The 72089-nt window shown below is 42.2% G+C and overlaps 2 protein-coding genes and 3 long non-coding RNA genes across 7 annotated transcripts in view; 3 read left to right on the top strand and 2 right to left on the bottom strand.

The window, feature by feature from the left end:
• The window catches only part of rnft1 (ring finger protein, transmembrane 1), a 16353-nt gene extending 4419 nt beyond the window's left edge, over positions 1-11934 (bottom strand). Inside the window, exons 1-8 of one of the 2 annotated variants that reach the window (XM_053241380.1) lie at positions 7780-11934; positions 6451-6887; positions 6286-6362; positions 5908-6008; positions 5616-5769; positions 5379-5537; positions 5058-5123; positions 4750-4851 (exon numbers count right to left, since the gene is read on the bottom strand). In XM_053241380.1, coding sequence (XP_053097355.1) covers positions 4750-4851; positions 5058-5123; positions 5379-5537; positions 5616-5769; positions 5908-6008; positions 6286-6362; positions 6451-6887; positions 7780-7805 — 1122 coding nt within the window. In that variant the 5' untranslated portion in view covers positions 7806-11934. The remainder of the gene's footprint in view (positions 1-4749; positions 4852-5057; positions 5124-5378; positions 5538-5615; positions 5770-5907; positions 6009-6285; positions 6363-6450; positions 6888-7779) is intronic. The other variant, XM_026909772.3, reaches the window with a different exon arrangement.
• Positions 11935-19141: 7207 nt separating this feature from the next.
• Positions 19142-36427, bottom strand: LOC113523760 (uncharacterized). Its single transcript, XR_003402456.3, has 3 exons — positions 36296-36427; positions 34328-35201; positions 19142-34242 (listed from the first exon to the last, which is right to left on the bottom strand). It is a non-coding gene; the product is annotated as an uncharacterized LOC113523760 (long non-coding RNA).
• A 69-nt stretch (positions 36428-36496) lies between these two features.
• Positions 36497-39258, top strand: LOC113525763 (uncharacterized). The gene is made up of 4 exons (XR_003402703.3): positions 36497-36757; positions 37198-37291; positions 37489-37576; positions 37694-39258. It is a non-coding gene; the product is annotated as an uncharacterized LOC113525763 (long non-coding RNA).
• Positions 39259-39966: 708 nt separating this feature from the next.
• Positions 39967-49333, top strand: LOC128317024 (uncharacterized). Of its 2 annotated transcripts, XR_004579827.2 has the most exons (3): positions 39979-40242; positions 41014-41170; positions 43275-49333. It is a non-coding gene; the product is annotated as an uncharacterized LOC128317024 (long non-coding RNA). The 2 variants fall into 2 exon arrangements; XR_004579826.2 differs by lacking the exon at positions 41014-41170 and having other exon boundaries at positions 39967-40242.
• A 20134-nt stretch (positions 49334-69467) lies between these two features.
• Positions 69468-72089, top strand: part of LOC113523749 (uncharacterized) — a 6927-nt gene continuing 4305 nt past the window's right edge. Inside the window, exons 1-2 of the mRNA XM_034312700.2 lie at positions 69468-70748; positions 71411-71550. Of these exons, the coding sequence (XP_034168591.2) occupies positions 71437-71550 (114 nt within the window). The 5' untranslated portion in view covers positions 69468-70748; positions 71411-71436. The remainder of the gene's footprint in view (positions 70749-71410; positions 71551-72089) is intronic.

The raw sequence follows: 72089 nt of genomic DNA, 5'->3' as shown, positions 1-72089 counted from the left end.
ACTGTACACTGGTCAGCCATAACATTAAAACCACTGACAGTTGAAATGAATAACACTGATTATCTCATTACGATGGTACCTCTCAAGGGGTGGATAGGCAGCAAGTGAATAGTCAGTTCTCAAAGTTGATGGGTTGGAAGCAGGAAAAATGGATAAGCATAAGGATCTGAGCGACTTTGACAAAGGTCAAATTGTGATGGCTATATGACTGGGTCAGAGCATCTCCAAAATGGCAGGTCTTGTGGGGTGTTCTCAGTATGCAGTGGTTAGTACCTACCAAAAGTGGTCCAAGAAAGGACAAAAGGTGGACCAGGGACAGGGACAAAGCTCATTGATGAAGGCTAGACTGTCTGGTTTGATCCCACAGAAGAGCTACTGTAACACAAATTGCTGAAAAAGTTAATGCTGGCTATGATAATAAGGTTTCATAACACACAGTGCATCACAGCTTGCTGCATATAGCCGCAGACTGGTCAGAGTGCCCATGCTGACCCCTGTCCACCGCCAAAAGCACCTACAATGGGCATGTGAGCATCAGAACTGAACCATGGAGCAATGGAAGAAAACGGCCTGGTCTGATGAATCACGGTGTCTTTTACATCATGTGGATGGCCGGTGCATGTGTGTCGCATACCTCGGGAAGAGATGGCACCCAGGATGCACTATGGGAAGAAGGCAATCCTGCAGAGGCAATGTGATGCTCTGGGAAATGTTCTGCTGCGACGAAATGTTCGTTGACACGTACCACCTACCTAAACATTGTTGCAGATCAAGTACACCCCTTCATGGCAACGGTATTCCCTAGTGGCCTCTTTCAGGAGGATAATGCGCCCTGCCACATTGCAAAAATTGTTCAGGAAAGGTTTGAGGAACATGACAAAGTGCTCAAGGTGTTGACTTGGCCTCCAAACTCCCCAGATCTCAAACCAATCAAGCATCTATGGGATGTTCTGGACAAACAAGTCTGAACGATGGAGGCCCCACCTCACAACTTAGGACTTAAAGGATGTGCTTCTAACGTCTTGTTGCCAGACACCACAGCACACCTTCAGAGGTCTTGTGGAGTCCATGCCTTGATGGGTTTGGAAGCACAAGGAGAACCTAAACAATAATAGGCAGGTGGTTTTAACGTTATGGCTTATTAGTGTGTTTGTGTGTGTAATATTATATATATATATATATATATATATATATACACACACACACACACACACACACAGTCAGGTCCATAAGTATTTTGACAGTGAACATTTTTGTAATTTTGTCTCTGTACACCACAACAATGGATTTGAAATGGAGCAATCAATATGTGATTGAAGTGTAGACATTCAGCTTTAATTCAAGAGGTTTATCAAAAATATTGCATTAACCGTTTAGGAATTACAGCCACTTTTTACATAGTCACAGGCTCAAAAGTAACTGGACAAACTAAGAACCATAAATATTAGGATTATTTTTAATACTTGGATGTCTGGAACCCATGGACATCACTAAATGTTGAGTTTCCTCCCCTGAGATGCTTTACCAGACCTTTACTGCAGCTGTCTTCAGTTGCTGTTTGTCTGTGGGGCTTTCTGCCTTCAGTTTTGTCTTCATTAAGTGAAAACCATGCTCAGTTGGGTTGAGGTCAGGTGACAGACTCAGCCATTTAAGAACATTCCACTTCCAAGCTGATGGGTTGCTTTCGTGGTACATTTTGTGTCATTATTCATCTGTATTGTGAAGCGCCTCTGAATCTGAGCATAAAGTTTACTACCATACACTTCAGAATTCATCCTGCCACTTCCATCAGCAGTCACATCATCAGTAAACACCAGTAACCCAGTTCCTCTGGCAGCCAGACATGCCCATTTCATAACACTGCCTCCACATATTTGACAGATGATGTGGTATGCTTTGGATCATGAGCCCTTCCTTTCCTTCGCCATACTCTTACTCTTCTCTTCCCATCATTCAGGTACAATTTAATCTTGTATCAGAACTAGTCAGGCTTTTTTTAAGAGGTTTTTTTTTTAAAAACCAAAGTCTAATCTGGCCTTTCTGTTCCGGAGTGTTACAAGTGGTTTGCATCTTGGTGTTGCTGAGCACGCTAGTGCATTCCTTCTTTTAAAAAAATGTACCAAATTGTTGTTTTGGCCACTCCTAAAAGTTTCTGCTATCTCTCTGATAGGTCTGTTTTGTTTTTTCAGCCTAATGATGGCCTCCTTCACTTGCATCGACACCTCTTTGGACCACATATTGAGAGTTCCCAATGCAAATTCAATGCTCTGAAGCAACTCTGGACCTTTCATCTCCTTAATTGGTCATGAAATAAGGAGGAAACAGGCTGTACATGGCCATTAAACTGCTTATTAATCAATTGTCCAATTACTTTTGAGCCTGTGAAAATGGAGGCACTATGTAAAAAATGGCTGTAATTCCTAAACAGCTAATGCAATATTTTTTTAAACCCCTTGAATTAAAGTGGAAAATCTACACTTCAATCACATCTTGACTCTTTCATTTCAAATCCACTGCGGTGATGTACAGAGGCAAAATTATGAAAATTGTTTCAATGTCCAAATACTTATGGACCTGATTGTATATATATAGTCTCCTCCAAAAGTGTTGGACCAGCAAGGCCAATTCTTTTGTTTTTGCTATACACTGAGACATCTGGGTTTGAAATCAAAATATGAATATGAGATGATAGCTGAAATTCTGATCTTTCATTTCATGATCTTTACATCGAGATGTGTTAAACAACATAGGGTGGTCTGCCACCTCAGGTGCCATGTTCTACTTTGTTTAACATATCTAGATATAGATAGAAGGAAATGAAAGCTGAAATTCCGATCCATCATCTCATATTCATCTTTTGATCTCAAACCCTAATGTCTTCAGTGTATAACAAAAACAAAAGAATTGGCCTTGCCATTCTATTACTTTCTGAGCAAACTTTACCTCCACTAAGCAAATTAGCATTGTCTCAAATTGCATACTTATATATTACTGTAGACCATTATTGAGTACTAACCAGTTTTCCTATTATTTAGTGTTTGAATTTTATAAACCTCTCATGTAGCCTTCAAACGTACCAAAAGGTCTGTTTTGTGTACCAGCCTTCTGGATTTTCTAGACTACTAAATACTTTTGAATGTAAGGTCAGAGTTTTTTGTTGCTATTAAATCTTCCACATGTACATAAGATAGCAAGTGTGTGAATTAAGAGCAGAAACATACCTTACGTATCTATGTGTATGCAAATGACAACACCCGTCCAAAACTTTGATAACCCATGTCCCTGTTGTACATACTCAACATGCATTCTTGCGTTATAGTGGTGGGTATAAAGCTCAGTACTCAAGAGTCTTTAAAAATGATGAAACGTTTCCAGTAACAGTACGGCCCATGGACACATGACCATCACACCAATATGTGCTTATTGAACATCCCATTTCAGATTTAGTCCTCCCTTTGCTGTTATGATAACCTCAATCTTCTGTGAAGGCTTTCAACTAGATTTTGGAACATGGCTGTGGGGATTTGCCCATTCAAGCAACAAGAGCATTAGGGAGGTCAGGCACTGATGTGGGGCAAGGAGGCCTGGCTTGCAGTCTGTATTCCAATTCATTCAATACAAAGGTGTTCAGTGAAGTCAGGCTTTGGCAGGCTACTTAAGTTCTTCCACTCCAACCTTGGCAAACCTCACTTTGCGCACAGGGGCACTGTCATGCTGGAACATGTTTCCAGTGAAGGGAAATTGTAATGCTACAGCATACAAAGACATCCCATAAAATTGTGTGCTTCGAACTTTGTGGCAACAGTTTGGGGAAGGCCCAAATATGGGTGTGATGATCAGGTGTCCACAAACTCTTGGCCACATAGTGCATGTTTATATGAATGAATTAGCTCTGCAAGACACTCATCAAACTGCTGTTCTGCCATGACAGTTGATGGGGCGAAACTGCTGCCTTTAGTTGACTATAGCACCACTTGCTGCAACGTTTAGATTGCAGCTTGTGCTTCTGTTGTGTTATCAGTATTGCCAGGACAGTTTTGCCACATTACATTTCTGAACACAACAATACATGAAATTTACTTTGCATAGCTTGAAGCATACATGTTCGTGTAGATACATAGAATATGTTTCGGCCCTACATCAGGCAAGACTCAAGTGCATTATTTTCGTATAACAGCACAGTCCAGAGTCCAAGAGACAAGTTTCTTCCTGTTCTCACTTACGTTATATATCTGCAATAAACAGTCATTGTTTACTGGGTGATGTTATTGTTTATGGTTGATGCGGCATGATGCGGTATGTCCCACTCAAACTGGAACAGAATCTTTTCTCCCTTTTCACTTTTGGGCATAAGCAGATTTTAAAATGCTGTAATTTTACTTCTGGATGAGATGCATTAAGCTGTATGGGACTAGTGGGTGGGAGCTTTCATCCACACAGCTGAGGCTGATTCCTTGATTGACTGCACTCAAAATCAAAGTTCATTTTGATGCCATATGACAGTTTCATCAATCACATGCAGATTTGTTAATACCTCATTCTATGAGTTCAGGTTTCTGCTTGTTTGTACACAACTTTACTGAATAAGGGCCCATTTCTTTCTTTCAAAAAGATCTATAGCAAAACTGTAAATGACCTTGTTACAATGAATGCATCTTTCTGTGCATTAGACACAATAATTTGCCTTGGTCAACCTATTTTACAAGCTGGCCAATGAAGGATCAAAGGACATGAAGTTCATAGTCTCACCTGACACAACAGAACTCGAGGTTGCTTAAACTTGGATAGACAGATAAGACAAACATCCCCAGCACCACTGCACTGGGACTGAGTTGCAGGAGCTCCGTTCACCTTTACACAAGGGAAAAGTAAGAGTTAAAACTTAACTATATTTCAAATTTTTAGTGTTAAATATATTAAAAGAATACTTTTCTTAGAGGAAAAGATTTAAGCTCTGAAGACTGGTGCAGAATGATTTCAGACCATATAACAAACAACAGAATCTAAATAAAGGATAGTGTAAATCACAACATTCAAACAATGAAAATCAGTAATACCTCATAACTGAGAAAGGTCTGTACTGTGTTCTGCAGGGATCCCCACTGACTGTAAAGTTCCAAAAGCTGAAGGGAATTGGAATAATAATTTTTTTTGGCAAGCAAGAGATAAAAAACTACAACAATGTTTTTTGCGATGGAATTAAAAAATATACACAGTACAACTGTAATAACCACTAGAGGAACAAATGGCAATTTAACTAAATTCACAATGGATTTTTTTTTTCAGAGAAATTATCCTTTTCCTTAATCATAGAAAAAATTAACTACTTCCATTTTTAAGGTGATCCATACATGTAGCCTAATATTTTCAATTCTTACCTTCAGAATGATGTAAAGCAAGGCTAAGAGGATGTCCAGGGTGACTCCCACAGAGCCATCAACCTCTTGGGATCTAAGCAGGTAGTGGAACCAGGGAGGCACAGGAGCGATTACCTGATAAAACTGCCCAAGCTCTTCTATGAACATGTACCACTGACCCTGCCAAAGGCAGAGAGGGTACAATGAAAATACCACCCAATTAAAATCAAATTATCCTATAGCAAACTAAAGTCATACTCGTCTCCTGTACACCATGACACAGGCAGGGAGAAGAAGAATAAGGCACTTTAATCCCATAAAGAGGAACTTCACAATGAAACTGGTCACTCCCACAGTCCATAGAACTTCCCAGAAATCCATAGGCTCAACATGGGGATTGATGAGGATGAGGCTAAGTGTGGGAAAAGAAGACAGTTCATCAGATAGTACAACACGGGGTCTAGTTTTAGGATTTACAAGCCTTGTTTTCATAAATTTAAAAAAAATTTTATTATTCTAGCCAATTATATACAGGGTATATCTTACAAACCAGTAATAAAGTGACTCCATCTCAAATGTGTAATAAAAAAGTAGGGAGGAGGCCATCAGGAAGGACAGAAGCCAGAAACACTGGAGCTTCGACCGACGATCCTTCAAGGGACAAGAGAGCTTTCACATTAAAGCTTTAATATTAGGTATAACAATTATGAAAATATATTAAGTATTAGGGAACACACTTTGACATGGACTGTTCGCATTCATGTTCAAAATATACTACCCCTTACTCTTATTCTTAAACAGCTTATTTAAAATATTCTTGCAGAACTATTCAATACAAACCTTAAGCTAAAAGGTTATTTCACCTAAATTTGTACTTTCCAGTTCAATTTGAAAATTACTGCAGGATCAAATAAGTCAAGTTTCTTACTTGGAGAAAAACTTGTGCCTGGATATTTTTATTTACATATAGAAAGGTTGTAAACAGACCGACTCCAACTGCCAGCCCTGCAACAGGGTAAGAAGTTGATTCAGACTAAAGACAGAGACCACCCATGAATAATTACATTGTGCTCACACTCTTTAATATGCTTACCCAGGGCATGCTGTAAAATTAGTTTTGAACAAAGGATAATGATGAAAGGGAGACTTTTCTGCACCCAGCAAAAGAGGTAGCGCAATTCTGAGAATGAAGCACTGGGTTCCCCCACTTCAAGATCTGGGTGTGAGCAGTCAGCCTCAGCCTCAGCATGTGTGTGAGAGCGGCTACGGCTGTGGGAGTGAGAGTGGCTGTGGCCTGTGTGTCTAAGTCTGCGGGAAGCTGAACCAGTGCTGCTTTCTTCTCCTGTTAATGAGCTGCATATGGAGATTCGGCCATCAGTGTTCTCCACAGTGTTGGATGTTCCTGGACTCATCACAAGCTCAGGTTGTAAAGTGAATGACAAATCAGTGCCACCCTGAGAGCTCAATTCAGTCGGCATTCCAGCTGATTCCCTCGATGTCAGTTCTCTTCTGAACTCATGAGATGCTCTCCTGCAATATTTATTTTCTGTTTTGAAGATTTCACTAGAATAATGTTTTAGTTTAGACAATAAAACATGTCCTTATGCCTATGACAGCTAAAACTTTATACCATGTCTGAATACTTTCTGAATACTCGATTCTGACTAGTCAGTGATGGAGTGGAAGGTGTGCGTTCAAACCGTTGAATGCACAGGTAGTTAGATTAATCACCGTTCTAAATTAATGCGCTGCCTATAAACAGTTGTAACCAGAGTAAGTTACAGTAGTTAAACTCACAGCTTCATTATCAGTAGAGAAGCGGCACATGCGCAGGTAATTCATACGCAAAATCTCTTTCAAAACTAGTTATTACAGTTCATTCAAATAAATGTAATCTTATCTCAATACTTTATTTCTGTGTAAGATTTAGAGCAAGCAGAATTCTAGATCTAACGACACCTATATAAAATAACTAAAGAAAATTAACCGTTATTTTTATCCTTTCAGTCAAATTTTGCACAGCAAACATCAGTGACAACTTTAACTTGTCAATGCTGGCAAGTGACCATGGTATAAGCGGGATAATCCACGGCTAAGTGTGCATTATACGATTTTAATGCATACCGTGGAGGCAACCGCGGCAAAGGTTCTTTGCCTCTACGTCGTGCATTAAAATTGTGTAATGCACACCTAGCCGTGTATTATCCCTTACATATACAAATCTATAAAAACTGTTTTAAGCGGGCAGGTCAGCACGTAAATACATACTATACTATAAGTAATATACGACTAAACTACCAAGTGAATAACATTACTTAGTTAGGACACTATTATCAGCTAACTAACGGTAGCATAAATTCAATATTAGCACACAGTTGCTAGTGCTTTAAACAGAAAAGCAGAAAATAATAGCCAACGTTACCTGCCATACTGCAGCCGGAGCTTCATAACAAACCACTGACATCCATTAAAGAAAAGAAATAAGTGTTAACTGATAAGAAAACCTAAATGAAAACAAAACAAATACTGCTAACAAATTAGCGACATGATCCTCTAAATACCAGAGGACCCACAACTGCAGAACGAAAATATGCAGAAAACTGCAGAACGAAACATTTCCAACATGGCCGACAAGCTGACACCCTTTCAGAAAAAAAGTCCGACTTGTAACTTCTGAACTTGTACATACTAACTACACAATAATCTATAGCTGTTGGAAATGCCATATAAAAAACATCCAAACGCACTAGTAGGCAGTATGTGAACATGATTCCCATGGTTAGTCATTGTAGTAGTTGTAGTATATGAGGGTGCATATAGTCTATTAAAGTAACAACGTATGTGAATATTGATGCTATTACATCAACGTCCCACTAGAGGGCAGTGTTACAAAGTTTAAGGAGGCAAGTTGTTACATCCTGCCTTGGTGTTTTACCTATTATGACAAAGTGTAGTGAGAGATAAGACGCAGAATAATAGCACCTGTGAAGCGATTCCTGAGTTTATGATATGCTTGGAGAGCTGCTTCATTGCAACTCAGAGTTTCTGGTTTTCCTTTGAGAATTTTCAGATTTACTGGAGCATGTTACATAAGACTTCTTAAGATTCACATGTTAATGAAAAGCTCGCTGGGCATATATTGTGAACAGGAATGTGTTTACGAGGGCCTAGGAGACAGTTTTAACCTTGTGCTGACCTTGGGTTAGAAGCCTAGGTAAGATGTTTTGGGAAAGGTATTTTTTGGTATGTAGGCAGTTGAGGACTGAACCTTGAAGGGAAAACTCCTGTGGATGTACATGATGCTTCAATAAAACTATTCTTCTTCTCCAAGTTTATGTGGGCACAGGACCCCAATAACTAAAAACTCTCTACAACATTCCTATAGTCTAACATTAGCTGCCCAGATAGTTCCAGCTCTGCCCCAACCTAACTGTGGAGGGTTCCAACAGCAACACGCTAGGGGGCACACAATTCCTACCTACTTAATTTTGTGAGATACACACCAATACCAGAATTCCACTTCCCACTGATCCCGCCATGTACTAACCACAACACATAAAATCACGCAACACTACTGCCCCAGACACTGCAGAAGGGAACCCTCCACGTTGGCTAAGACACCGACTGGGTGACGATCCTGGAACAACCAAACAATTACAGATTTTATAATTCCAGTTAGCAAGATAATAGAAGAAAATACTTGAGCCCAAACATCCAGTAAAATGAGAAATACAGAAATATAATATCTAAAAATTATTTTTTAAAAAAGGGGGAAAAAAAATAAAAAAGGAAAATAAACAAAAGCTACTGATAGAGTTCAAGAGCTACCATTGGAGACTGATCGGGCCACAGGCCTAATGCTGTGAACATAGCCTCCAATGGCGCAACCCAAACGGGCACGAACGTGGCGAACACAAACAGAGTCACTCGCACCCACTCCACAACACCACAGCAAAGAAATCATACGCAAAGCAGCAAAGCAGGTGTGGCCCAAGCAGGTCAAATGCAACGCAGAGAACCTGAGTCAGGCAAAAGATGAGCAAAGCAGCCAAGCAGCTAACAGCCACACAGGGAAGCAGCAAAGCAGCAAGCAGCAGCATTCCCAACCCCGTGTGCAGTCAAACTTACCACATTAGTATCCACTACAGTCTTTGATAAATGGTGCAAGTTTGAATGCTTTCCCACATTAGGTTGGATGCTTCTTCATTAACCATTCCAGTTAACAGTCTAGGAACCTGCCTAAACATCAAGAAATATGGCGACTCAACAGTGGTATGGTGGCACATTGTATTATATGCTAATACCACCTGTGCAAGATGTTGTGTCCAACATCTTTTCTGTTCTACTTGGAGAGTGTGGTGGAGATCATGGAGTGTTTGATTAAAACGCTTGCACTGCCCATTACATGAGGGTGGTATGGGATCTTCTGAATCCCATTGTCTTCTGAATCCCACACAGATGGCATAATTGGGTGACCACAACACTATCAAAATTCCTGCCTTGATTCAAATGAGGCCTAACTGACACCCTGAACCTATGGAACCACTCATGAACTAGAACATTAGCTACAGTAGTAGCTTTCTGATCTCTCATGGGCACAGCCTGGGTGTATCACTTGAGAGTTCTAGTCTCATAAAATCAATGTCCTGGTTTGGCTTAAAGGCCAGCAGATGACCCATTGGGGCATGAGCCAATAGACCACTGGACTTAGAGACAGCACACTGATTACAGTTCTGACAACACTCCTGATGGCCATGGCGATCATGTAACAGCTTAAGAACCTCTTCCTGCAAAACCTCAGTTAACACCAGCTGTTCCGCTTCCTCTCCAACATCCGGCAATTTAAGATGCTGATAAAGAAGACCCTCTTTCTGAAACAGCCAACCCCATAACCCAATCTCTATCCCGAGGCAAGTCATCAGAACCAGAACCACCAGCCCTTTGGCAGAACTGGAATGCAAGCTTCAAAGCAGGAGCTTCTTTCACAGCAGGGAGATTAAACAGGTCAACAGCACTAAACAACTCACTATAGCAATCCTGTATAATATTCATCCCTAGTAACCCTGGTAAGTCCCTCAAGTGAAGGTGCATGTGGGAAATCTTTCAGAAACAGAACCCCCCTTTCCACAAATATGCTTACCCAAAACGATAAAATCGAAGCTCAAAGCTGCAGCCACCCACCGGTACTTAGTCTTTCCCTACCCCAAGACTCAAAATGCTGCAGGAAGAAACTCTCCAAAACCGTAGTCCATGGAACATCGACTCCACTCATAGTAACAGCTACCCAATAACTTGGGTAGAAAGAAGGGCAGCTACCCAATAACTTGAGTAGAAAGAGTTGTACTACAAAAGTTTCTAGGAACACCTGAGCCACTTTCCATCCCTTCTGAAATGTGGCTTTTCACTTCAGAGGGTTGGAATGTTCCATCTGCCTTACAGAGAATTTCGAACTATGCCGGGGTAAAGACCGAATTTCCTGTTCTGCTCGATGGACATGGATCATGGTACAACTGGGCTATGGGGCCAGGTTGGTTGCATCGCCTGTAGATTATAGAACTAGTACCTTCTGTCTGCCCAAACACTGTGTGTGACTGCAATTCTAATAAACTTCGTGAAAGTTTATAAAGTTGTTCTTGTTGTTCCTTCATAGCTTTCTTTAATTCTGCCAATTCAGGAACCTCTGAACCGCGGGAATCTCAGCTGGCAACGAAGAATGCCAGTACACTTTATACTGAGTGGCACAGTTGTTACAGAATAACTCCTCTCCCTCATTGCATGACAGGACCCCTCATCAACCCATCTTAAAGCCTCCTTCTGAACATCTAAAAGAGTGGAATGTGGGTGTAAGCGGACAGTTTGTGTTCCCTCCTTAGGTCATTACCAAAAACAAACATTTTCTACAAACTGGTTGTGAACCAGTACAGAAGAATTGTGCATGCCATCAGGGGCCTTTTATACCACCTTTTCCATTAATGCGAAAGGGTCATGGGAAAACTCTTGCAGTGACTCCTCCTCACCCTGTTTGTGTGAAAAAAAAATTCTTCTGAAGGGAAACATATGATTGCGAATGACCATAAAGTTCTTTGAGGACTAAAAAAATCTTATTGGGATGCTCTCTATCTTCCCTATTTTGCCAATCTCTCAGACTAGCCTGAATTTTCTCAATCCAGTCAAACACCTTAATCCCCTCGACCAATAAAAGCATGGTATCTCCTTTCTCTAGGGAGAAAAATTAAACACTCTGTAACATATCTGAAAGCAGGCGATGTAAGAGATTGCAGAGGTATCTACTCATGCACTAGCAGCTATTCCATTGGAAACAGAACCTGCTTGTTGCCACAACCGCTCATTTTCACTCCGTTAGGATTGAAGCATTAACAATAATTAAAAACTCTCTTCAAAGTTACTATAGTCTAACAACAATTTTGTGAGATACATACAAATACCAAATTCCACTTCCAAATCACACCATGTACTAACCACAACAACACACAAAATCATGCAATACTGTCGCACCAGGCACTGCAGAACGGAACCATGTTGGCTAGGAGACTGACTGGGCGATGTTCCTGAAACAATTATAAATTTGAAAATTCCAGTTAGCAAGATAAGAAAATACTTGTCCTTTCTTCTGTTGGGAGAAGCCCAAACAGCCAGTCAGAGAAATATAGAAATATAATAGCTAAAGAAAAAAAAATCTTTAAAAAAAAGGGAAAAGAAAGAATACAAAAAAGGAAAACAAACAGAAGCCACCAATAGAGTTCAAGAGCTACTACCGGAGACTGATTGGGCTGCAGGCCTAACGCCGTGAATGTAGCCACCAACGGCTTGACCCAAACGGTCATGAACATGGCAAACACAAACATGGTCACTCAAACCCAATTCACAACACCACAGCAAAAAAATCATGCACAAAGCAACAAAGCAGGTGTGGACGAAGCAGGTGAAATGGAATGCAGAGAGGCCGCATTGGGCAAAAGATCAGCAAAGCAGCCACGCAGCTAGCAGCCACATGGAAGCAGTGAAACAGCAAGCAGCAGAGTGTCTGAGCAAAAGCATCAAAACAGGATAGCATCAAAACAGCAGAGAAGCAGAAGGTGGCCTCTACAAAAAAGAAAATTATGAACTAATTGTTAATTATAATTTTAAAAAACCATACCTGATTCCGAAGCATTACACAGATTACCTGGCACTGCCTAATCCCAACACCACCACTCGCAGGATGATCCTAGGCAGGTATACGGCAACCTGAATCATTACGAAAAAGCCTTTAAATTTGAACAATAATTGAACATTCCAACCAATGTAAAAAAGAAAAGCAAAGCTAGCATACCCAGGACTTTCAGCACAACTGGAAAGCCAAGAACCATTTCCCCTTGCTCAATAGGGGAGCCTCTGAAAGACATCCTTAATTGCAGCAAATGATACAATCAGAGGTGTGGGAAAACCATTAACATAAATCAGGAATTAAGAAACAAAATAAAAACAGCTCAAAGAATCCAGACAAAGTCTGAAATGGACAGAAGATTCAATGATTATGAAAGTTGTTTGCCTGCTTTGAGTGATGTTGTCAGAAATGAGAGGAACATGTGAGAGGGCACTGTGCAGGCTGTTTATGTGGAAATTGAGTTAAATGAAAACCTCAAACAACAACTAGATCAACAGCTCGAGTTAAATGCAAACCTCAAACAACAATTAGAACAGCAGCTCGAGTCTAAAGCAAGCGTAGAACACAAGCTTAAATGCCAAGTGTATTTGGAACAGCAGCTTCAAGAACAGCATGAGGTGAAAATGAGGTCAGATCAACAGCTTTGGTGGTTCAAGACTAGAGAGGCCTAGTTGGAGCAGAAACTGTCAAAGAAAACAAAGAAAAAGCCAAAAAAAAAAACATTGGTTTTGCTTCTGTGAGCCTCCCCAGTCTCCTGAGTGCCCCTCCTTACGCAGCTTCCAGTGCCCCTCCTTACATCCATATGACGGAGTGATGATTCTGAATGCTTTACTGACTCTGCAAGTACAAGCTACACTCACCAGAGCCTTGGATGAAGCTGTAGGTGAAGATAAACAAGATGGACTAGAGGAATGGATTCACAATCAAGCAAATGCACATGTCTGCTGGGAAAAAATCATAGGCTGTGTTCAGAGTGCAAAAACATCATTTGCAATATATGAAGCACACTTAAGAGAAGCCTGGGGCAACTACACTGTGTTCCAAATTATTATGCATGTGATATAACAGTAGAATTTCAGCAAAATAAACATTTAAGTTTTATTTTTTTAAAGAAAGTGTTTGTTTTATTTCTCATATCTATTTTTTTTAGATCAATCTCAGACAGATTTGTTAAATAGTTTTCCGGGTAATCTTAATTAAAGGGAAACCTACTTAAACAGGTTGTTCCACATTATTCCACAAGTTCTTATGCAATATGGGGAGGAAGAAGGATCTTTCTGAAGATGTAAAGTGTGAAATAGTGCAATGTCTTGCAAAAGGCATGAAAACAACTGATATTTCACAAAAACTGAATAGAGATCATCGAACTGTCAAAAGATTTGTGAGTGATTCACAGAACAGATGAATTTGGTCAGATAAAGGCTTATTAAGGAAAGTTTCTGTCGGACAAATTAATGGTAATAAAGCTATAAAAAAGCCACTGTTGAGCAGCAAACAGGTATTTGAAGCTGCTGGTGTCTGTGGACTCCCAAGAACCTCTTGATGCAGGATCCTCCAGTTGTTAGCAGCTGTGCAAAAAGCTGCATTTTGGCCAACCCTAACCAAGGCTCACAAAGAGAAACATTTACAGTGGGCTCGGAAATACATGAAGACACAGTTTTGTTCACAGATGAATGCCTTGCTACACTGGATGGTCCAAGATGGATGGAGTTCTGGATGGTTGGTGAATGGCCACCCTGTTCCAACAAGACTTGACATCAGCAAGGAAGTGGCAGAGTGATGATTTGGTGGCTAGAATATTGGGAAGTGAGATGGTAGGTCCCTTTATGGTCCCTGAGGGTGTCAAAATGACCTCTGCAAGATATGTGGAGAGAAATATGGGGGATTTTTAGAAACTACTTCCCTTGGGCCCCTGCTAGCACTAATTCAACATTGAGCAGATGGTCTACAGTATATGTGTGCTAATGTGAATGGACAAAAAGAACTTGACTTTTTATTGGACACAGGAGCAGCGTTAACATCCATTCCCACAAAACAGGCTGTTGAATTTTGGAATTCCACTAACAGTAAAAACAAAACAAGATGTTGGGGCAGGAGGAGATAACTTTTTACAAGAACGTGAACTGGTGAATTTGTCATTTGAGTCAAGATTCATCATTGTGCCAGTGTCGGTGGGTGGGTGATCTCACAGATCCACTCTTTTCCTGCTACAGCTCGAAGGCAGTTTGGACATCAAACAAGGCAAGGCTATGTGGAAACTGAGGCAATTGGAAAAACCCCAAATAAAAAACCACCCAATCTGGTCCAAAGACAAAGATAATTGTGGAAACTTCAATTAATCCAGTGACGTTCACAGGCAGAGTTCCTAACACAAAAAATATTCCCTCAGTAAGACAGCTATGGATGGGGTTCTACCCATCATTCAGCGGTTGGAAGAAAAAGGCATTCTGGAAAAGCCACACAGCCCCATGTGTCCAGTGAAAAAAGCCTGAAGGGAAATGGAGGCCAACAGTGGACTACCACTTTGTCAATCAGCACATTGACAAAAAAATCCCAATGGTGATGGACATTTCAACACTGTTTAATGTTCTCAAGACAGAACACCAGTGGTTTACTGTGATTGACATGGCAAATGGTTTCTGGTTGGTGCCACTGGCTGAGGAAGTTAGACCATGGCTGGCATTCACAGTGAATGAAGAACAGTACACTTGGACCAGATCACCTCAAGATCTTCACAACAGTCCCATAGTCTCTCACATGGCACTCCGCCATCACCTCAAAGAAGCTCCTAAGACATCATCTGTCATCCATTACGTGGATGACGCATTGGTGGCTTCTGAGACTGAAGGACAACATGATAAAGATGTGATTATGATCCTAGTCTTCCTAACAGAAAAAGGACACAAGGCGAGTCTGTCAAAAGCTCAACTCTGCCAGAAGGAAGTGATCTATGTGGGACAGAAAAATCTCACAAGGGAAATGAGAAATTACTGTTGATTGAACAAAGGCAATCCACAAAGCCAAACCAACTACTACAGTCCATGAGTTATGATCGCTCCTGGGACTAATTTCAACAGAGTGTGCTGTAGGGCAGAAAAGACTCCAAAGAAAAGTTACAGTTGAACAATGAGCATTCAAGAACCTCAAGCAAGCCTTGTGCACCAGTACCAGCCCTTAGAATTTCAGCACCTTCAGGCTCAGTCCGACATTTGCAAATGGACTTGCAAGATACAGCTACGCATTGTCAGACTCAGGAATTGAACCCAGGTTTCCGGACAAGGTTTTTTTTTGGCGACATCTGGTGGTCAAAACAGGCCATTCTGTGACACCCATAGTGAAATGTGCTGGTTAAAGACATTATTCCTCATTGGGGCTTCCCAGAGGTCGTGGACTCAGACCACAAGTCGTACTTTACAGGAGCAGTCTGCAAGGAAGTGTGCCATATGTTAGGTGTGGAATGGAAATTCCGCTGTCCACATCATCCTAAGTCATCGGGAATGGTGGAGAGAATGAACCGAACCATCAAAGAGGGACTGTCCAAAATGCATCAGGAAGGGCTCTCATGGCCAGAAGCACTCCCCATTGTTTTATGCAGTATAAGAGCCACCCAAACACACTTTGCCCATATGAAGTCATCACAGGCAGACCAATGTCATTGCCAGGAATCTTGCATACTGCTGATGTCCACTTGACTAGTGATGCATTGCTAAAGTACTGTTCTCAACTTACAGACTCAATTCATAAGGCGAGAAAGCAAGTGATTGATGCTTAGACTTCACCTGGATCTGGTGGTCATAACCTGGTTCCAAGACAGTGGGTTCTTGTCTCCAAACCACAGCACTTGCAAATACCATCAGAACCAATGTTTGAGGGACCTTATCAGATTATCCTTGTCACTAATGGAGCAGTGAAGGTGAAAAGAAAACCATGGTGGATTCATGCCACACATGTGAAGTCCAGAAACTGACTAACAGTACCATAACATTTAATATTTATTATTCATGTAGTCTTAGATGTTATAAATTATAACTTTTCTCTTTATCTGAGTGTTTCTAATAGATGAATATTATGTGTTACTAATTGTGTACTCTGAGTTTAAACAGATTCAGGAAGAGAAGGAGTGTACACTGACATTGTTGAGAGTGGTGAGTGGTTTTGGAAAAACTATAAACGGTAAAATAAATCACACATTTAATCAAGAGTTGTCATACATCATGAGACATGGAGATCCCTAGTTGTCTTCTTGTTCATAGTGTGTAACAACCACAGTCATTCTGAGGTGTATCATGAACATGCTGAATTGGCAGTAGACAATACATTCTTGAGAGCTGCTCATGGCTTTGCACAAGCTCTGAGAAGAGAGCAATGTTGGATTTATGGCCTTTTACCCAGAAGTGCTGAGATATATCCACAAATCACCATTCCAGCCAAACCTTACTTTACATTTCAAACCAGTGACAGCTAATAGAGAGCCCATTCCACTAGCTTATGTGCCTAAAGTCTTAAAAAATCTGTTTTAAGAAAGAAGGTAATGGTCCACAAGTAGGACAAGTTCTTGTTTATTGCGCTATGGCTATCCACATGTTAAAATCACTGCGGGCACACACACAGATACTTTCATGCTGAACACCCCTAAGGTGTGGGAGAGAGAGAGACCAACCAGCACACAATGGTACTGTATTCATCTGTGGCAGACATGCTTATCATGTGCTATCTGCTATCTGGACGGGATCCTGTTACTGGGGATATGTAGTTCCAGCACTGAGATATACCCCAGAAGCTAAACATCCTAGAGCAAAACATGACCTGTTTGGTAATGGAGAGGGTGTAGCTAGCCCAACTCAGTGCTTTTTTGCAGCTCTAGTTCCACAATATGGCGTAACCACAGGTCTTGATAAAATTTGAAGAGTTGTTCACACATTGGTAATGACACTGCTAAGGCCCTTGCGCAACTATCCTCAGAATCAGCAGCAGTGCGTAAAATGGCTGTCCAAAATTGGATGGCCCTAGATATATTATTAGCTGAAAGGGGGGTACTTGATCCATCATTGTTAAGCAGCGTTGCGCATTTATCACACTTCTAAGAACGTTTCTTCCCTAAAAGCAGACATACACCAGCAGGTGCATTCTTTGAGGGAGAGCGACAGAACACTAAGCTCATGGCTGATGTATCAGATACATATATATGTACAGTCAGGTCTGGAAGTATTTGGACAATGAAGGAGTTTTTGTGATTTTGCATTTATACACCACCACAACAGATTTGAAATAAAACAATCAAGATGTGATCGAAGTGTAGACTTTCAGCTTTATTTTAAGAGGTTCCACAAAAATATGGCATTTACCATTTAGGAATTACAGCTATTTTAAGCAAAGTACCTCCATTTTCAGGGGCTCAAAGGGGATCCTTGGTGAAGAAATACCCCTTCACAACATCAACAGAAGTCAAGAATACTCTGGAGAAGGTAAGCATATCATTGTCAAAATCTACAATCAAGAGACGCCTTCATGAATGTAAATACAGAGGGTTTACAACAAGGTGCAAACCACTGGTAACATTCAAGAACAGGAAAGCCAGATTAGACTTTGCCAGAAAACATCTAAAAAAGCCTCCCATGTTCTGGAATAAGATTCTTTGGACTGATGAAACCAAGATTAAGTTGTACCAGAATGATGGGAAGAGAAAAGTATGGCGAAAGAAAGGAACAGCTCATGATCCAAAGTATACCACATCATGTGTCAAACATAGTGGAGGAAGTGTTATGGCATGGGCATGTATGGTTGCCAATGGAACGGGCTCACTGGTGTTTATTGATGATGTTACTGCTGACAGAAGTAGCAAGATGAATTCTGACGTGTATAGGGCTATACTCTCTGCTCACATTCAGCCAAATGCTACAAAACTGATAGGACGCCGCTTCACATTGCAGGTGGATTATAACCCTAAACATACTGTGAAAGCCACTGAAGACTTTTTGAAGGCAAAGAAATGGAATATTCTTCATTGGCCAAGTCAGTTGCCTGATCTCAACCCAATAGAGCATGCTTTTCACTTACTGAAGACAAGACTGAAGGCGGAAAGACCCACAAACAAGCAGCAACTGAAGGTGGCTGCAGTGAAGGCCTGGCAAAGCATCTCCAGGGAGGAAACTCAGAATTTGAGTTTTGAGAACATGGGCTCCACACTTCAGGCAGTCATTGACTGCAAAGGATTTTCATCCAAGTATTAAAATTATGGTCATATTTACAATTATGTCACTTTGTCCAAATACCTTTGAGCCCCTGAAAATGGAAGTACTTTGTTGAAAATGGCTGTAATTCCTAAATGGTAAATGGCATATTTTTGTGGAACCTCTTAAAATAAAGCTGAAAGTCTACACTTCGATCACATCTTGTGATTGTTTTATTTCAAATCTGTTGTATGTATAAAGTGGTGTATAAAGGCAAACTCACAAAAACTCCATCATTGTCCAAATACTTCTGGATATATATCCAGAAATATATATATATATATATATATATATATACATATATATATATATATATATATATATATATATATATATATATATATATATATATATATATATATATATATATGAGTGACAATGCATGACCACGATTGGGCGAAACAGGTGAACTTGTGCTTTTATTTAGGTCCAGTGATCAAAGGAGGGTGAAAGTGAAAGGGCTGGCGAAGTGACGGGGAGTGAGTGGTCATCCCGGAGCTGGGAGCGCCGCCACATTTATTGGCTACCAGCCGAGCCAAGTTTCTGTGCTCCGCCTCACAGCCATGCGGACTCAAACTGTCCAAAACAATGGGGGTGCTGAACTGGCGCTGTCCATTCAGCACCCTGCTGGCAGTTGTGTGAGGAGCGCTGATCCTTGTGCGCGGGCTGCCGGCCCACCATCACAGTGCCCCCCCCCCCCAGCTCCGAGACTACTGCCGGCAAGGGTTGGCCATGGATCTCGAACTGGCGAGAGAGCTCATCTGCATTGCCATGCAGAGCCCCGCTTGGTGCTGGACAGTGAAATTGTAGGGAGAGGAACCATCTAGTTACCCAGGTGTTGGTATCATTGGCCTTGGCCATCTATTGCAGGGGTGCGTGGTCAGTGACCAGGGTGAAGGGTTGGCCGGTGAGATAGTACAGCAGCTCCTTGATGGCCCACTTGATGGCCAGGGCCTCCCTCTACATAGCAGCATACTTCTGTTCTGTGGGGGTCAGCTTTCGTTGAGGACCGGGCGCTCCTCCCCTTCAAATATTTGAGACAGGACAGCCCTCAGTCCTGTCTCCGACACATCTGTGTGAACCGCGAAGGGGAGGTTGAAATGTCGGGGTTCCTAAGAATGGGGGAGCATGTCAGTCTCTCAAAGGCTTCCTTGGTCTCCCAACACCAGTGCACCCGGTCCGTTTGGCCTTTCCTAGTTAGGTCTGAGACAGGAGAGGTAATCAAGCAAAAGTTGGGCACAAAACAACGATATTATCCCGCCGACCCCAGGAAGGCACGTACCTGCTTTTTCGTGGTTTGGTGTGAGTAACTTTGGATTGCCTCCACCTTCTTCTCCTGAGGATCAGGAGCCCCCGGCAGATGCAGTACCCCAGGTACTGTACCTCTGTGAGTCTCACATGGCATTTCTTGGGGTTTGCGGTTAGCCCGGACTTCCGGGGCTCACCCAGGACCTCCCTGAGATGGCGGAGGCAGTCAGACCAGGTGGTGGAGTGTATTGCAACGTTGTAAATGGCATATTGGTGATGGGGCCAGAGGACAATATCCATCAGCCGCTGGAACATTGTTGGAGCCCGATGTAGGCCAAAGGAGAAGACCCGTGGCCGCTGGAGGTGGAGATTGCTGTCTTAGGCTTTGCGTCAGGGCTCAGAGCCACTTGCCAGTACCCCCTGATCAGGTCTAAGGTGGAAATGATGTGGGCCCTCCCCAGGCGCTCCACCAGGGCATCGACCCTAGGGAGGGGGTAACTGTCGAACTCAGACACCTGGTTGAGCTGCCGGAAGTCATTGCACAGCCGGATGCTTCTGTCAGACTTGGGCAATGGGACAATGACAATGGGGCTGGACCTGGGGCTGTTGGACTCTGGTGGGCTCTTTGATAACTCCATCACAAAGTATCTGGGTGACATCCTCCTCGATTGCCTTATGGCAGACCTCCGGGATGTGGTAGGGCTGCTGTCTCACCACGACTCCTGGTGGGGTTTTGATGTCTTGGTGGACCAGGCGCATGAGGCCCAGGGTGGAGGAGGAGACATCCGCAAACTGGTCCACCAGCTCAGCCAACTCCTAGCTCTGCACTGGGGTGAGCTCCTCTTCTTGGTGGACCAAGGTACGCTCTGGGGGATTTGTGGGAAGACTCACAAAGGCAAACACCACAGGGGCTGGTTCAGTCCACTTTTTCAACAAATTAATATGGCATATTTGGGTTTCAGTGCGCCTACCTGGCTGCTGCAGGCAGTAGTTGACAGGACTCACCCTCTCAAGGACTGTATATGGGCCCTGACAACAGACCAGGAATTTGCAAGAGGTGTCAGGAAGGAGGAGGAGGACCTTGTCACCGGGGTGGAACTCGCAGGGTTGAGCGGGCTGATTGGAGGTCCTCCTCTGTTCTTGCTGAGCAGCCTGCATATGCTCCCTGACAATGGAGATCACCCTGTTGATCCTCTCCTGCATTTCCTGGACGTACTCGACCAGGGAGCAATAGGGGGATTGCTGCTTTTCCCACGCCTCTTGGGTTATGTTCAGCATCCTCTTCAGTGTTTGATTGAAACATTCCACCAGCCTGTCAGTCTGGAGGTGGTAGGCGGACGTCCTCAGGTGCTTCACCTGCAACAGCCGACACAGAGCCGTCATTAGTTTGGACATAAAAGGTGTACCTTGGTCAGTGAGGATGTCCTTCAGTATTCCTTCTCAGCTGAAGAGTAGTAGGAGTTCACGGGCGATTTTCTGGGAGGTGGCCTTCCGCAGGGGAACTGCTTTGGGGTATTGGGTGGCATAATCCATGATCACCAGGATGTGTTCATGACCCTGAGCAGATTTTGCCAGCGGCCCTACGAGGTCCATGCCGATCCTCTCAAAGGGGACGCCGATAATGGGGAACAGGATGAGGGGCGCAGGAGCAGGCTTGTAGGGGGTGGTCCTTTGGCATTTCAGGGCACTGTTGGCAGAATGTGCAGACCTCCGTGTCCATCCCTGGCCAGAGAAAGTGGTTCTTCAGCTTCATCAGGGTGTTGCGGGCCCCCAGATGCCCCCCCATCAGGTCCAAGTGGGCCAGGTGCATGAGGGCCTGGGTTCGGCTGCAGGAAACTACCAACAATTCTTTGTGGAGTACACATCTGGAGAGCCAGGGTTTGTCCACAGATCGAGGGGCGGTGGGGTCAGGCACAGTCGGCATGGATTCCTCCCGGTTATTTCCAAAGGCAGACGGGTGTTGGCTGGGTTTGCCCCTGTCAATCTCCAGAGTGGCCACCGCTGGCTCCATCATTTTCACTATCTCTTGGGGGTTCCGGTCTCCTCTCATGCCCACAGCTTTCCACTCTTCGGGCGGCTGAGCTCTCAGAAAGCGGTCCATGGCCACCTTCTCAATGACCTCAGCTGCAGAGAGTGTCTCTGGCTGCAGCCACCTCCTGGTGGTCCGCAGGAGCATGTCCATCTGGCCATGAGGGGTGGCTTTAGAGTTGTAAGTCCAGTGGTGGAACTCGGCCACTGCGCTGGCAGAAGAGAAGCCGCAGCTCAGGAGAATCTCCTTTTTCATGAGTTCATACTGCTTGGCCTCGTCAGGAAAATTCACATGATAAGAGCAAGGGCGGAGGCCCAGTGCTCCTTGGGCCAATTTTCCTGCAGGGCCACCCACTCAAATGTAATCAGGCAGATGGCCCTTTTCTCACCTCCAAGAGTTCCTGAGGGGCGACCTGGAGACTCTTGACTAGCTCCTGGGTCACTGCCTGCTGCTGAAGGTGGGTCTGGAGGAATTCCTGAAACATGGGATCCATCTTCTTGCTGGTGTTTGTGTTCATGCCCGCATCCTCCACCACTGTGACAACACTGGACAACGATTGGGCGGAACACAGACACGGGGAGGCAGGAATAGTGATCAAGGGAGAGTGAAGGTGAAAGTGGAGGTTGCACAGACCTCCACATGCTAGACAACAGTACCCTTATTGCTGTTAGGCACCGGGATGAAATCCTCAGAGGCGTTGTCAGACCTGAGCAGTGGGCCCTGGGCTCCTCCTGGTGCATGACAATGCCCGGCCTCATGTGGCCAGAGTGTGTAGGCGGATGACAAAATCATTGATGCCATTGACTGGCCCTCACATTCCCCAGAACTGAATCCTCTGGGACATTATGTATCGGAGCATCTGAAGCCACCAAGTAGCACAGACTGATGACCTCAGTGTGCTGATGACTCTGGCTTCCATTCACCATTGTGACATCATTTTGTTCTCAACAAATTACACAATGTATGTAAGTAAAGATTTTTAACTTGAATATTTCGTTCATCAAGATCCAATGTGTGATTTAAATTTTTTTGAGCAGTATATATATATATACACTGCTCAAAAAAATTAAGGTTAATCTAAAGGCTAATCCTCACCGACCTGCACTACCTAGCATATTTCTAGCTAATGTAAGGTCTCTGGAGAATAAGATTGATGAACTACGGCTTTGGATATATCAGAAAATGCTTATAGACTGTAATGTTATGATTCTCACTGAAACTTGCCCAGACCTCTGCACTCCAAATAGTGCGAATAAGCTAGAGGGATGCAACTTTTTCAGAGCTGACAGAACAGCAGCGGACTCTGGTAAAGGCAGAGTCTATATAAACAAAGGTTGGAGTACAGACACTGCCGTTACTGAGGCACGTTGCTCTGCTGATGTTGAATACCTCATTATTGAGTGACATTATTGAGACGTTTCTATCTACCACGCGAATTCCCATGCGCCATAATCGCTGCTGTGTACGTCCCCCCAGATGCTTATGAAAGAGCCATGAAAGAACTCGGGGCTAGCATTGGCAAGCTACAAACAGAACGTCCAGACGGTGCCTTTATTATGGCTAGCGATTTCAATCAAGTTAACTTAAGGACTGCGTTTCCGAGATTTTTCCAAAATGTCTCCTGTCCCACAAGAGGTGACAATACTTTGGGTCATGTCTACACTAATGTGACTGAAGCTTACAAAACCATCACCCTCACCCACCTTAGTCAATCTGAACCCCTATCCCTGCTGCTACTCCTAATGTATACCCCCATCGTGAAACATGTAAAGACATCAGTGAGAACTGTGAAAGTATGGCTAGAGGGGGCGGACTCCTCATTACAACATCCGTTCCAGCACACAGACTGGAGTGCATTTGCAGGACTCTCATACGAACATTGACATCTACACTAATGCTGTTCTTCACCATCTGCTTGACCCATCCTGATGCCCTACTTCTGGTTGGAGTTCTCATCGGTTGAGTTCGCTCGCTGCTGCTGGGGGCGGCCCCATATGGACGATCTGAAGAACCATTTGGTTTGCTGGGGATAGTCCCACCTGGGGTCTGTGGAAATGGCTTGGGGATCACATATTGGGAGCTGTACTGTAATGGCCTGGGCCTGCGATTGCTGTAGTGGCTTTGGTGCTGCGGTTGCCAGGAACACCTTCGTACTCAGGACTCCATCAGTGGACAGTGGATAGATTTTAACCAACTGGACTTCTTGCAAAAACTTCTTGCACAATTGCACTATTTGTCCATGTAGTACACAATAATAGAAGGGATTTATTTATAATTGCACTATCTGTTGCACCCAGATGAGGATGGGTTCCCTTTTGAGCCTGGTTCCTCTCAAGGTTTCTTCCTCATATCATCTCAGGGAGTTTTTCCTTGCCACCATTGCCTCTGGCTTGCTCATTAGGGATAAATTTACATATTTACAATATATTTTTTTGTGAATCCATTTATTTCTGTAAAGCTGCTTTGTGACAATGTCCATTGTTAAACGCGCTATACAAATAAAATTGAATTGAATTGAATTAACATTTACATTTGGGGCATTTGGCAGATGCCCTTATCCAGAGCGACTTACAATAGTGCTTTGAAGTCTATCAAAAATACATTCTGATACTGGCTCACTAGGTCACAAACTAGGAATACCATCAGTCCAAAACTCTGTTGGGGAGGGGTTTTTTTTTGTTTTTTTTTTTGGTGTGAAAGTGTTAACTTAAGTACTTTATGAAGAGGTAAGTCTGTAGACATCATTTGAAGACTGCCAGTGACTCAGCTGTTTGGACATCTAGGGGAAGTTCATTCCACCACCTTGATGCCAGAACAGAGAAGAGTCTCGATGCATGCCTTCCTTGTACACTGAGAGATGGTGGGACCAGTCAAGCAGTGCAAGAGGATCGGAGGAAGCGTGGTGCCGCTCAAGGTGTGATAAGTGCTTTGAGATAAGTGGGTGCTGGTCCGTTTTTGGCTTTGTAGGCAAGCATCAGTGTTTTAATCTGATGCGGGCAGCTACAGGAAGCCAGTGGAGGGAGCGAAAATTTAGGAAGGTTGAAAACCAGTCATGCAGCTGCATTCTGGATCAGTTGCAGAGGACGAATGGCGCTCAGAGGCATACCTGCCAGGAGTGAGTTGCAGTAGTCCAGTCTTGAAATGATAAGGGACTGAACAAGCACCTGTGTGGCCTGTGAGGAAAGAAATGGATGAATTCTTCTGATGTTATAAAGGAGAAATTGACATGAGCGTGTCAGATTAGCAATGTGAGAGGAGAAGGACGGTTGATTGTCCATGGTTACCCCAAGGTTGCTTGCAGTAACCGAAGGCAAGATCAGAGAATTGTCTAGGGAGACTGCAAGATCCTGAGATGGTGATGCATCACCTGGGAAGAACAGCAGTTCAGTTTTGGTGGGATTAAGTTTCACCTGATGAGCTGTCATCCATGATGAGATGTCTGCCAGACAAGCTGATATCCGAGCAGAAACATGAGTGTCTGAGGGAGGGAAGGAGAGGATGAGTTGAGTGTCATCTGCATAGCAGTGGTATGAAAACCCATGTGAGGATATGACCGCACCAAGAGATTGAGTATAGAGGGAGAACAGGAGAGGACCAAGTACTGAGCCTTATGGAACACCAGTGGAGAGTCTGCGAGGAGCAGATGTGGATCCCCTCCATGTCACCTGATATGACCAACCTTCCAGGTAGGAAGCAAACCATTGCCATGCTGCACCACGAATTCCTAGGCTCATGAGGGTGGACAAGAGAGTCTTGTGGTTCACTGCGTCAAATGCTGCTGCAAGGCCATGGAGGATGAGGACTGAAGACAGTCTGGCTGATCTAGCAGCATGTAGCTTCTCAGTGATGGCCAAAAGGGCAGTCTCTGTGGAGTGTGCTGGTTTGAAGCCAGGCTGATTGGGATCTTGGAGGTTGTTCTGTGAGAGATAGCAAGACAGCTGATTATAGACAGTTCGTTCAAGGGTTTTAGAAAGAGAGAAGTGATACCGGTCAGTAGTTGCTGATGTCAGAGGAATCTAGAGTGGGTTTCTTCAGGATGGGAATAACCCTTGCTCTCTTGAGTGAGGTTGGTACATGACCAGATGTTATGGAGCCATTGATGATAGTGGTGATGAAGGGGAGGAGGTCTTGAGAGATGGTCTGGAGCATTGTGGAAGGGATTGGATTCAATGGGCAGGTGGTAGGATTGCAGGATAAGATCATTTGCAGTATCTCTTCTGTTGTTAGTTTAGAAAACTGTGTCAGCGAATGAGAAGGAGAATCCTCAGTGTGTTATGTAGGAGTAGGAGTAGAAGTGAATGTCTGGCAGATTTTTCCAATCTTCTCATCATAAAAAGTGGCAAAGTCTTCAGCAGTCAGGGAGGATGGAGCAGTAGGAGCGGGAGGGTTGAGTAGTGAAGAAATAAAAGAAACATATTAACAGATGTGTTGACTCAGTCACTGCCCTTAAGACTGTTAAAACATATCCCAATCAAAAGCCTTGGATGAACTTCCTACTGAAGTCACAAGATGCTGATTTCAGGTCTGGAAACTGAGAAGCTTACAGTGCATCCAGGGCCAACCTGAAGCGAGGAACCCAGGATGACAAGCGCAAATACAAGCTGCAGTTAGAGGACAATATTAACAACTCTGACCCTCGATGCATGTGGCAAGGCATCCAGGTCCTCAGAGACTACAAGCCAGCCAACACCATACCCTCAACCATTGAATGTTCCTTCCTGGAGGAGCTCAACACTTTTTATGCTCGCTTTGACCAGAAAAATACAACAACCAATTGGTGACCCCAGATGTCTCTCTCCACCAGAGATCTGCCCAAGTTTTCACAGATATATTTAACTTACCACTGGCCCAAACAGTTGTTCCCACCTCCTTCAAAACTGCCACTGTTGTGCCAATACTAAAGCATGGTTCTGCAACAGTGCTCAACGACTTCTGTCCAGTCACTTTTACCCCCATCTCCAAGTGCTTTGAGAGGCATTGGGTAAGATGGTGTGCCAATAACAACCTCGACCTTAACACCCAGAAAACCAAAGAACTGATTGTAGAATTCTGGAAGTCTTTGAGAATGCACAAACACACCTCTATCCTTGTTAATGGGATGAGGTAGAGCGGTTCTCTAGCTTCAAGATTCTGGGTGTCCACATCTCTGCTGACCTTTCCTGGAACCTCAACACCTCCTCTCTTCTCAAAAGGCGCAGCATCACCTGTACTTTTTGAGGTGAGTGAAGAAAGCTCACCTTGCTCCTCAGATCATGGTGAACTTCTATCACTGTACATTGAGAGCATCTTTACAAACTGCATCACAGTATGGTACATTGACTGCACAGTGTGTGACCAGAAGGCACTAAAACGGGTATTGAAAACTGCCATCATTGGAACACAGTTGCCCAACATTTCAGACATTTATCCAAAGCAATGCTTGCGGCGAGTGAGAGGTATTGTCATGGACACCTTGATAATGCAGAAGCAATTGAAACATTCTCCCATCAGGAAAATGCTACAGAAGTCTGCAATGTCGCACAAAAAGACAGCTTTTTCCCATCAGCTGTACTACTGCTGAACTCAGCTTCTAAGCATTAACTGCCAGTCTCCACCTAATAACTAAACATTAGCATTAGGCACAACTGTTATCTGCAATTATTTGCAAATACTTGGACATTACTGCATTACCTGTCATTATTACTATCATTTATATCATACTGTTATTTGCACATTATTGCTATTTGCACATCTGCAATTTTATCCACTGTATGTATGTATCCACTGCATCATATTGAATGCATCATGCTGCTTACCTCTACCTGCATACCATTTATCTCAACTAACTTTACCATAAGTCTTATTTATTCCATTTAACTTAATTGCCCCTTGCAATACTGGTATGCATCATATTGTTTACCTTTACCTGTACACTGTTAACTTATTGCACCATAACTTTGTCACATCATTTTAACTCATTTGCTATTTGCACTACTGTTTGGAAGCTAGCTGCATTTTGTTGTCTCTATACTCTTACTCTGACAATGACAATAAGGCCAGTAGTAGGTCATTTACCAATTTAACCAGTGCTGACTCTGTGCTATGATGAGGCCTAAATCCTGACTGATACATTTCATGAATGTTATTCCTATGTAGGTATGAGCATAACTGCTGTGCTACAACCTTTTCTAAGATCTTGGAGATAAAGGGGAAGTTTGATATTGGCCTATAGTTGGACAGCTGACAGGGGTTGAGGTCATGATTTTTAATCAGGGGCTTGATAATTGCTAGTTTAAAGGATTTAGGTACATAGCCAAGAGAACCACTGATTATTTTTAGAAAAGGTTCAATTGCTTCTGGAATTATCTGTTTGAAGAAATATGTAGGTAAGGGATCTAGTATGCAAGTTTATGATTTTGATGAGGAGAAATTAGTGAAATTAGTTTCTTCTAATCATTGATCTGATATTGTTATATAATTATCTACAGGGTTAGTTATAAAACTGTCTGATTTTAAATTAATAGTCAGAATTTTCTGCCTGATATTTTCAATTTTGCCATTGAAAAAAATCACGAAGTCATCACTGCTATATAATGATTGTGTGCACGTTTCTATTGTGGTCTTATTCCTAGTTAAAACTGCTACAGTATTAAATAAGAATCTAGGATTATTTTTGTTATCTTCAATTATGGTGGAGAGATTAAAATTAAAATTTTCTTTTAAGTGGAGCTACCTTATCTATCGTTTAGCAGAACGTTGACTCTAAGCATTCAGTGGCCTGATCAAGTTCTTTGGGATCAGACGGTGATCCATAATGGTTGGTAACTCTGGGAGATTATTGAAAAAATCTGTGCAGTAGCTGACATGACTGTATGTTTGATGTGGTAGCATGACAAGCTGCATATATTTTGATTAAGACACATTTTAAATGAGATGAGATAATGATCTGAGATAGCTTCAGACTGCGGAAATGTGACTATATTTTCTATATTTACAGTTTATTGAGCATCTCATGGTCATCAGGACAAGGGGTAACACTTGTGGTTGGTGGGAAAGGCCTCTACCCACCTAGAGAATCTGTCTACCACTAATAAACCAGATCCCAATGTGGGGTTGAACCACCTGGGATGAACAGCATTTCAGTTTTCCTGGGATTAAGTTTCAGCTGATGAGCTGCCATCCATGATAAGATGTCTGCCAGACATGCTGAGATCTGAGCAGAAACCTGAGTGTCTGAGGGAGGGAAGGAGAGTTGAGTGTCATCTGCATAGCAATGGTATGAAAACCCATGTGAGGATATGACCTCACCAAGAAATCGAGTATAGAGGGAGAACAGAAGATGACTAAGTACTGAGACTTTTGGGCCACTAGTGGAAAGTCTGCATGGAGCAGATGTGGTTCCCCTCCACTTTCACCTGGAATGACCGAGCCTCCAGGTAGGAAGCATTCAAGGATTTTAGAAAGAAAAGACAGAAGTGATACCGGTCGATAGCTCCAGGATCCAGAGTGGGTTTCTTCAGGATGGGAAGAACCCTTGCTCTCTTGAAAGCAGTTGTTATGGAGCCATTAATCAAAGTAGTGATGAAAGGGAGGAGGTCTTGTGAGATGGTCTGGAGCATTGTGGAAGAGAAGGGGGATGGTGAATGTGTAGTGTAGGAGTTGAGGTAAGAGTGAAGCTCTGGCAGATTTTTTCTTCACATTATAAAAACCCTGCAATTCTTCTTCCAACAGAGGTTGATGGTGAACCACATGATTATGCTGCAGCAATAACCAAAGTTTGCAGTCCTAGGCCTGACTTACGGGAAGTTCCATTGCCCAATGCAGATCTGGAGCTGTTTGTGGAAACCTCAGCCTCATGTGACCCAGCCATATGACCCAAAATACAGGCAGGGTATGCAGTAGTTTCCCAATATGAAACAGTTAGAGCAGAACGACTACCATCCAACTTCTCTGCACAGGCAGGCTGAGCTGAAAGCTTTAACAGAAGTGCAAGCATGCTGAAGGAAAATCAGTTAATATCTACACAGATAGTAGATATGCATTCGGAGTTAAATGTCATTTTGGTACACTATGGAAAAAAAATAAACTTTCTCGCATCCAGAGACAAACAGATAGCACATCATTGTTTAGTGAACCTCTTGAGGCCGTGCTACTCCCAAAATAGCTTGCAGTATGCAAATATGAGGCTCACACTAACAACAAAGATCCTATATCTCTAGGTAACGCAAGAGCTGATGCAGCTGCCAAAAATCCAGCCAAGCTAACCACAACAGCCTCTTGTCAACTCACTAGCATTCCACAAGAACTAACGCCTTCAACAAACCTGCATGATTTACAGAGCATGGCCAACCTGGAAGACAAACAACAATGGAAGTGGGCACAAGCCACCTTCAAGGATGGTATTTGGTATGGGCCTAATGGTAACCCCTGTCTTCCAAAATGTTTGTTTCTTTTTTATGTTAGGTTGACACATGGAGTTGACCACCTGTCAAAAGAATGGATGGTCTCCCAGGTAAACAAACACTGGTTTACTAAAGGGTTCATTAATTTCTCCCAAAAATTTTGTTCAAGCTGTTTTACCTGTGCCCAACACAACACAGGTAGAGGGCAGCAGACGCCAGTCAGCATGCAAAAACAACCAACGGAGCCACTTGAGTCTTTTACACATTCCTCAACTTTATTAAGCTGGTGTCTGTCATCTGGCTTTGCTGAAACAGACAACTATGTGTCATCAGCATAACAGTGGAAGCTAATACCATGCTTACGGATAATTTTACCCAGAGGTAGCATATATAGATAAAAGAGCAGTGGGCCTAAAACAGAGCCTTGCAGGACACCAAACTTTACCTTAGTATGAGAAGAGAAGTCACCATTTACGTTTACAAACTGATAACGATCAGTCAAATAAGACCTGAGCCAGGAAAGGGCTGTTCCCTTAATGCTTACTACATTTTCTAGTCTATCGAGGAGAATAGCATGATCAATGGTATCAAAAGCTGCACTAAGGTCAAGCAGCACCAGCAAGGAGACACAACCCTGATCAGAGGCCAGTAGTAAGTCATTTACAACTTTTACCAGTGCTGTCTCTGTGCTATGATGAGGCCTAAATCCTGACTGATACATTTCATGAATGTTATTCCTATGTAAGTATGAGCATAGCTGCTGTGCTACAACATTTTCTAGGACCTTGGAAATAAAGGGGAGGTTTGATATTTGTCTATAGTTAGACAGCTGACAGGGGTCAAGGTCAGGTTTTTTAATCAGGGGCTTGATAACTGCTAATTTAAAAGATTTAGGTACATAGCCAATGCTAAGGGAAGAACTGATTATCTTTAAAAAAGGTTTGATTGTTTCAGGAATTATCTGTTTGAGGAAACAAGTAGGTAAAGGATCTAGCATACAGGTTGATGATTTTGATGATGAAATTCTCTTCAAGGGGAGTAAAGCGTAGTTGTTTATCTAATATTATCATATTATCATCTACAGGGTTAGTTATAGAACTGTCCGGTTTTAAATTAATAGTCTGAACTTCTAGCCTGATGTTTTCAATCTTACCACTGAAAAAATTCATGAAGTCATCGCTACTATATAATGATTGTGTGCGTGTTTCTATTGTGGTCTTATTCCTAGTTAATTTTGCTACAGTATTAAATAAGAATCTAGGATTATTTCTGTTATCTTCAATTAGGGTGGAAAGATACACTGATCTAGCAGCACTAAGAGCTTTTCTATAGCTCAAAAGGCTCTCCTTCCATGCTATTTGAAATACTACCAATTTAGTTTGACGCCATTTACATTCTAGTTTTCGAGTGGTCTGTTTTAAAGTTCGTGTGTGATTGCTATACCAGGGTGCTAGCCTTTTCTCCCTAATTATTTTTTCTTTTAAGTGGAGCTACCTTATCTAGCGAGTTGCAGAACGTTGAGTCTAAGCATTCAGTTGCCTGGTCAAGTTCTTTGGGATTCTTTGGTGATCCAATCATGGTTAGTAAATCTGGGAGATTACTGATAAAACTCTGTGCAGTTGTTGACGTGAAAGTACGTATGACATGGTGATGTATTATGATTAAGACACATTTTAAATGAGATGAGGTAATGATCTGAGATAGCTTCAGACTGTGGAAATGAGACTATATTTTCTATATTTAATCCGAATGTTAATATTAAATCAAGAGTGTGACCACCACTATGAGTGGGTCCTATTACATTCTGATTAACCCCTACAGAATCAAGTATGGACACAACTGCTGTTCTCAGAGAGTCTTCTGGATTATCAAAATGAATATTAAAGTCTCCAACAATTAATGCTTTGTCTAAAGAAACAACCAGGTTAGAGATCTCAGAATCTTCCACTGACAACAATGTATCTAAGTCATAATCCTAAGTCATAATGATTTTTTAACTGCATGCACAGCATGTACAGTTAAAATATCCACAACTTTGTCTTCGCTCTGAGGATTGCACCAAATACAGTTATTATCATAGTCAATAATATAACCACACTTAGTCATAATATCTAAGCCTAAGATACTGCGACCATCACCAGTTCTGTTGAGCCAGGCTTTGTCTTTGAAATCATCTTTGCCAATTTGGAATGACATGTTTTCTGTCTGAGAGGCTAGAGAAATTGTTCCATCAAAACCTTCTAGTATTATTGTTTTCTTGCTTTTCTGTGGGGGATTGTCTGAATGGAGAATCGTTAATGAAGCACCAGAATCAACTAACCACTCATTGCATTGGCCTCCAACAGCAATATTTACAATCCCTTTTTTGTTCTTGGGCATTTTGAGATAGGTTTCAAACTTAGAGATAGCCCATTCATACGGCTTATCAACAATGTTCTCTATTCCATCACACACACCCTGTGATCCATGATTGGTGATGTATTTGACAATCATCTTTTCCATTTTTAATTATTATTGAATTAGGTGTCGTAATTCAATAGTTGTTCACAATTTCCTTCTCAGTGATTACACGTTATCTAGTTATTTTACGATATACGTAAATCTATTTATTCACTTCTCCTGTACTTTGTACACTAAGGAATAGAAATATCAGCACCATGTTAGGTTTCTGAACTTCTCTGTCTCACTGCTTTGGACACAGCCACACTCCGTCAGGCCTCAAAATGTTCAACTATAACATTTATAAACAGTTTAAAGTATAACACTGCCGCAGTGCATCGGACTTACTATAAAAGATTCTGTTACAGTTCAGAAATAATTCTGCAACCACACTGCGTCGGGTCTATTCAGTTTCATTAGAATTTCCAACAGAATTAGAACAACTTAACAGCCAGTTTCAGTTACGTTAGAAACTTCAACTTTGTTTCAGTTACTTTAGAAATAACAGATCTGATACAGCTCTGCCACCACACTATGTCAAGTTGATTGAGTTCCGTTAGAATCTTAAACAGAATTTGTATAGAATAGGCTTAATAACTCCTCCTGCTAATACTGAATAAACTAAATTCTCTTCTGCCCTTAGGATTTTTCTTTTCTAGATTTTTTAAACAAGGGGGTTCCCTGACAAAAAACAGCATAAAAGAAAGAAAACAGTTTTCTCTTACCCTTCCCTGATTTTTTTTTTCCAGAAAATCCTGGCTGGCTCACCAATGTAAGAAAAAAAATGAATGGAGAATGAATGGAAATTACGTCGGGGTTCCAATACTTGTAGAGTTGATTAGTTAGATAGATAGATAGATAGATAGACACATACATACATACACAGACAGATAGATACATAGATAGGGTGCCAATACTTGTAGCATTGATTAGATAGATAGATAGATAGATAGATAGATAGATAGATACGGTGCCAAAATTGTAGCATTGATTAGACAGACAGACAAACAGACAGACAGACAGATAGAAAGATATATACGGTGCCAAAATTGTGGCATTGATTAGACAGACAGACAGACAGACAGATACATAGATAGGGTGCCAATACTTGTAGAGTTGAACAGATAGATAGATAGATAGATAGATAGATAGATAGATAGATAGATAGAGCTCCCGGTTCCCAATATCATTGGGAAATCTGTTCCTTATGGAGAGCACTGACTTGGAGAATCAAGAGCCATGTTGTGTGAGTGATAGTGCCCTGCCCAATGGGTCCCCCTGTCAATGGCATGGACATTCATAGGATGTGGAAGTGGCTGTGTCGGGATGTTCAGGTGGGCGACCGTGTCCTCGTCGATAAAGTTCCCTGCTGATCCAGAGTCAATTAATGCTGTGAAGACAGAAACCATACGTGAGTGTTGTACTGAAACCTGGAGTGTTAGCAACTAGTGAGAGAAAAAATGGACTGAACTCACTGTGTTGAAGCAGGGAGTGCAGCTCCCTCTAGAGGAAGGGTCCAACCTGGCTGGGGGCTTGGCATGTAGTGGGCATAGCCTGGTGAGGCGTTCTTTGCTTCTGCAGTAGAAGAAGTGGTGCTTACTATGTCACTTCTCCCTTTCTCCCTCACTGAGCGTGGTACCTGCCAGTTACATGGGTTTAAGCGAGAGGTTGACATGCAGAGAGCTCCCTGTCTCCTGGAAGGGGCGATGGCTGTGGATCAGATGGCGAGGTCAATCAGGGATTCAAGGGTGAGTGGTTCATCGTGGCACGCCATCTCCATGAGCACATCCGGATTGAGACCAAGATGAAACGCAGCTGTGACAGTACAGAATTCGAGTGCACATTCTGCTACATGGCATGAGCCTTGTGACAGCTGCTCTCCAGCAGCTGCTTTCCAGCCTCCTTCCCCTCAGGTGTGTGATCAAACACATGGCGAAATTGTTCTGTGAATTGTTCGTAGGATGATGTGGGCTTGCCTCCTTGCTCCCACACTGCCGTGGCCCACTTTAGCACTTGGCTGGTAAACAGGTTCATGAAGCGTATAATTTTATTGGGCTCGGACATTTCCTCGTGGCTAGCAAAATACACAGAACACTGAAGAACGAATCCTTTACATAGTGAGACATCACAAGAAAACTTGTCCGGCAATGGCATTGGTGTACTGGGTACCGGAGCCGGGGTAGGAGCACGGAGCGCGGTGGTGGAGGTGAGAGCTTGTGAGAGCATGTTGACTTTAGCATCCAGGTCAGCTAAACGCTGCAGCTGCTCTCCCATCAGCTGTCCATGTGCCATGATAGCCTGTCGCCAGTCCGGCTCTTCTGCTGGATCCATGATGTGATGCGAAGTAATCTGTCACAATAACCAGAGGTGAAATGGATTCAAATGCAGTAGAGCGTATATTTACTGAAACAGGCAAGCAGACAAATCCAAAGTCAATCTCAATAAACAGGCGTGGGAAAGGCGAGGCACTATCAGCATAAACAGAGCAAAGACAAAACTCAAAGAACCAAGAAACTAGCAAAGTCAAAAGTGCAATAACAAACACAGGAAAATAAGGCTTGGTAAATGTCAGAGGTGGATGCATAAACTGAGCGTTTACTTCGCAAATTCTTGTGAATGAAGTCTTTCTTTTAAAGTGTGTGTGTATGTGTGTGTGTGTGTGTGTGTGTGTGTGTGTGAGATTGGGAACAGGTGAATGTGTTCAATAGTCTGGTGATTGTGAGCCCTTCTGGGTCTCCCTCTAGGCTATCTGCCTGGACGTTCAGGGTGGCTGGTGAAACAGTGAATTTTGTGCATATTCAGCCCATGGCAGGAACTGGGCCCAATTTTCTGGGGTATTGGCACAGGAAACGGCCGATTTCCTGATTGGACCTCTCCACCTGTCTGACTGCAGATGGTAGCCAGAGATTAAACTGACCGTCACACCTATTTTGTCCATAAAACTGGACCACACCCGTGAGGTGAACTGAATACCAGTATGCTGGGGATCTGAGTTCACAGACAGAGTTGACCCACCAGAAGTCAAAAGGAATTTTGGCCACTTTGAGCTTCCGTAACAGGAAAACCGTAATTCCGATCAGTCAGAAAAGTCATAGCAAAGTGAGAATAGGCTGTAGGTCTGTAGCGAGTTTGGTGCATGTAGCTTGAAAGCTCTGGGAGAAGTAGTGTTTTAAAATTTTGGGTCTCATAATAATAATAATAATAATAATAATAATAATAATAATCTTATAAAAAAGTATGTTGGCTTTGTCAAGCCAACATAACAACAACAACAACAATAATAATAATAATAATTATAATAATAATAAGCTTATGAAGCAGAACAATATGTTGGCTTTGTCAAGCCAGCATAATAAATCAGAGAACAATTAGTGTGCTGTGACACAAATATACTGGCCGATTGTTACACCCACATCGTTTTCGTTTACAGATTACATACTTACATTTAACTCGAGGCTAATTTGTTCCTTTTCACCATCCACATTTCCTATATGAGTTAGAACTTCTCATGTGTCCCTTTTCCCTATCCATATCTATCCTGAGAAGCAGGAAGCGCGCTGTAATAATGGGCCACACGGTGGTGCAGTGGGTAACTTTGGCGCCAAACATTTCAAGGATTGTGGGCTCAATTCTGGGCTTGAATTTACTGTCTGTGCGGCGTTCGCATGTTTTTCCGGGGTGCTTTTCAATACTCAGATTTATGCTTCCTTGTTTCCTTGCTCCTCCGTTCTCCAGCCCGTGACCCGGAAATAGATCGAAGTCAGATATATTGAAGGACATATCAGTTCTCTTATTGCAAAGGCAGAGAACGAGGAGTGAGGAAACTGACGCACGTATAATTTATCCTCCTTCTTTACATCTGCCACAGTCTGAAACAATGGCGGGAACTCTAACCACTCATAAATGTAAGTATGCTGCATGAACGACTTGTAAATGTAGATTGTATTGATGTAATAACATATGTTTGACATAGCCATATTCCTTTTTGAGCATTTTTAAGCTTGTTTTGGACTTTTTATTTTAATGAAGTGGAGCTAAATAGCTCCACTTAGAGTTAATTTTAACTAGAGTTAATTAATTAATAGAGTTAATATTAACTATAACTCACATATGTGTTTAACTTTAAATTTAATTTTTTCATATTTTTTATTTTCATAATTAATGCTCCTTGTATTTGACAACAGAGAACAAACTTTATATAAGGCCTAGAGTTATTTCATTTTAAACTAACCCATTGGTCACACAGTATTTTTTGTAGCTTATACATGTACAGTAGTGATAACCAAATATGCAAAATATTAAGATTCAGAACTGCACCACACTAATACAAAGTAATTTCCTGCAGGAACTGATGAGGAGACCCATAATCTAATCAAAATACGGAGGGAAAATGTTGCAGGGTTTACGGGGAAGAGGCACAGTGCCAAAAAATCCTGAGTGTGAGTTATGTTGAGTTATACATGGAAAGATATACTTGTTTTCACTTTGTTTGATACATGCAATGATTATTAGCTAATAGTTATTAGCTAATACCTATCATAATATCATTAATATGTCTTGGTTGTTGTTTCTGTGTGTGTATATATATATATATATATATATATATAAAAGTCATTTGTTGCTTTGTATTGTACAGTGATGTACTTGAGAAGATGGGTCTGAACAGAATTGTGACATGAAGTCAGATTGCTAAGAAATGGGACAATCTGAAAAGGAAATATAAGGTAGGTAAAAATTAAGTAATGTATTCATTTCATTTGGTGCATATTTTAGGTGCTTTTACTGTTTGAAACCTGTTCCTGCCAGTTCAATAGGCTTACTCATCTATTCTTTTATTTTAGGAGCTCCACTGTCCTCCTACAGGAACAGAGACAGTGGGGAGGTCACAGCAACCATGTGGCCATGGTTTTCTGCCATGCATGAGGCTATTGGGGGAGGCCCTCTATTGAGACTCCTGTCCTGATAGACGCATGTGATGCAGAAGTCACAGCATATGCAGCTGTGGCCTCAGACACGGGCTCAGCACCCCTTGCAGCTGTTAGCCAGGCAAGCGTGGAGGAAGAGGAGGAGAGCTCTTCACCATCTAGCACAAACAGCCTCAGGCAGGAGGATGAGCCAACCACTTTGTCTTGTCTCCCACCTCCTAAAAGGAGGAGAAGCATCAGGGTGTTGAATTTTCTGGAGAGTGAGGCAGAAAAAGAGGAGGAGCTATTTCATGCCATGCATGAACTAATGACCACTACCACCAACAGATTCCTTGACCTCTTTGAACAATTAATTACAAAGAGTTAAACATGATCATGGAGTGTCCTTTTCGTTATGAAATAACAAAAAGTGTGACCTAATATTCCTTATTAGATGTTTTTATGCCAATCACACTTGCCAGATGTGTACAATTCAGGACAGTGAATAAGATGGTATATTTATTATCAAAATGGTTAATCCTCTCTCCCAAATGGATGCCCATGGATATGTATTGGTTTGAATTTGCGTGTTATCAATATAGCAAACATTTACAGATCCAGTCATATACAGTACATAAAATATTTAGCAGTTGTAAAAGCCTACCATACTGTGCCAAAAAACAGGTTAACAAGCCACACTAGAACCATTTTTACACTGATCAACAGTGTGAAATTAGAACCTTTTCAGTTCTCAAAACACAATGTAGATGTATCCATATGTATTTTAATGTAGTGCAAACATAGTCTGCATTGAACCTGATACGTGACTACAAGAATTCAGCAACAATCGCCTATCAGAATGAACATATTTATGCATTGATAATGTGGGTACAGCGGGTCCCTGGAGGACTAGTGGTTAGACCACAGCGCTTTCACCGCTGCAGGACCAGGTTTAATTCCAGCCAGGGAACCAACTCCATGCAGCAGTGCCGGTCCATCACGCTATATGACAGGCCATGTGCTAGCCAGTACACGGTTATCAGTATTGTTATGTGGTGTCCCCAGCCATGTGTTTCATCATGTGGCAACATCCTCATTAAGGCATCCATTGTAACATGGCTCAGTTCGAAGTCCACCATGAGGTCCTGCTCACTATCAGAGTATAATTTTAGCACTAGAACAGTAGCATTAATTTCTGCATAGATTGGAGCAGGTGTATTTTCAGCCTGAAATGAAAAATACCTTGTAAATGTATTTATTATGAGTAAGTTTTAGCACATAGCACTGAAACATTAAACATTCTACCCTGGTGTTACAGAACACCTTTAATGAATGTTCAGTTTGGTTAGCCTTGCTTTGTTGTGTATCATTTTTTAGTCCAGGTCAATTTTGAAAAAAGAAACATACATGTACCAACAGTAATAGTAACATTAATCATTAAAATATTTGATTGAAAAACATGATCATAAGAAGGCAGAATATTGTTTTTTTTTTTTTTTTTGGGGGGGGGGGGGGGGGGGGGGGGTTAACACGTGAAAAAAATATTAACCTATATTTATATTAACCCATCACAGATAAGGCAATGCAGTAACATAATTGCACCTTGCATACTTAAAAATACCTCAGCCAGGAGTAGGACAGAATGACGCAGTCGTGCCTTCCACCGATTTGACTGACCGTGATCATGCTGGATTATTTTTCACAGAATATGGTATAATGTCAGGGCATAGGATAGGCCTACAATTGTTCTCATCTTAATTTTAAATGGAAAAAAGTGTAAAGGCGTCATACAAATAGACTTATATAGAGAATACACACCTGACACTTATTAAATTTGAAATGTCGTTTGATGATGTGATAGAATTTTGTGTGAAATAAATAAATAATAATATGCTTACAATGAGTATTGTAATTAATTGCATGTTTGGATATGCAAATCTGCACAAAAGATGCGATAATTTATGTATTTGTCATTAATTCATTATTGAATAACCCAGACATTTCACATACTATCAGTGTATTTTGCTTTATTAAGAATGTTGTTATTAACCAGTGTCCAACAACGTAACGGCAGATTCCTGAAGCGGAGTGATGTAAGCCAGCTGAGCACAGTCATCATTAATTGACATCGCTTTGAAGTGACGCTTGAGAAAGCGAGGATATGCCATTTGACTTGCTTCGATTCCTCTCTCCTCACTTCTCAGAGAGAACTCCTCAGAGAGAACTCCTAAGGGGCGGAGCTAAGATGCGAGGCAAGGAAACGAGGATGCACAAATAAGAAATGAGAAGCACCCCCTGTGTTCATGCCGGTTTATGAATGGGAGGGTGCGGCTTGCAGCTGAGCTGCAGGAGAAGGTGGGATGTAGAGCTTGAGACGGACTTGACTAAAGAAGTCGTTTGAGCAAATCTACGCTAGGTGTGGATAAACTATTTGTGTGGAGAAGGAAGAGTTAACCACTTCTAGATGCTGTGTGTGTGTTTAGAAGGTAAATATCAAAGTAATTTTGTCCACGTAGTTCTGTATTTTTCTTTCTTTCTTTTTTTTCTGTTGACACAATAGCTTGTCTGTTTAAGTATTGTTAGTTGGATATGCTGCGGGTGGAAATGTAGTTTTACACAACTTGCTGTTAGCTAACATAGTGTATTTGCTACAGGACACACACTGTTCTGTGGGGATTTTTCTTTCTTGTTTAGAAATGTTCTGCCGGAGCACTGAAAGACAGAGAGAAACGCCATAGCTTTGCATGCCATAAGACTTTTCCCGTGCACTGTTGCCAACTACTTTCAATGGAAAGTAGGTAAAGCCTGTTTGAAAAGTCTCTAAATACGCTAAATAGCATATTCATGATGTCATCACATCGTATTTGCATTCTGCCTAGTGTTAGCCCTTTACATCTGTTTGCTTCTTTCCTACTCTCTATGCTTACATGCTCTATTTTAATACATTCCCAATGAAGCTGTTCTCATTTACATATTTTTGTGTTTCTGTTGAAAATAGTGACTGAAACATGGCCCATTAAGACTACATGTAATCAGCAGTCACTTCCAAGCTATTTCCAAGCTGCTGCTCTGCACTGCAAAAATCCTGATTTTATAACCGCGATGTTGTCTGACAAAAATCACCATACACATAAGTTAAAGACAACGGTTGTGCTGTGAATTTGGCAATATTTACATGGAAAACGATCACTCAGAGAAAGTTAGAAGCAATAGGCTGTTTCTCTCTCTCTCTCTCTCTCTCTCTCTCTCTCACACAGCGCACAGCCTCCGTCTGGGTAACAAACCACAAAAAAGGATGTTCCGTTTTCAGCTAGGAATGATTAGGCCTAATCTGCCCCCTAGTTGATAAACCCTTGGTGAATGCATTGCATTGGTGACAAGCAAGTGTATCAGCGGCTTACCAGGCAACTAAGGGTATGTATACAGGCCAGGTGGTGTGCTGCCACTCAGGATAAAACCATACAAATGAATTATGTGCATATTTACAAAAGACTATGTGGATATTTTCAAAAGAACAACAGTATATGCATATTGATTAACGGATTGAAATTGTTACAAAATGTAGTTAACCTACATGAAAATACTATGATACAATATGATAATGTAACAGAATGAAGTTAATGAACTATACACTTATATTTGGTAATTTGGCAGACAACTTCAATATGTACATAGCAAATTGAAAAGATACAAAAGGATGTATGAGGGTCACAGAAAATGCATAATTTGGGGTTGTTTCCCCAAAACATTTGGGAACCTTTAAACCTGTAAACAAATAAGCTGACAGAAGGACAGGTTATGAGGGAAAGAATGGTTAAAGACTAGTATGATTTATGTATTTATTTTTTGTGAGGATGAAAGCTGGCTTATAATTCAGTTCAATATACCATGGCATCTTCTTTTAACTCTATGCATCATTTCCAGCACATTGGCTAAGACACTTTGACGTGCTGGGTGTGCAGTGTAGATCTTACTTCTCCTCCATTTTCATGTCACACCATTTTCCTTTCACCGTGTTCTGCAGAATGAGCAGGGCCTTGAGTTTGACACACATGATATAAACATTTCATTCAGAATCTGCCTTTGGAATAAATTCACACAGACTTTTGAAAATCTTTGCGTGTAAATATAGGGAATGAGCAACGGATGGAAATGTAATGACATATAACTTTGCAACACCACAGAAAATGGTCAAAATAGGTAACATTCAGCAAAAACAAACAAAAAAAGCATGCAGAGAAACATAAAACCTAATCCAACTCAACAGCAAAAGTTCCAATTTATATATAAATTGTCACAGATTGGTTGGAGATGGATGCAAGTATGGAGTATTTTATTTAAAGTGAAACACACCTGAACAAAGATTAGGACTACATAACAAACACAAATTAGAAGGGCATGAAATACACATGAGCATGGCCTGGATAAAACAACATATAATAACATTACTCAAAACAGACGCTAGAGCAAGAGTGCTATACAAACGTGACTTAAATACTAGAGCTCATTAACCCAAAACATGAATCTAGTGCAAAAAGTAATGTGACATGAGTGTCACAATCAAGTGAGATGCAGTGGCTAATGGGAATCATAGTCCTGCACCATATTTGGTGCAACCATAACAAAATTCCATTAACAGCTACGAAAGAGTTTCAAAATCATCAACTTGTGTATTAGATCACCTACCTACATGATTCTTCAAACAGGTACTACCAGAAACAAAGATGGAATTCTTCTCTTAGCACTGGCTATGTACCTAAATCCTTTAAACTAGCAGTTATCAAACCCTTGATTAAAAATTGTGACCTCGACCTCTGCCAGCTGTCCAACTATAGGCAAATATCAAACCTCCCCTTTATCTTCAAGATCCTAGAAAAGGTTATAGCACAGCAGATATGCTCATTCATAGGAATAACATTCATGAAATCTATCAGTCAGTATTTAGGCCAACTGCTTTTTTTCTCTATATATGCTACTGTACCTCTAGATAAAATTATTCATAAACATGGTATTAGCTTCCACTGTTATGCTGATGAAACACAGTTATATGTTTCAGTAAAGCCAGATGAGCGACACCATCTTAATAAATTTGAGAAATTTAATAAAGTTCAGAAATGTGTAAAGGACATTAGACACTAGATGCTTAGAACTTCATTCTACTTAACTCTGACAAGAAAGAAGTGCTTGTACTAGGACCACAGACATCTAGAAGTAAGCTTTCTGATTACATAGTAAATCTGGATGGCCCTTCAGTTACATCCTGTGCAGCAGTAAAAGACCTTGGTGAGACCTTGACTCCAGTCTCTCATGTAGCTCATGTAGATAATATTACTAGAATAGCTTTTTTTTTTTTATCTCAGAAATACTGCTTTAGATAAGAAATATAATATACTGTGATTTTAGGGTTTTTCCTCACAGCTCTTACAATGTTTCTGTCATCAGCTGCTGTTGTTTTCATTGGCCAGCCTGTTCAGTGTCTGATTGTTAGTACGCCAGTGATTTTTTTTTTCTTTTTCAGGACATTCCAAATTGTTGTATTGGCCTGAGTTCGGCTTCTGGGTCCTCTTGTTCCTGTGATTATAACAGGAAGATCTGGCCATCATGGACCTAGCAGAACTAGATCCCCTGCCTTCAGCCCTGTCCCATCCCAGTGCCCTCCTTGGTTAGCATGAGCAGCAGCTCCGGGAACTCGCTGTGAACAACCTCAACGTGGCAGCCTAGATTGAACTCCTCCATCACCAATTCCTGTGTCTTCTGCCTAATAGCCCAGACCCCTACTAGCCTTCAGTCAGCTCCAGCCCTCCATAGCGTGAGGCACATGTCCCTGGTTTCCCGCTCTCCTGACCCCATTGCCCTCGAGCCCCAAAGCAGCCTTCGAGCTTCACCCAATGTCTCACTCAGACAGGAGCCCATGTAGTTAAGCTGAGCCCGGCTCACCCCCGCTGAGCGTGACCAGAAATTCAAGGCAGGCGTATTCATCTATTGCAGTCAACTGGGCCACTTTCTGGTTACCTGTCCTCTTCGGCTAAAAGGAGGGGCTCACTGAACATCCACTTCTCCTGCCCCCCTGCCCCGTTTCCAGATTCCAGGCACTCTGTGCCACAATTTGCTCTCCGTTCCCCTGCTTGCGCTGATCGACTTCCTGGACATGGACATGGAGCTAGCTTCCCAGTCTGGCCTCCCCATTGAAACACTGGACCCCTCATTACTGGTAACACCCTGGATGGGAGATTCTTGGTCCGGGTCACCCATCACACTGCCCTGTTGATCCTAGTTCTCTCAGGGAACCACTATGAATAGGTTCAGCTGAACCTCATCTCCTCATCATGTACCCTATGTGTGTTGGGCCATTCATGGTCGAGAGAGCACAATCCCTAAATAGACTGGTCAGCTGGGAGGGTTGCTAACTGGAGCCACTTCTAATGCCTAAAATTGGCCCTTCCACCATTTGCTGCCACAATGGCTTCCCCTCTCGGCCTCAGACCTCTCAGCAGTGCCCCCGAGTACCACAACCTGGGAGAGGTCTTCAGCAAGGAAAAAGCCCTCTCACTGCCACCTCCAGCCTTACAACTGCACCATTGACCTGCTCCCTGGGGCCACCCTACCATCCCACTGGCTGTATAACCTGTCCAGAGAGAGAGAAATGCTCAATCACCCTCCTGGGGTACGTCCTTGAGAGTGGACGAGTCTAGGCTGACCCTGAGAAGATCCGGGCCATCATCGAGTGGCCCAGACCTACTACCCGGAAGCAGTTTCAACAATTCTGGGGGTTTCTGAACCACCACTCAATGATGTACCCCAGGAGGCTGTGCTCAGCTGGGTAGCGGCACCTCTCACTAGGCTCAGCTACACTTCCACTCTCTTCGTGTGGACCCATGAGGCAGAGGCTGCCTTCACTAAGCCCAAAGGTCTATTCACCTCTGCCACTGTGCTGTTTCAACCCGATCCCTCACGGCAATTCATCGTGGAGGTGGACTCCTTCGAATCAGTTGTGGGTGCAGTGCTCTCTCAGCGTTCAGTTCTAGATCATAAACTTCACCCATGTACCTTCTTCTCTCATCGCCTGTCTCCTGCTGAATCCAACTATGATGTGGGGAATTGGGAGTTCTGGAGGCACTGGCTCAAGGTCTAGACCGACCACAAAAACCTGGCCTACATCCAGACCGCCAAGCACCTCAACTCTTCCCAGGCACGCTGGGCCCTGTTCTTCGGGCAGTTCACTTTCATCATCATCTACCATCCCGGCTCCAAGAAAGCTAAGCCTGATGCCCTCTCTTGCCAGTTTGCCCCTGACAAAGATGCCCCGATTCCATCCTCCCTCCTTCCTGCTTGGTGGGGGCTGTCACGTGGGAGATTAAGCGAATGGTCAGGAGAGCTCAGCGCACCCAACCCGATCCAGGGAATGGGTCCCCTGTTCAATTGTTTGTTCTCGACTCTGTGCATTCCCAGGTCCTCCAGTGGGATCACTGTTCCTGGTTGATCTGTCACCCCAGCTCCACTCGTACTCTGGGCCTGCTGAAGTGGCACTTTTCATGGCCGACTCTGGACGCTGACACCCAGAAGTACTATGACCCCTGCCGGTTTCCAGCCACCCCAGGTCCTACATTGCCTTGGACTTTGTCACCAGTCTACCCCCTCACAAGGTAGCACCACCATCCTTACCATCATTGACAGTTTTTTTTAAGGCAGTACATTTTGTGGCTCTCCCCAAGTTTCCCACAACCTGCCAAGCGCCTCAACTCTGCAGACCTCATAGTCAGCCATGACTGGAGTACCTGGTGGAAACCCTCCGAAGCACAGGGGGAACCTGCAAGCTCCACTCACACAGGGTGAAGGCGGGATTCAAACTCCCAACAAACACTGGATATCAAAATAGGGAAAGCAAAAACAAGAGAGAGAGAAAATGGGGGGAATGGTGGCACCCAGGTCCAATCTTCTGGTCTGTATCCCTCCCAGTCCACCAAGTACTGCAGGCCTAGTCCTCTGTGGCGGACATCCAGCAGCCTTCTGACTGTGTGCTCCGGGTGATTATCCATGACTTGAGTGGGTGGAGGGGTGTTAGAGGGAGGGCTCAGAGGGCTGGCATAGACAGGCTTGAGTTGGGAGACATGGAAGGTAGGGTGGATGCGCATGGTTCTAGAGAGCTTAAGTCTGACCATGGAGGGATTGATAATGCTCTTGATGGTGAAAGGGCCTAGGTAATGAGGTTTTGTCTTTAGACCTGGCTGGTAGTTATGGTCATTGGAGCGGGGCTGAACGTGGTCTCTCTCCAAACCTTGCATCATTGACGAATGTGGGCATGGAAGGAACTGCGAACTTGTCCTACTGGATGGGGAGCAGGAGAGGCTCATAACCTTAAGAACACTCGAAGGGGGACATAATAGCAATTGCCTGTGACCCTAAAATAGCCACCTACCAACAACATAGCAACCAGCTGAGTTTTTTTAACAATAAACTAGCTACAACCTTGCAACCTCCTAGAAAAACCACATCAACTAAGTTGTCCACCTAGGAACAACGCAGTAATAAGATGAGTTTCCTTAGCAACTGACTAGCTACAACATTGCAACAAACAGGGATCATTTTAAAACTGCTTCGAAACGCCATAGCTACCACCTGGGACCCCATAATAGCCAGCTAGCAACACCCTAGCAACCAGTTGATTTTCCTTATTAACTGACTTTCTACAAATTTTGCAGTCAACTGTGAACATAATGAATTGTCATTGAAGCCCCATAGCAACCATCTGGGACCCCATCACAGCCACCTAGCATCACCCTAGTAACCAGCTGAGTTTCAATAGCAACTTGGTGGTGAGCTTGGAGGGGATTATAGTGTTAAATGCTGAGCTGTAGTCATCAAAGAGCATTTTAACATAATTTCCCTTCCTGGTGTCCAGATGGCTCAGGCCTGTGTGGCGATTGGGATGGTATGAAAACTATAATGGGTCCAGGGTGTCAAGTAATAAAGAGGTGATGAAGTCTCTGACCAGCCTTTCAAACACTTCATCACAACTGGCTGAGGGCTCAAGCACCCCTGACCAGCATCCTGCTAGCCATCGTCCAGTCTCTGAAGAACAAGCTCGACGACCTCAGGGCCAGGGTACATAGCATGGTGTTTCTACCAGGTTTAAATGTAATACTAGTTAGTTCCAAGGTTGTAGATAGTCAGTTGCTAAGGTAACTTAGCTGGTTGCTTGGGTGTTGCTAATTGGCTGTTATAGTCTCCCAAGTGGTTGCTATGGGGTTTCTAGGAGGTGTCATTATGATCCCAGGTGGTTGCAAGGTTATAGCAAGTTGGTTGCTAAGGAAACTCATTATTCATTATCAGGTGTTGCTAGGTGGCTCTCATTGGATCCCATGTGGTTGCTATGGTTTTAGCTAGTCAGTTGCTAAGGAAACTTAGATGGCTAGTATGGTGTCCTAGTTGGTGTGTTATAATGTTTCTAGAAGGTTTCAATATGATCCCAGTTGGTTGCAAGGTTATAGATAGTCAGTTGCTAAGGAAACTATTTCTGTGTGGCTTCAATATTATCCTAGGTGGTTACAAGGTTGTAGCTAGTAGGTTGCTAAGGAAACCCTTATGATAGCTTATGAGAGCTGGTTGCTATCATATTGGTAGGTGGCTGCTGTGGGATCCCAGGTGGTTGCTATGGTGTTTCTAGGAGGTATCAATATGATCCGTTCAATTTAGGTATCAGTATGAAGTTTGTAGATAGTCTGTTGCAAAGGAAACTCAGCTTGGTTCTTGGGTGTTATTAGGTGGCTGTTATGGGGGTCCCAGTTGGTGTGTTATGATGTGTCTAGAAGGTTTTAATATGACCCCATTGGTTGCTAGGTTGCAGCTAATATGTGGTCCCAGGTGGTTGCTGTAGTGTTTCCACAAGGTTTCAATATTATCCCAGTTTGTTGCCAGTTGGTAGCTAGTTGGTTTCTAAGGAAACGGCTGTTATGGGTTGCAAGGTGGTTGCTGTGATGTTTCTAGAAGGTTTCAGTGTGATCCCAGTTGGTTGCAAGGTTGTAGCTAGTCAGTTGCTCAGTCAATTCAGCTTGTTGCTATAGTGTTGCTAGGTGGCTGTGCTATGTTCTCAGATGGTTGCTATGGTTTTTCTGGGAGGTTTCAATATGATCTCAGTTGGTTGCAAGGTTGTAGCTTGTTGGTTGCTAAGGAAACTCAGATTGTTTATATGGTATTCTAGGTGGCTGTTATCCAGTCCCAGTTCATGTGTTAAGATGTCTCTAGGAGCTTTCCATATGATCCCAGTAGGTTGCAAGGTTGTAAGTAGTTGGTTGCTAAGGGAACTCAGCTGGTTGCTAGGGCTGTGGCTGTTATGTGGCTGTGGCTGTTGTTTGCAGCTATTTGAATGCTAAGGAAACTCAGGTTGTTTCTTGGATGTTGAAAGGTGGCTGAAAGGTTATGGTGTACCAAGTGGTTGCTCTGGTTTTCCTTCGAGGTTTCAATATGATCCCAGCTGCTTGCAAGGGTGTGTCTATTCGGTTGCTAAGGAAACTCAGCTGTTTGCTGGTATGTTTCTAGTTGGCTGTCATGGGGTCCCAGATGGTTGCTATGGTGTTTCTAGAAGGTTTAGATATGATTCCAGTTAGTTGCAAGGTTGTAACAAGGTTGTTGCTAAAGAAACTCGGCTTGTTGCCGGGGTGTTATGGTGTACCAGGTGGTTGCTATGGTGTTTCCTTGAGGTTTCAGTGTGATCCCAGGTGCTTGCTAGGTCGTAGCTATTCGGTTGCTAAGAAAACTCAGCTGGTTGATGGTATGTTTCTAGGTGGCTGTCATGGGGTCCCAGATGGTTGCTATGATGTTTCTAGGAGGTTTCAATATGATGCCAGTTGGTTGCAAAGTTATAGCTAGTCTGTTGCTAAGGAAACTCAGCTGGTTGGTAGGATGTTGTTAGATGCCTATTACAGGCTCCCTGGCAGTTACTATTGTTGTTTCTAGTAGGTTTCAGTATGATCCCAGTAGGATGCAAGGTTGTAGCTAGTTGATTGCTAAGCAAACTCATCTGGTTGCTAGGGTGTTGCTACGTGGCTTTTATGTGGTCCCAGGTTGTAAGTATTGTGTCTCTTCGAGGTGTCAATATGATCCCAGTTGGTTAAAAGGTTGTAACAACATTGTTGCTAAGGATACTCGGCTGGTTGCTAGGGTCCCATTTGGAGTGTTATGATGTTTCTACAAGGTTTCAATAAGATTCCAGTTGTTTGCAAGGGTGTAGCTTGTCATTTGCTAAGGAATCACAGGTTTTTGCTACAGCGCTTATGTGGTGGTTGCTAGTATTTTTAGGGGTTTTCAATATCATCTGAGTTGGTTGCAAGGTTCTAGCTTGTTGAATTCTAAGGAAACTCATCTGGTTGCTAGGGTGTATTGGGTTCCGGGTGGTTACTATGGAGTTTCTACAGAAAAGTAAGTTTGACATGACAACCAAAATTTTACTTTAGACAACCAAAAATTTGGTTTCAAACGTTTTATTTTCTGTACTGCTCTCATTGTTTTATAGTTGTTTTAAAGAGCATATTGGGTCCCAGTTGTTGAATCATGTTGGTTTAAAATAAATATGCAAATCTGTGTCTGGATGTGTTCCTTAAATAGACACCATCAGACTAGACACTTTCTGCAAAGATGCATTCTTAATCATTCGACCTGTGTTTTTCATTAGATGATAATAAGATAAATCTTATGTGAAATAAGTGAAATAAGACTAAAATGACAGAGAATTATTGGTTTTGACTAGATTAAATTGACTGAAATGTTAATCAGTAATAATCTTATGGCTAAAAATGTTGACTGTTTTCAATAACTAAAACTAGAGATGCTTAATGCTTACATTTTTCTTTGACAAAGATAAGACTAAAATGTCCAGAGTTTTAGTCAAATAAAACTTGACTAAAAAACAGGATAAGTTTGACTAAAAATGATAAACTAAAAATTAACCAGCTAGTCAGTTGCTAAAGGTATTGCTAGCTGGCTGTTATGGCGTCCCAGTTGGTGTGTTATGATGTTTCTAGAAGGGTTCAAAAAGATTCCAGCTGGTTGCAAGGTTGTTAGGGGTTGTGTTGTGGATAACAGTTGGTGTGTTCTGATTAGGGCTGTCAATCAATTTAAAATTTTTAATCAAATTAATTACATGAGGTGCCAATTAATTAATTGCATTAATCACCATTAGTCACACATCAATTTTGGTTGAGAAATTACCCCCAAATGATCATTTAAAGTCATTATTGTGTTACATGAAAAAAGCATGAGAATAGCTTTAGAAAGAAATATACTATTTTATTTGAGTCGGCATAGAATTTATTACACAAACCTTTAGGCTACAATGTGGCAATAAAATTTTTTTATTGAACATAAGCCTATCACTTAGGCTACAATGGTCATAACAGAAACACAGTTAAACTGACCTCAATTCTTCTTACTTCTCATTCAATCAGTTGCTAAGACAAACTAACTTGTTTACATTTTGTGAGTGTAAAGCCACCCTCTTCTTTTGGACGATGTTGCCTGCCAGTGAGAAGAGTCTTTCTCATGGTACAGAGGTTGCAGGGGTGGTCAGATATTTGTGAGCTAAGGAAGACAGTTTACCATGGGCCCCTGTGTGAGCTGACCACCACTGTAGAGGATACTCATCCATTGCAATACTGGGCTCAGTTTTAGTGATGTAGAGTCTGAACCCAACAGGAGCATTCTTCACAGGGTTGTGGAGTATCTGTGCAGGGTCTTGCTTCTTCTAGAATCTTCTCAAGACTGGACCACACCTCTTTTCTCTCTCCTCTTGGTAGTCCTTAAAATGCAGGTCAAGAGCTGTGCCAGATTCAAAGTCAGAGTTTGTCAGATTTTGTCAGTGCATGGTGCAGAAGAGGGGAGGGGAGGCAGAGCCGGGAGAGAGTTGAGCTTCCTGACAGCCTGGTGGGTGAAGCTGTCCTTCAGTCTACTGGTCCTGGCCTGAAGACTCCGCAGTCTTCTCCCTGATGGCAGCAGACTGAAGAAGCTGTGTGTCGGGTGGGTGGGGTCACCCGCAATGCAGAGAGCTTTTCGGGTGAGACGGGTGCTGTAGATGTCTTGGAGGGAGGGGAGAGAGACACCAACAATCTTCTCAGCTGCTCTCTATGCGTTGGAGGGTCTTTCAGCAGGACGCGTTGCAGGCGCCATACCACACAGTGATGCAGCTCGTCAGAATGCTCTCGATGGTGCCTCTGTAGAAGGGGCACATGATGGGGGCCGGGGCTCTGGCTCTCTTCAGTTTGTGCAGGAAGTAGAGACGCTGCTGTGATTTCTTGACCAGTGATGCAGTGTTGTCAGTCCAGGAGAGGCTTTCTGTGATGTGGACACCCAGGAACTTAGTGCTGCTCACTCTTTCCATAGTCGCACTGTTGATAGTCAAAGGAGCATGCTGAGTGTGCGCTCTCCTGAATTCGACAACAATCTCCTTTGTCTTCTCCACATTCAGAGAGAGATTGTTGTCTTTACACCACCCGGCCAGACGGCTCACCTCGCTCCTGTAGTCTGTCTCATCTTTGTTGCTAATGAGACCCACCACAGTCGTGTCATCCGCAAACTTAATGAAGAGATTGGTGCTGTGTGACAGTGTGCAGTCATGGGTCAGCAGAGTGTAGAGAAGGGGGCTCAGCACACATCCTTGAGGGGCCCCTGTGTTCAATGTGATGGTGCTGGGTGTGTTGCCGCCGACCCATACTGCTTGAGGTCTCCCAGTCAGGAAATCCAACAGCCAGTTGCACAGCGAGGTGTTGAGTCCCAGCTGGACCAATTTGTGAATGAGCTGTTGAGGGATGATTGTGTTGAATGCTGAACTGAAATCTATGAACAGCATTCTAATGTATGAATCTTTTTTGTCCAGATGTGTGAGGGCTGAGTGGAGAGCAGTGGCGATGGTGTCATCGGTCGAGCTGCAAACTGAAAGGGGTCAAGGGAGGGGGGGGAGGAAAGACTTGATGTGGTGCATGACTAGTCGTTTAAAGCACTTCATTAGGATAGGAGTAAGTGCAACCGGATGGTAGTCATTGAAGCAGGAGGGGGACGACTTCTTCGGGACTGGAATAATGGTGGTGGCTTTGAAGCATGTGGGAACAACAGCCTGACTAAGTGAGATGTTAAATATGTCTGTGAAGACATCAGTGAGTTCTACTGCACAGTCTCAGTACACGACCAGGTATGCTGTCAGGACCCAGAGCTTTGCGTGCATTGATCCTGCTGAGGGATCTCCTCACGCTGTGTGGGGACAGTGTCATCAGCTGATTGCCAGGAGGAGGTGGAGTCTTCTGTGCAGTGGTGCTGTTTTGTGCCTCAAAGCGAGCGAAGGCGGCGTTCAGCTCGTTCAGCAGGGAGATGGTGCTGTCACAGGTCTGTGGTGGGGGCTTGTAGTCCGTAATGGTCTGTATCACTCGCCACAGGCTCCGAGTGTCTCTGTTGTCGCTAAAACGATGAACTATCCTCCTGGAGTACTGTCTCTTAGCCTCTCTGATGCCTCGGGACAGGTTGGCCCTAGTTGTCCTCAGTCTCACCTCATCTCCAAATCTGAAGGCAGCGTTACGAGCCTTCAGGAGTCTGTAGACCTCGCCTGTCAGCCACGGCTTCTGATTGGCCTGAACAGTGATGGTCTTGGTGACCGTTACATCATCAATACACTTGGTGATGTAGGCAGTGACAGTCTCTGTGTACTCCTGGAGGTCAGTGGTTGTGTTGTATGTGGCAGCTTGCTTAAACATATTCCAATCTGTGGTGCTGAAACAGTCCTGAAGAGCCTCTGAAGACCCCTCTAGCCACACCAGTATTTGTTTGGGAACTGGTTCGGCGACTTTAACAAGCGGTCTGTATGCAGGCATTAGCATGACAGTGATGTGGTCTGAGGCACCAAGGTGGGGGAGGGGAAGGGCCTTGTAAGCTCCTCTCTGGGTGGTGTAAACAAAGTCCAGTATGTTGTTTCCCCTAGTTGGAAAGTCTGTGTGTTGATATAGTCTATGTGTTGGGCGCCTTAACTATACTGTTTCTTTCTTTTTTAAATCAATAATATCGTGCTATCGTTTTCATCTGTTGTATTTTTCATGTTCTTTTCTACCGTATTTTCATTTTTCTTTCTCTCAAAGTGCGCTTTTGTATTTTGTCAAGACAGCAAGCGTAGGCTATCCACACCGAATCCACGCCATCTACAATAATATCAACAAATCTTCGACTAAGGTGCGTTAAACAACATGTCTAACATTCAGCTTGTTCAGTGTGTTGAGTGCAGGATGTTTAGTCACTCTTCCTCTGTCGTTAGTAATAGCTTTATTTGTGATAAATGCATATTAGTTAGCTCTCTGACGGAGAAGATTGCAGCATTAGAGGTGCGCATCCAGACTCTAGAGAGGGTTAGTGACAGTGAGAGCAGCATAGTTTCTGTAGGGGAAAGTCTGGATGCCTTAGGTGAAGTTAGTAATCCCCCAACTCCGGCATTAGAGCCCTCACAGCGGGGCGAATGGGTGACGACTCGGCGGCATAATCGCAAAGCCAAAGCTAACGCTAAGGCTCGCCCACAGGAGCACCACTCCTCTCCGCTTCACGTGTCCAACAGGTTTGCTCTCCTCAGTGAAGCACCCGCTGAGAAGCCTGAAAGAGCTCTGGTTATAGGTGACTCTATCTTGCGGCATGTGAAATTAGCTAGGCCTTTAGGGGCACCAGCAGCTTTAGTTAGGTGTATACCGGGAGCCAGGGCGCCGGACATAGCAGGTAATCTTAGGCAAGCACAGGTTCTCAAAGATAGTTATTCATGTAGGAGCTAATGATGTATGCCTTCGTCAGTCTGAGGTTACTAAGAGTAACTTGGTAGAGGTGTGTAACTTAGCGAAGGCGATGTCCGATGCTGTAGTATGCTCTGGTCCCATCCCAATGCGGCATGGCGATGTAGCCTACAGCAGGTTATGGTTGCTGAACTGCTGGATGTCCAGGTGGTGCCCCGAAAACAATGTGGGCTTTATACATAATTGGACTAACTTTGAGGGCAAGGCTGGCCTGTTAGGGCGGGACGGTATCCATCCTACTAGGGAAGGTGCTGCTCTCATTTCTTGCAGCATAGCACATAGTTTAAGAACAGGCCTAGTTAATCGGTGACAATCCAGGGCCAAGGCCAGGGAGTAGACAAGCAGGCTAAACCGACCGTCTGCTAGCTGCACTGAGTCGTCACTTAGGTTCCACCGTATTGAGACTGTGTCTGTTCCCCGAGCTAAACAAAATTATAGACATACTCAGACAGTTTGTTTTAGTAACCTAATTAACATAAAATTAAACCAAACCGAATGCATAGCCAGCACTGTTGATCTGAAGCTAGGACTGTTAAATAGTAGATCTCTTACGTCTAAAGCGCTTATTGTTAATGAAACCATTACTGATCAGGAGTTTGATGTACTATGTTTAACAGAAACGTGGATTAAACCAAACGAGTTTGTAGCATTAAATGAAGTTAGTCCTCCTGGGTGCAGTTACATACATCAGCCCCGACTAACTGGCAGAGGAGGAGGCGTAGCAGTCATTTATAATGATAATCTAGCTGCCACACAAAAACCTAGTCATAAATTCAATGCATTTGAAGTTCTTTATTCTAACATAACATACGTAGCCACTAAAAATAGGTCTACCCAGGTGATTCCAGTAATTATTATTTACAGACCCCCAGGGCCATATTCGGAATTCCTATGCGAATTTGCGGATTTTATCTCTAACCTGGTTGTTTCTTTAGACAAGGCATTAATTGTTGGAGACTTTAATATTCATTTTGATAATCCAGATGACCCTCTGAGAACAGCAGTTGTGTCCATTCTAGATTCTGTAGGGGTTAATCAGAATGTAATAGGACCCACCCATAGTGGTGGTCACACTCTTGATTTAATACTAACATTCGGATTAAATATAGGAAATATAGTCTCATGTCCACAGTCTGAAGCTATCTCAGATCATTACCTCATCTCATGTAAAATGTGTATTAATCATAGTATATGCACCTTACCACATCACCGTGTCAAACGTACATTCACATCAACAACTGCACAGAGTTTTATCAGTAATCTCTCAGATTTATCAACCATGATTGGATCACCGTCTGATCCCAAAGAACTTGACCAGGCAACTGAATGTTTAGACTCAACGTTCTGCAACTCGCTAGATAAGGTAGCTCCACTTAAAAGAAAAATAATTAGGGAGAAAAAGCTAGCACCCTGGTATAGCAATCACACACTAACTTTAAAACAGACCACTCGAAAACTAGAACGTAAATGGCGTCAAACTAACTTGGTAGTATTTCAAATAGCATGGAAGGAGAGCCTTTTGAGCTATAAGAAAGCTGTTAGTGCTGCTAGATCCGTGTATCTCTCCACCCTAATTGAAGATAACAGAAATAATCCTAGATTCTTATTTAATACTGTAGCAAAATTAACTAGGAATAAGACCACAATAGAAACACGCACACAATCATTATATAGTAGCGATGACTTCACTTTTTTCAATGGTAAGATTGAAAACATCAGGCTAGAAGTTCAGACTATTAATTTAAAACCGGACAGTTCTATAACTAACCCTGTAGATGATAATATGATAATATTAGATAAACAACTACGCTTTACTCCCCTTGAAGAGAATTTCATCATCAAAATCATCAACCTGTATGCTAGATCCTTTACCTACTTGTTTCCTCAAACAGATAATTCCTGAAACAATCAAACCTCTTTTAAAGATAATCAGTTCTTCCCTTAGCATTGGCTATGTACCTAAATCTTTTAAATTAGCAGTTATCAAGCCCCTGATTAAAAAACCTGACCTTGACCCCTGTCAGCTGTCTAACTATAGACAAATATCAAACCTCCCCTTTATTTCCAAGGTCCTAGAAAATGTTGTAGCACAGCAGCTATGCTCATACTTACATAGGAATAACATTCATGAAATGTATCAGTCAGGATTTAGGCCTCATCATAGCACAGAGACAGCACTGGTAAAAGTTGTAAATGACTTACTACTGGCCTCTGATCAGGGTTGTGTCTCCTTGCTGGTGCTGCTTGACCTTAGTGCAGCTTTTGATACCATTGATCATGCTATTCTCCTCGATAGACTAGAAAATGTAGTAGGCATTAAGGGAACAGCCCTTTCCTGGCTCAGGTCTTATTTGACTGATCGTTATCAGTTTGTAAACGTAAATGGTGACTTCTCTTCTCATACTCAGGTAAGGTTTGGTGTCCCGCAAGGCTCTGTTTTAGGCCCACTGCTCTTTTCTCTATATATGCTACCTCTGGGTAAAATTATCCGTAAGCATGGTATTAGCTTCCACTGTTAAGCTGATGACACACAGTTGTCTGTTTCAGCAAAGCCAGATGACAGACACCAGCTTAATAAAGTTGAGGAATGTGTAAAAGACATTAGAAACTGGATGCTTATTAACTTTTTATTGACTCCAGTCTTTCTTTTGAAGCTCATGTAGATAATATAGCTAGGATTGCTTTCTTTCATCTCAGAAATATTGCTAAAATAAGAAATATATTGTCACTACACAATGCAGAAAAATTAGTTCATGCTTTTGTTACCTCTAGGTTGGATTATTGTAATGCCTTACTGTCTGGATGTTCCAGTAGATGCATAAACAAACTCCAGTTAGTCCAGAAAGTAGCAGCGAGAGTCCTTACTAGAACCAGAAGATATGACCACATCACCCCTATCTTATCCACACTGCATTGGCTCCCAATCAAATTTCGTATTGATTATAAAATACTACTATTGACCTATAAAGCACTAAATGGTCTCGCACCACAGTACCTGAGCAAAATTTTGGTCTTTTATGATCCGTCACGCCTACTCAGATCAAAAGGTGCAGGCTATTTGTTGGTACCTCGAATAATGCGGGCTACAGCTGGGGGTAGAGCTTTCTCTTACAAAGCCCCACATTTATGGAACAGCCTTCCACTAAGTGTTCGGGGCTCAGACACAGTCTCAGTGTTTAAGTCTATGCTGAAAACATATTTGTTTAGTCAAGCCTTTTGTGAATAGTTTTCTTAGGTACAGGGGCAGGTCTGGAGGGTTTCACAGGCATAGAGTGTTGTGGTGAACTGGGATGTTTGGATGCTGTCGCCCCCCCACTCTCACACGTTCACTCAGGTTTGTCGACGGTGGAGTGGCTGGCTGCCTTATGTCCCAGGGTGCCCTCATGTCTGTGCTAGCTTCTGGCTCTCCCTTCTAGTTATTCTGTCATAGCTAGTCTTGCCGGAGTCCCTGCTTGCACTCTGCATGCAAAGTACATCGTGCTTAACCATTAGAGGACAAAAGCTCACCTAACAATCTCTTCCTTTCTCTCCATCTCTCTCTCTCCCTCACTCTCTGTCAAGCTACACATGCTACTTCTGAGATGCCAGAGATGCCAGTGTTCCTGACCCCTTCTGCTCCTCTTTGCTGCCTGACCCATCCTGATGCCCTACTTCTGGTTGGAGTTCTCATCGGTTGAGTTCGCTCGCTGCTGCTGGGGGTGGCCCCATATGGATTGCTGGGGATGGCGCCACCTGGGGGCTGTGGAGATGGCATGGGGATCACATATGGGGAGCTATACTGTAATGGCTTGGGACTGCGATTGCTGTAGTGGCTTTGGGGCTGCAGTTGCCACGAGCAGCTTCATACGCTGGACTCCATCAGTGGACAGTGGATAGATCCTCATATCATCCCGGGGAGTTTTTCCTTGCCACCGTCGCCACTGGCTTGCTCATTAGGGATAAATTCACAGTGATAATTTCAAATATTTACAATATATTTTTGTGAATCCATTTATTTCTTTAAAGCTGCTTTGTGACAATGTCCATTGTTAAAAGCGCTATACAAATAAAATTGAATTGCATATATTTTAGGAAACACACTCTTTAGGTCTGAATGGTTGAAATCCCCAGCCAAGAAGAGAAATGCATCAGGATGGACTGTCTGCTGCTCATTGAATGAACTATACTAGCACATCAGTGTCTCACTCCTGTTGTTGTTACTGGAGCTGGGAGGGATGTATACAGCAACGAGCAGTATGGCTGTATATTCCCTCGGTAAATAGAACGGACGGCACATAATAATCATGAACTCCGCCAGGGGTGAGCAGTGTCTGCAGACCACAACAGCGTCCTGGCACCAATGATGACGATGTTGCTGAGCTTTGTTTCCGTGAATACAAAGACACAACAGTCTCTTACAATCCTCTGAGTGGAGCGCAGTAAACAGATGTAGTCCAGTTTATTTTCCAAAGAGCGTAAGTTGGCCAGTACGATGGTGGGGATCGCTGGCTTGTGTGGGTTAGCCGCTAGCCTAGCCCGGATACCTCTGTGCTTACCCCTCTTCTGCTTCCTCTCACGCCGCTTGTGGCGCATCCACTGTGGGCGAGATGCAGGAGTGGGGGTCGGTGATGGAATAGACCTCCGGAGCAGACCAAGGTCACGCAGCTCTTCGGCATGTGCGGAGTTTAACTCTAACAATGTGGTTCTACCGACATTGAGCAGAAACTCACAACTGTATACGACATAAACCTCACCCCCAAGATGTTCATTCATATACCTGCAGTGGAATATAAATTAAATATCTACAATAAATAAAGTTCTCTCTTGCATTAAACTGACACCAGTATATTTAGAATAGGCAAGGGAAGCTTATTTATTTAGCATCAATTTAAAAAGAGTGATTCAAAATGCTTTACATTTTAGAGCTTTTAAACATTTTATTGAGTTTTTATAGACTTTTTTTCTTGCCACAGGACTTTGGCTTGCTCAGTAAAAGCTTTAAGACATTAAGGCATGATTTTATGTGAAGCTTCATTGAAAGCAAAAGTATATTGTCTAACACTGTACAAATAAAATTGAATCGACAAACAACGAAACATGCTATAAAAATAGGACATGTGCCACTAATGTAATTGAGGGGGGTGGGTGTATGGCGGGCTTACCTGCATGGTTCAAGAAGGATCTGCAGCTTGTGCAGTTTGTCCCTGAAGTTTCTGAAGTTTCCAGTCGATGAAGTGTGTGGAAACACCTAGATAGTTGTGATTACTGACCAAGGTCCAATGATCTCCAGTCAGGGCAACATATTGAGTATGTTCTAATACGTCCTCTTTTGATCTTTTTTTCGGTGTCATACAGCAGATTTATTTTCGAAACTTCCGTACTTTTTTACTGTGGTTTGTATGTTGTTTTAGATTGTCTTCCACCATATTAATAGGTCTACAGTCCATAGCAATCCATTTATCTATCACATTTGTTAGTTTTTCCAGTGTAGACTAATTCTGTGCTGCCTGTTCTCGGTCAGTGAGGTTTGGCGGAGTGTGTTGACTGTAGCAGCCGGAGTTGTGCTAACTATAGAGCTCGCTAAAACATGCTTTGAGTTCAGGTGTTATTTCAGGCTAGAATTGCTTCGATGTATGCAAATTCCTTATTGCAGATAGTGCAAAAGACTTTGGTCTTATCAGGATGTGTTTTGAATCTAAAATTTCCCTTCAGAGGGCCAAGCAGAGTTTGGTCATCACCTTGCATCATACTCGTCAGTCACTAAGCAACTGCATGCAACGTAAGATGACCTACAGGTCTGTGGCAGGGCAGGGCAGGGCAGGGTGTGTTAAATCCGTTAATGGTTTTAATGCGCTATATTTTCCATAATTAATCGCACTAAATTAACGTGTTAAACAGCCGTAGTTATGGTGTTTTTAGGATGTTTCAATGTGATCCCAGTATTTTGCATGGTTGTAGCTAGTCAGTTGCTAAGGTAACTCAGCTGGTTGTTAGGCTGTTGATAGGTGGCTTTTATGGACTGCCAGGTGGTTGCTATGATGCTTCTACGAGGTTTTAATATGATCCCAGTTGGTTGGAAGGTTGTAGCTAGTCAGTTGCTAAGAAAACTCAGCTGGTTGATGTGGTGTTGCTAGCTGGCTCTTGTGGGGTCCCAGATGGTTGCTGTGGTGTTTCTAGGAGGTTTCCGTATGATGCCAGTTGGTTCAAATTCAAATTTTATGGGTCACACACAGAACCATATACAGTAGGACGTGTTGTGAAATGCTTTTCATGACTGTTCTATGACAAAAAACAGACTTTACTTACATAGAAATAGAAGAGAAAAAATATATAAATATATAATATAAAATAGCTGAAAAAGTATGAACTATATATAGAATAAAGTTTAGATGTGTGCAGTTGTAGGTGTAATATGTGCAGCTGTGCAATACAATGCAGTGCAACATCAAGCTGAGGGAGTTGCAGTGGAAAAGCTAATGATATAATAAATATTTATAAATATGTGCCGTGTATATTAACAGGAATTTAGGGGGTGTGGGTGTTATTCAAACAAATCCAAGGTCTGTATTTATATGTCTATGTATAAATAGTCTTATGCGTTGTCCTGGTTGAGGGCCCGAATGGCCTGTGGGAAGAAGCTCCTCCTCATTATCCCTGTGTTACACTCTCTCTTCAGGGACCACAACAGAGAGAAGTAAAAAGCGAATGTAAAAAGTTTTCAGTTCATTTGCCAGAGGCACATCCACATTTATCATTCTGGAGGATGAGATTTTATAGTCCATTATCATTCTTAGTCCCTGCCACAGGCTTCTAGAGCCACCCTGTTGGACCTGTGACACTAGTTTCCTCCTGGAGCACCACTTCTCCTCTTTCACTGCTCTGTGCACGTCATAGGATGCAGCCTTGTACTCACCCATGTTCCCGGTGGCGAGCCCCGCGTTATATCTATATATTTTATCCATCCACAGCAGATGGTGGTTTTCTAGACTGTATCATCTGCCAGCTTCCCTGATAAATCCGACAACCACTTCCATAAACACATTGATGTCATCAGAGCTATGCCTGAACATGTTCCAGTCTGTGTCATCTACAGCATCCTGAAAAACAGCTACAGATTGGTCCATCCAGTGGAACTTGTTTCAGCCTTTGTTTGTATCTAGGCAGGAGGAAGATGGTGGCATGGTCTGATTTCCCAAACAGTGGATGAGACTGTGCCTTGTAGCTGTCTTTGAATGGAGTGTAGCAATGGTCCAGGATCCTTTTGCCCCTGGTGGGGCAGGTGATGTGTCTGTGGAAATTTGGCACTGAGTGTTTGAGGTTGGAACTTTTAAAGCCCCAACCAAATTTTGTAGTTCACATAAGGCAGTGTCTGTGTCCGCTTGAGGTGGGATATAAACAGCACTGACTATGACCAAGGTAAATTCCTGAGGAGGGTAGAAAGGGCAATGTTTGATGGTCAGGAACTCCAGGCTGGGTGTGCAGGAGCGTGTGAGAGGAACAATGCTTGCACTGTCGCACCAGCTGCTGTTTACCATCAGACACAATCTGCCTCCCCTTGACGTCCCCATCTCCATTGTCCTGTCCATGAAGTGAACCAAGCTAGGCTGGCTGGATGGCGTGATCCTGTACCTCTGGGTTCAGCTATGTCTTGGCGAAGCAGAGGAGGTTGCAGTCCCGCATATCCCTCTGGAACATTACCCTGGCCCTGAGGTCATCAAGCTTGTTCTTCAAAGACTGAGCATTGCAGAGCAGGATGCTAGTCAGGGGTATTCGAGCCCTCAGCCTCTTCCTGATGCCAGCTCAGGTTGTGTCCTTTGTCCTTCCTCATGATCTCACTCGGCCAGCATGGATCCGGTGTTAAAAACAACAGTATGTGATTGGATTGCAAACAAATAGAAATAAGAGTGTTTATATTGTATCTGGTATGAAAAATCCATGTGAAATCCGTGGTGAAAAAAAAAGAGGCAAAAGTAGAAAACTCTGTTGGTTGCTGGAGTTTTGCTAGGTGGGTGTTATGGGGTCCCAGGTGGTTGCAAATTTGTAGCTAGTTGGCTGCTCATGCACTAGGTGGCCTGCACCTTCCCCCAAAAAATATAGACAGTTAAAGTAGAAAAATCTATAAACTCTCAACTTGTGAATGTAGGAAACTGTCTTTTTTTTATATAAATATGGTTTTATGGAGTCATGTGACATGGTGGAAGTGAATGGCAGCTTAGTCTGATAATCCTGTGCGGTTAACTCGACAACCTTTCTCTTAAAAGAAGTAGGAAAGAGCTTAATGTACAAGAAAAATGAAACGCAGGCAGAAAACAGTGCAGTCAACCATAAAAAAAAATCCCTGAGAGGTTGGTACACGACCCAAAATGGCACTAGTGATGACAGCGCAAGAGTCAGACACTGACAAACCCCTTGGGGGCAAGGGAAATGTGGCCGAGAATATCACAAGTATTTTTAACAATCTAAAACAAATGCCTGACAAAATCCTGAAAGGGATCCACAAGGCTACAACATCTATGGAAGGAAAATTGTCCGTGCTGATGGAGAGAATTTGTGATATAGAAGGGAGATAAGCTCACTGATATGGAGGATAGAAGCAGATGTAACAACTTGAAGTTTATTGGGATTCCGGAGGGCAGCAAAGGGGTTGACATGACTGCTTTCGTCGAAGAGATGTTGCCACAGCTACTAGGCATCGCTTCATCACCCTGTGGTTGGGACACTGAACGGGTGCATGGAGGTCTTGCCCCATGACTCCAGCCAAATGAACGAGTGCGATCGCCAGTTTGTCTCCAGATAGATGCGCTCCGGGATGACAGACCTGACTCTGCAAGCGTCCAGAGAGAAGAGACGGCTTCAACTCCATACTGATATTTCCTGACGACTTGTGCCACACAGGAGAAACGCAATGCATTTAAGGAAAGCAAGAAAGCATTACATGGGTGTCATGTCAAATTTGCTTTGATCTTCCCAGCAACACTCAAAATTGATTTAAAGGACTGTACAAAACAATTTAATGATCCCAAAAATGATCCCTGGCTTTTATTCATAGTATGTGAACATTCAATTGAATTCAATTCAATAAATTCAGGATATAAATTTTAAATTTATGAAGTTATCCCTGTGTTCAGCTACCCAGCAATTCCACATACTGTTCTTTCTTTGACCTGCATTTTGGGGTAGCCTACACTTATTTCTTTGTACAATGGGGTGATATGTCGGGCAAGTGTCTCCGATGAGTCTCACATGAATAAGAATGGCCGAGTTCTGCCATTTGTTAATCCTGTGGAGTCTGTATTTATCCCTGACTGCCAAGGTACTAGCTTTTGAATATCTCAGTAAACACTAGAGCTTTGCGCCAGTGTCCATCGCTTTATATTTATCCATCACCATCTAATCTTGGCAGGGATACAATGGAAGTGTTCTGTTGATATGGTTGCTGAGGTTGTAGCATTAGAGATTTACTGGTTTGTTGCCATTCATTCAAGCAAACAAATGCTATTGTTGACTCATAGTACTTTGGGTTTGTTTTTTTTTATTTTAATAAGTGGGCTGCATGTATTAAGTTCTTATTCTTGTGTTCAATGTAAAACTATTTACAAACATTCCATTTGGCATTATTTTAATAATCCCTTAAATCAACTTAATTTCAAAATTGCAATCAGTGTGTGTGTGTGTGTGTGTGTGTTCAGTTATGATGCGCTCTTTGTGATGGAATGGGTGTCAAACTTACATTCTGAGGCAGATGCAGGACATGGACTGACTGCAGAAAAGCTTAGCAATTCTATCAACCGTTTAGTAAGGATGTTGAAACTGAAACAAAGAGACAAAAAGTTGATAAAACCTTTCTTGTGCCATTATTCAGTGGCTTTTAATATTGGTAACATTAGAAGATAAGTAAAGGCATATATCTGTTTTACTGATGGATAATATGTGCATTTTATGTTAGTTTCAACAATCACAGCATCGTCATGCCTGAATGTCAGGCAAATATGAATTAACAAATTAACTTTACTGAGGTCACAAACTCTCCCTCTCTGTGTCTAATAATCACACAGGGAAATAAATAAAAAAATGTGTTAAAAACACAAGCAGTGCAATTAAAAAGTTGAACATGCTGACCAGACATAAAATACTCCATGTTATTATGGTAAAGCAGCCATGTGTGTGCATAATTTAGGATTGCATTACAGCTAAAGAGTGTCCAGTTTGGGAAACAAACACATAATTCAGAATCTGCAGAATCTGCAGTTTTTACCTTTTGGTCCATATTTCATGAACCATGACTCTAACACACAAAATTCTTCTTTCCCCCATTTAGGCCCACCCACTTATTTTTTTGCTGATTAGCATAATATGCAAAACCTATTTATGCAAACTAGCCGTAACTAGTCAAACTACTGAGAATGTGACCCTCAGTAATCATCAAAAACATGTTGAGATTTATAAACAATATGGCCACCACATGTCAAGCAATTCTAACAAGGCAGATTTACTCAAATTTACTCAAACAGCTGTAACTCATAATAGCTTATATGAATTTGCATTAGATTTGAAAGACATATAAAGGGCAATAGTCTAATGGCATTTCCCTGGGAAATGCCATTGTTGGATGTGGTCATACAAAAGGGGTAGAGCTAAGGTCAGATAACTGTTTTCTCAGTGGCTAATCTAGCTACTTGAATGAACAGGATGTTCATATAATTTCAATACGACATGACTTGGGCAATTTTAATATCCAGACCGAATAAATATAATGACATTGTTAGGTTTTCTCCATTTTTCTTCACATCTACATTTACATTTCTGGCATCTGGCAGACACCCTTACCCAGAGTGACTTACCGAAAAAACATAAAAGACATGGATTTAAAAAACAAACAAACAAACAAATAAAAAAAAAACAAGTGCTAACTTACATACTTCAGGAGGACAGTTGATTGTCCATGGTTATACTGCGTGCAATGACAGATGGTGAAATCTGAGACTTGTCCAGGGAGATCACAAGATTCTGGGAGATCACAAGATCTTGACATAGGCATGCATCTCCTGGGATGAACAGCAGTTTAGTTTTGCTGGTTTACAAGTTTCAGTTGATGAACTGCCATCCATGATGAGATGTCTACCAGATATGTTCAGATTTGAGCAGAAACATGAGTGTCTGAGGGAGGAAAGCAGAGGATAATTTGAGTGTCATCCACATAGCAGTGGTATGAAAACCCAAGTGTGATGATATAGTCACTTAATATGACCATTCCTCCAGATAGGAAGCAAACCATTGCCGTGGTGTGTCATGAATTCCAAGACTCATGAGGATAAACAAGAGAGTTTTGTGGTTGACTTTGTTCAACACTCAGGATGATGAGGTCTGCTGCCATGCAGTTTGGCTGATTTAGCTGCATGTAGCTTCTCAGGGATGGCCACAAGGGCAGTTTCTGTGCAGTGTGCCACTTTGAAGCCAGACTGATTCAGATCTTGAAGGTTGTTCTGGGGGAGATAGAGAGACAGTTGGTTGTAGATTGTGTGTTTGAGGATTCTAGAAAGAAAAGAGAGAAGTGATAATGGTCAGTAGTTGCTGGGTTTTTTTCAGGATGGGAATAAATACTTGAAAGTCTTGAATACAGTTGCTACATGCCCAGATGTTTTGGAAACATTAATGATAGTAGAGATGAAGGGAAGGAGGTCTTGTGAGATGGTCTAGAGCATTTTGGAAGGGATCGGATTCAACAGGCATTGGCTTCAAAGGGTGGTGGGATTGCAGGACAAGATAAGTTCTGTTGATAAAGGAGAAAAAATATGTCAGAGAAGGGGAAGGGGAATCCTGAAGGGTTAGTGTAGGAGTCAGGGTAGGAGTGAAAGTCTGGCAGATTTTTTTCAATCTTCCTATCAACAAAAGGTGGCAAATTCATCAGCAGTCAGGGAGGATGGTGATGGGGAGGCTGGCAAGAAAAGATGTTGTGAAGCTTGCATGGATCTTCCAGAAACTTCCAACTTTCCCTTGTAAGAGGAGGTCTTGGCAGAAGCCTCATCAAGTGAGAACTTGGACAGGACAGAGTGGTATGAGAACAGATCAGTGTTAAGTTGTGGTATCCTCCTCTTTCTCTCTGCTGATCTTAATTCTCTCAGATCACTGTGCAACATATCTGGCAGCCAAGGGGCAGGGTAAAAAAAACTTCCTGGGTTTAGAAGATAGAGGGTAGAGGAGGTCCATGTATGAGGAAAATGAAGAGAGAAAGGTGGTGGCTAACTCCAGTGGAAGAGAGGAAAAGGATTCAGGGTCTGGAAGGAATGATAGGGTGCAGGAACTACAGTGACAGTTTTGGCAATTGGGAGAGTATTGATAGTTGATGTTATGATCAGAGATGTGGAATGGGGTGGGATTGATGTCTATAGCTGGTTTGGGGCAACTGAAGACCAGGTCCAGGACATTTCCTCCCTTATGGAAGGGCAGCTGTTGAATATCAGAGAGAAGGAGTGCAGAAGAGAGAGAAGGCAAGAGGATTGGAGCTTGTTGGAAGGGAGGATGGAAGGTCTCTGTGGAAAGTGAGAGGGGTGCTGTCAGCAGGGAAAAGAATGTGGACCATATAGTGAAGCTTCATTAAACATACAGGTGTTATCCTTCAACTGACTTTCAACTGCCAACTCTCTTCTGACTCTCCTCTAAAAAACCGTCCTGTGCCTGTGAGCTAAGAATTCAATTCAGTTTTATTTGTTTAACAATGGACATTGTCACAAAGCAGTTTTACAGAAATAAATGGATTCACAAAAAATATATTGTAAATATGTAAATTTATCCCTAATGAGCAAGCCAGAGGCGACGGTGGCAAGGAAAAACTCCCTGAGACAATATGAGGAAGAAACCTTGAGCGGAACCAGGCTCAAAAGGGAACCCACCCATGCAATTATAAATAAATCCCTTTATTTATAATTTTAATTATTGTGTACTATATGGACAAATAGTGCAATTGTGCAACCAGTAAATTCATCACAGTTTTTGCAATAAGTCCGGCTGGTTAAAATCTATCCACTGTCCACTGATGGTTACGAAGGTGCTTGTGGCAACTGCATCCCCAAAGCCACTACAGCAATCGCAGTCCCAAGCCATTACAGTACAGCTCCCCATATGTGATCCCCATGCCATTTCCACAGCCCCCAGGTGGCACTATCCCCAGCAATCTAAATGGTTCTTCAGGCCGTCCATATGGGGCCACCCCCAGCAGCAGTGAGCGAACTCAACCGATGAGAACTCCAACCAGAAGTAGGGCATCAGGATGGTTCAGGCAGGTCCAGGGAGCAGAAGGGGTCAGGATCACTGGCATCTTAGAATTAGCATGTGTAGCTCGACAGAGAATGAGGGAGAGAGAGAGATGGAGAGAGAGGGAAAGATTGTTAGGTAAGCTTTTGTCCTCTAATGGCTAAGGACAATGTACTTTGTGTGCAGAGTGCAAGCAGGGACTCTGGCAAGACTAGCTATGACAGCATAACTAAAAGGGAGAGCCAGAAGGTAACACAGACATGAGGGCACCCTGGGACATAAGGCAGCCAGCCACTCCACCGTCGACAAACCTGAGTGAACGCTAAAACCAACTTATAGTCCCCTAGCAAACCACATTCCAGTATCTCTCCTGTACCCTAAATATATTAACATACCGAGGATGTCTCAAGGTATCCTAGACAAATAAGAATCTAAGAAAGTTTAAAAAAACCTAATATTCTACAGACATCTAGCTAGCAAGCTAATATTTCATCCTTTCTTCAATGTGTTTCAGTTTGCTAATGTTATCTAGCAGCTTTCTAGCTACTTAAAGAGCTAGTTTAGGCATGAAAATTAGCCACATACCAGAAAAACAGCAAAGAACTCCCAGAGGGACTGCTACAACAGTTTCCAGCAGATCAAGACACTGTAAATCTGAAAGATTTCAAATGAAGTTCGTTGTGCTGTAGTAACAGTTAGAGCTTCAGGTGCCTGTTGGAAAGTGTTTGCATGTTCATGAGGCTAGACTGTCAATTCAGCCCACCCCAAAACTTCATCAACCATCTCATCAACAATGCCCTTTTAATTATCAAATCACTCCTGTAAAATGCATTTATCTTAAGGAAGAATACTGGGGGAGATATTAAGGTAAACTAAATTATAAAATGATCAAACACTATAATAGAAAAAAAATTGTGGTGCTAAAAATGTAACTTTATTTAACTTAAAATGTACGTTCGGCTTGTTTTCCATTCACCTACTTGGGAACGGGCAGGGATAAAAATTGTACTGCAGCTAACCACTAGAGGGCCTCAGAGATATTTTGGCTTTACTTTTAAACCCCTGTTATGAATCTTTGGTGGCCACTGATATGCGAACACTGATTACTTTGCACTGTGCATGCATGCCATTGTTGCTCATGTGCACACACCTCTACCCGATATCTACTGTGTATGACATGATATTACAGCATATTTTGTGACATTTCAAAGTAATTCATACACTGTATGTAAAAATATATTAACTATGTTAGGAACAGCATCAGTTACCACAGCAAATTATTTTTTGGTAACTGGAATATTTTATTGATTTAAAAAATCTGAAATAACTGACTAAGAACAGCACTACACTCTGAGGAGGGATTTTTCAGTGTTTGACTGGCATACAGTGGAAGGGCTTTTTTCATCCAGAAAACTTTACATATTTGGATGGGCACAGACTGGGTGCTTTTGACCATTTCTATCAACTCCATGTTATAGGCCTCAAGTTGAAAGGCAGAATGGGCCCACAATGGCCCCCAATTCTGGACACTTCTTGAGAGATACCGTACTCTTATACCGTAAAGGGGCTCCATCTCAGATACAAACTGATGAAGAAGGCCCTGTGCTTCTGAAAGCTGCTGAGATGAAATTGATGTGGCCAATGATTAAGGTATCTCTCAGGGAGAATCCCCTTAAGAACGGGAATACTATAGTAAAGTAGCCACATAAGCCATTCATGTGCTTTCCAGTAACGTCTTTCTTTTATGGATCGAGGTGTTCTGGAGACATTACTTGGGGGCTTTATCTTTAACAGCAGTTGGTCAATTTGTGGTATGGATCTGCCTATGTACCAAGGAGATTGGTGGTTTTAAGAGTTACACCATAGTGAAGTGATAGATCTTGTAACTCCAAGGAGGACACTGTGCATGTAATCAGGGACACATCCCTCAATTATATCAAATCCAGGTAAAAGAGACAACACCGACGGTCTTTTCACACCTACTGAAGGTGTGCCTGTCTCAACAGCCCTCGTAACTAGCTCCAAAGTCTGACTTTGACATCTAAGTTCCACATTTTCCTCAAATGGGTAAACCCTGGCCTTTCCCTGACCACGTTCGACAAGTGTTCCTTTCTGAAGACAAAAAGAACATCCAAACTCCCCATCGAACTGCTTAAAGTTCTGTAGGAGTGGACGGGCAACAGAATCACATACAAGTATTAAAGCATATACTTTGCTGGTACCATGTACATCATCAGATGTAACCCAATCAAAGCCACGCTCGTGTAGATCAGTGCACTCCTTCACAAATGGGTCAAGATAGATGTTCATGGGGGGCTTTAAATTACGCCCATCCAGTTTGGACTAGCTACTATTTTTTAGATTTGTTCTTATACCGTCAAATAATATAAGACAATACAATAATACAATTATTTAGCCTACATACAGCATATGGAAATACTTAGAAGTACAAAAAGAGCATTGTGTTGCAATTACATTTACTAGAAAAAGCGTTGTATTGTTATATACTATATGCAACAATGAACTTCCTTTTAATTTGGGGGGAAATTAAATGTATTAATCTCAAACAAAACCTTATTAGTGGACAACATTATATTGCATTGTTTGTTTTTGGATTTTAGATAATATTGCATGTACTTGCTATTTGAGTTTTTTTTCTCAAATAAAAAAAATACTCAAGTAGCAAAAAAAAAAAAAAAAATGAAAAAAAGGGTTTTATGTATCCTTATGTATCTTTATTATATCTTGCTTTTAAGACACTTTATACATTTTAAAGTGAAAATTATCTTTCAACTATGTAATATTCTAATATCCTACCTGCTGCAGACAAAACTATATATGCAGAGGTTTGTGAAGGTATTGTTGGCACCCCTCTCAAATCTGCGTGACATCTATTCTGACCGTTTTCTCACACAGGCCACAAACATTCAGCAGGATCACTCATCCTGGAAATCCCTTTCTGTCACCCTCCACTCAGGTAGACTGAGAACACTCCCCTCAGGTAGACCCCAGGAACACAGAATAATAGGTTACGGAACAACTTTTTTCCCAGAGCTGTGGACAGGCTACAGAAGCCATAGCTACTTCTATCAATTCAGCTTCCCTCACACACACATGTACACACATACACATATGCACAAACACACACATAATATACATATATTACGTGTATTTAGATAATGCTGTAACTACAGGGTTTAATGTAATAACAGACAGTGCAATAATGATTTTTAATGTATTTTAATGTAATGTATTTTAAAGTATTTTTATGTGCTGTAAATTGGTTTGCTTCAACAGAATTTCATTGTATAAACATATGCAATGAAAATACAGACCTAACCTAACTTTAAGTAATTTTAATCAAATTACTACAAATTACTACTTACTGTAGGGTTCAAATTATTATTATTATTATTATTTTTTACACTGCTGTGACCTAAACCGAGACTTACATAATGAACACATTATGCTTAATGCTTACTGATTATTGAATAAGGTGTTTAGATTAAAAAACAAACAAACAAACAAACAAACAAAAAAATACAGAATGATAGAAACACATTCAGTCTGCATTTCAGGCAATGCATTTAGGATGCGTTCCACCCTCAATACCTAGTGTTGCATCATTGCCTAATAGGCATCTTTATTATTCGCGCCAAAATTCAAACGTAATCAAAAGACTGCCAAATTACGCGCATTCAGGAGAGAGACCAACGGATGATGAACACGTTGGGCCTTGTCGAGTAGAAAGAAGAAACGGATAATGAAAGTTGGAGCACTGTTCCAACGTCACACATAAAAAACTGCTAATAATGATTTATAATGATATAATGATTATAATGATTTCTTAGACGGACTGGATGACACATCTGTATATTTAATTGAGTGGAGAGGTGGACTGAAGAAAAAACCTAAAGGCAGACGGCCTTTGTACGAAGCAACGGTGCATAAAATTGCAGGTAATTTCTGAATTTTTATTATAATTCACGCATTGATATTGCATGGAGAATAAATTTTAAATAATTGCTGAACCGCATGAGCCATTTATATACCAAGCTACTGATCAGATCGAAGCTAGTACAGATCGGGTAATTGTGCAGATATTCACTGTGTTTAACTGTTACATTTTTAATATTACTTTTGCTACTGCATTATTGTGTGCATTGCATTTTCATGTTCATGTTTAAGAGCTAACTACGAGTAGATTATTACACTGCAATGCATCATTCTAAGATCTTTAGCTAAATGTTTGTTATGTGAGAATAATATCTTTAAAAAAGTAAGCTTTTAGCTGTCAGACACACGAAGTGGAGGGAAAAAAATACAATATTTGCCTATAGATGTCATGGTCTAGAACTAATACAATAATACTCAAGTAAAGTAAGAATATCTTGCGGGATATTCGTTCCCTGTCAGTATGTGTGCTAATATTTTGAACACTGTCCGCCATCATGACATCAATACTTACTGTGGGCGCATAAGCACTTACATGTGCATGACTGTCCACTACAATAAAAGTTTAAAAAATATGGTCAGCCTATGTTGTTGTCATTGTCATAGCCTTAGTTGTATCTTTTGTTTTAGATTCTACAATTTGTATTTCCCCTTTTTTCCCCCACAGAGAAACAGTGCACCCTAGAAAAACTTATGAGGACACAACGTCAGTCCAGTCCAAAACTTCTGAGCAAAAGAAAATGCAGGCCAAACCCTAAGTTTGTTGAAGAGGAGACCAGTAATGATGGACCTTCTAGCCCCAAAAAGGTTACAACATTTTTTTTTTTTACTGAGACCCAAAACTAGCATCTGCAAATGTAAAAAAATTGGCTGCCCACTATAAAGTTGTTGCTTAAAGATAACATTAAAAAATCATTATTACTTATAACTTTGCAAATGAATTGCTAAATTTAGAAATTAAATACTTAAAGTTAGGAGTACCTAATAATCTACAACTTTCCCTAGATCTTGACAGGATTAGTCATTTTTCACAGCCAAGTACAAGCAGTCTGTCAGAGTTGTTTATATTGCTCTGCTTGTTTTTACTTATGGTACATAAAGCTTATGTACAAGTCTACATATCTGTTTACCTGTTTTAATGCCATCAGCTATTATCCACTCTGCTATTATGTCTGAGCTTACTGTTTTGGGTAAGCCGATCTTCATTTTCTGCTAAAGAAATCTCATCATTCAACAAATATGGCTGAAGCTGTTGTGGTTTGCTTCCCTGTATGCTGTCTGGTTCAGTGTGTGATTCCTCAAATGAAGGTGAATAATTAGACAGCTTGAAATTGCCCGAATTGTAG

Source organism: Pangasianodon hypophthalmus, chromosome 17, assembly GCF_027358585.1.
Source record: "Pangasianodon hypophthalmus isolate fPanHyp1 chromosome 17, fPanHyp1.pri, whole genome shotgun sequence".
NCBI classification, from domain to species: Eukaryota; Metazoa; Chordata; class Actinopteri; order Siluriformes; family Pangasiidae; genus Pangasianodon; species Pangasianodon hypophthalmus.
This window is presented reverse-complemented; position numbering and strand designations above follow the sequence as displayed.